This window comes from Empidonax traillii, unplaced genomic scaffold (assembly GCF_003031625.1).
Source record: "Empidonax traillii isolate 1590-97213 ecotype Southwest subspecies unplaced genomic scaffold, ASM303162v1 scaffold749:size472940, whole genome shotgun sequence".
In the NCBI taxonomy this organism is placed as follows: Eukaryota; Metazoa; Chordata; class Aves; order Passeriformes; family Tyrannidae; genus Empidonax; species Empidonax traillii.
This window is the reverse complement of record NW_020955942.1, coordinates 28,047-89,316: the sequence shown is the minus strand read 5'-3', so window position 1 is coordinate 89,316 and position 61,270 is coordinate 28,047. Positions and strand designations below refer to the sequence as shown.

General features: G+C 43.7%; 2 protein-coding genes across 3 annotated transcripts; one reads left to right on the top strand and one right to left on the bottom strand.

Annotated features, from left to right (window-relative positions):
- Positions 1 to 2,620: 2,620 nt before the first annotated feature.
- On the bottom strand, positions 2,621 to 29,406 carry EXOC5 (exocyst complex component 5). Of its 2 annotated transcripts, XM_027900790.1 has the most exons (19): positions 29,302 to 29,406; positions 24,945 to 25,036; positions 22,193 to 22,340; positions 21,606 to 21,800; positions 16,803 to 16,867; positions 16,328 to 16,356; positions 16,080 to 16,189; positions 15,586 to 15,630; positions 15,345 to 15,485; positions 14,172 to 14,254; positions 13,499 to 13,708; positions 13,225 to 13,260; positions 12,171 to 12,318; positions 9,999 to 10,107; positions 9,155 to 9,275; positions 8,644 to 8,730; positions 6,230 to 6,338; positions 5,055 to 5,270; positions 2,621 to 4,912 (listed from the first exon to the last, which is right to left on the bottom strand). In XM_027900790.1, the coding sequence occupies exons 1-19, from the start codon at positions 29,326 to 29,328 to the stop codon at positions 4,724 to 4,726; spliced, it is 2,160 nt and encodes a 719-aa protein (XP_027756591.1). In that variant the 5' UTR covers positions 29,329 to 29,406; the 3' UTR covers positions 2,621 to 4,723. The 2 variants fall into 2 exon arrangements, with proteins under 2 accessions (XP_027756591.1, XP_027756592.1); XM_027900791.1 differs by lacking the exon at positions 13,225 to 13,260.
- Positions 29,407 to 29,570: 164 nt separating this feature from the next.
- Positions 29,571 to 38,054, top strand: AP5M1 (adaptor related protein complex 5 subunit mu 1). The gene is made up of 8 exons (XM_027900797.1): positions 29,571 to 29,690; positions 33,260 to 33,905; positions 35,084 to 35,311; positions 35,752 to 35,891; positions 36,613 to 36,698; positions 36,800 to 36,915; positions 37,167 to 37,261; positions 37,915 to 38,054. The coding sequence occupies exons 1-8, from the start codon at positions 29,623 to 29,625 to the stop codon at positions 38,012 to 38,014; spliced, it is 1,479 nt and encodes a 492-aa protein (XP_027756598.1). The 5' UTR covers positions 29,571 to 29,622; the 3' UTR covers positions 38,015 to 38,054.
- Positions 38,055 to 61,270: the final 23,216 nt, after the last annotated feature.

The window sequence follows — 61,270 nt, the reverse complement described above, 5'->3', positions numbered from 1 at the left end:
CAAGCATCGAAACAATTCATTTTGGTTCACTCTCTCAAAGATACTACTCAGAGATGGCTCAACTTTGCATTTCATGTTGCTCTCCTGGCTCATTAAATAAAGGACATAAACTGAGATATCTGACACCTTTTGCCCCACGGTTGGCCCCTCACATGAAGTTTCAATATAATGCACAGCCAGGTCAGGAGACAGAATATGGAAACAGAGCCCTGCAGAGATGAGAAAATATAGGGAAGGCAGAGGAATACAGAGGAATGAAGCCAAACTCCTCCTACTGGGCTCCATGTGGATGAAGAACCACTACATAACACGTAAAGGTCTCCCAGAAGCCACACACTGCAAAGTCAAAGATTTTTTTTTCTCTCTGGCAGTGTGGTAACAGAGGGGAAGGGACAGTGCAATCCTGAGATCTGAAAGGAAAACAGGGCACAGGGACATAAAGCTAATAGAATAAAAGTAGAAACCAAGGTTTCCACACACACCGAGGGCTGTATTGACACAGAGTAAGCAGTGCCCCACACAAGAGAAAAGAAGACAGGCAAACACAGCTGCTTCCCCACTCTAAGATAAGCAGAAGAGGTGGTACAGAAATCTACCACCACCAAAAGAAATGAGAATGGAGGGGAAAAAACACAGTGAACATAATAGGCAGGAGGTCTGGCTCCCTCCCCTCCCTGAAACAGGTGTAGAAACACCAGGGAAAAAAAAAAATCAACAATATGTCAGCTTTGATGTCCAGAGAGAAAACACTCCGATGCAGACGGCAAAACAGAAATCTGTCTCAATTTACAGCTACCACAGAGGAGGTGGTGGTAGAAGTAATGCCTAGAAGCCAATTTCCACCAGAACATCAGGACAGGAAAGGTGCTCCTACCTTTCTGTTGTCCTCTGGAAAAGTGTTGATGGCTGCTTTATCCTCCTTGCTGCTCCTGGGACAAGAAGGGCAAAGAAAAAGAGCTGCTACCTGCATTTAAAATTAGATAAGCAATTATTTAGGTAATGTCTTCCTTTGAATAGAAAAAAAAATATCATCACCACAGACTTGTTTCCACGAGTGGTTCAACTCAAGTGCTAGTGTGAATTAAGACAGTTATTGCCATGAGAACTTAATCCAAAGAGCACTCCTGTGTTTTGGAATTTCTCATGGCACCTAAAACTGAGTGCATCAGGTTTAGTGCCACGCACACAGCAGACTGAGAAACCTGGAACTGTGGGTTTCTGAAGGGCAGGCCAAGGTGTCCCCAAGCCATGAAGGGACCCAGTGGGCCTCACACTCTTCAGCTCCCTTTGTAACACAGAATTTCCTACAGAAATGGAGCAACCCCTTGAGAGAACACTCAATTTAAAATGACGATTTAAAATGACACTGTGGTGAGGAAAACAAAACCAAACCCAAAGTTTTCTCACTGATTACGAGTTAACCCCATCCTCAAATCCAGCAGTCACTTACCATCCTCCAGATCACTGTAGTCTTCAAATTAACAAAATAAGCCCAGCTCTGGCAAGTTCTCCTTCCCTCCCACCAGGCTGCCCAGTGCTGAGGCATTTCTGCTCCTCACAGAGCTCGGGTTCAGCACCACCACCCGTCCTGCAGAGCAGACCCACACCCAGGCTGGAGCCTCTTCCTGGTGAATCCACGTCTCCAGATGGATGAAAAGCTCCACAGCAAAGTATCTGAGCCAGTCCCCTTCCTCTAGAGGCTCTCTTCATTTCAGGGTGGGAGATTTAATGCCAGCCCTGCTTACTCCCCCAGGTTGATGCGTGTGTCAGGTTTCCATTAATCCTATTTTAACCTCCTCCTTCACGTCCTTCATTTCAAACTACTCCTTCTCCACACCCTTTTAGTTCATGTTTTCTTCACTCCTTACCCTCTATTTCCGTATTTCCAAGCACTTCCATTTCTCAATTTTTATTTTTTTTTTTGCATTATCTGTGAAGTATTCTTAGGGAACGCCAACTCCTCCCTGCCCTCTGCACACACACAAACAGAACACAAAACCCAACGATCTTAATAAATTATAGGACTTGTAAAAAAAAAAAAAAAAACCCACAGCTTATTTTCCAGCCTACAACAGTTTACTGCAAAGCCATTTTCCCCAATTGTAGACAACATAATTACACACACACACACACACACTCCCCCCCTCTCAGGCAGCTGTTTGGCTGCCAGCTTGATAAATAAATGCCCACATTGCAGGAGGGAACATTAGACAGGCAGCACTTTAACTCATTATATGAACATTAAAAGGCATATTTGTATTTTAAGATACTATTTTATTGCATTCAGAAGCCACTGGAAATATTTTTCTAAATTGCCTGCTATAGGAGCTCTAAACTTAAAATTATAGTTTCCCACCCCATCCCAATCCAACTTGTATTATAAAATAAACTTACTGACAATGCAACCTTCTCCAGAAATAAAAACTTCCAGTATGTGCTGGGGGAGGTTTTTAAAAGGAAGGGGAAAGCTCACACCAGTGATAAATTTGGTCAGTAAAATTACCTTTATTCTTTTTTTTCTTTTCTTTTTTTTTTTTTTTTTTAAATAGAAGGGCTTATACAATTGAGTATAAATATCTTTGAAGAACATGGAAATGAAATGAAAAAAAGTGTCTAAGTGTCTGGAAGGAATTCTTTTTATTGAGGAAGAGTTTACATATGTAAGTTTAAGTATTCACCTACTTTCTGCTGCCTCCTGTTAACAGGCATAATGGAAATATTGCACTGAGCATATGCATGGAAAACACAGCTAAGGAAGCGAGGAATATGGTAAATACATTTCATACAACCTTAAAAAAAAACCCTCAAACAATCATACAACGAATTCTGAAGCACTTCTGTGATCTGCGATCTTAAGATGATGTTCACTGTTCTGAGGTTTACAAATTGACACTTTTTTTTTTTCTTTTTTGTAGAAAGATTTTGTATTGGTTAATAAAACCCACAGCCTTAAAATTGTTGGCTTTTGGTTACAGAGGTAACAGAGAGGTATCATCTGAACTCACATCAGAGCTTTTGAAAAAACAAATGGCAGCAGTACAAGCATGTGCCTCCTCCAGTGTCCCAAACTCTTTGTGGCTCTGCCATGGCCAAGGAATAGAGCAGTGCAGCTCAGCAAAGCAGCCAGGCCCCTGGAATACCTGCAGACACTCTGGCATCCATCCTCTTGTTTGCTGATACAACGCTCTGCTGAATATAAAATGAAGCAGGAGAACCTCAACTAACCAAGAGACGTCCCACCCAAGTCCTGCCAATGTTGACTACACCTGGGAATTCATTAAGGAAAGAGGAAAACAGAATTATCTGACCAAGCCATAGATAGAAATGCTGCTCTGAAGGTGGGAGAGAAAGAAGTTCCCACAACAGTATAAATAATGTGTCAGAAAGGATTGGCTCAGGGATGGTGTAGGTCAGACTGAAGACACAAACCACTGCACTTCCAACCCGGTTTCCACAAGAGTCTGCTCTGAGAAAAGGTTTATTTACATTAATTTTCAACTGCTTGTGGAAAAGCCACCCCAGAAGTTTCAAACATCACTGTTCCTTCAGTTCACTGTGGGTCCACGTCAGAAACGCCTTGAATAAACACTGGAGCACAAGGGACACAGAGCAGCCTGTGCCCAGTATGAAAGTTATGAGCAGTGGAAGAGCAGCTTTTGCACACTTCAACATTTTATATTGCTCAGGCACTGAGGATCAATTACCTTCAGCACAGGAATTTTCCCACTCGAGGTTTTGGCCAGAGCCACACAGGAGAAACTGGGCTACATTTTATCCTTTCACTTCATTAGAATTTGAATTTATTTACATAGAAAGTAAGACAGGAGGAAGTTCTTGTATATTAACCCAACAGTGGGCACCTTCACCTTGTAATAAGGATGCCTTTGGCAAGGCAGCTGCATTTACTTCAGGAGCATATATAAAATTCAGTGTGCTGGTATCAAACAGAAACAATAATGTTAGATCATACAATGCCAGTACATTCCAGTGGGCCTTTGACTATCTGGTAAACAAAAAAAAAAAAAAAACAAAGCCAAAGAGCTAAAAAAAAAAAAAAAAAAATCCAAAACTTTTCACCACTTCAGTTCTGTTTAGAATGCTACACAATGAATAAATTACATCTTTCTGGGATAGTGTTGCTTTTACTCCTCCATCTCAAAGAAATTCCAAGCTAATTAATTAGAGCAAGAAATTACATTGAGCAGGATAAGGTTTTAAACGAAAGAAATGACTTAGAAACACCAATCAAAGATAATTTGATTATGATTAGCTGTGCTGAAGTCTAAGTCATTAAAACTGATGAAGGATGTTTTTACACTGGTCTAGTCTATGTAATCCATTACCTACGCTATGCTCTGTACTTCAAGTCTAGCAAACGGTATCTCATAATTCAATATTGAAGACTAAAATACTTCCAATGCACCACTTGCTTTTCTACACCACCATGTTTCCAATTAAAAAAACAAAACAAACAAACGAAAAAAAAAGTCAGTAGCAAGTAGATTTGTGAAATTCTTCACTAGGAGAACTTTAGCTCACACGAAACACCACGCCGAGTTTTACCCGCTCACCTCCTTACATTGTCATGTTTAGATATGGCTGCTGCTTTATTCTGAACAGTCACTGTCCCACAAAAGTTACACCCATGGTTGGTAAGGAATCATTCCCTGTGCTTTCTGACAACTGAGGCCTGCCCAAAGGTACAGGTTCTCTTGCTGTGCTCTCAGCTGAAGTGACGGGCGAGACGAGCAGACCTATAATCGACACGCAGCTGAACGAAGGAGTGAAGGATGTTCTTGTCCAGATTAGCAAGTTGTTCTCCTGAGCAAACTTGCTTTAAGTTATCAGGGGCTACAACCAGAAGATTGCAAAGTGCATGCAAGGTATCAAAGAGCTGTAACACCAGAGCAATCTGTGGGCAAGAGAAAAGAAAGGAAAAAACGGATGTAAATAATTGGAGTTGCTGAGGTCTTGTAACAGAACGTCCATCTGGATCTTCAAATACTCCCTCCTGTCAGAGGACTCACATCCATCTTCCTCTCCTCATGTCTTACCTTGAAGTCTTTGGCACACTTCCTGTACTCAGCCACATCACAAATAGCCAACATGCCTCCCATGCAGCTGTAGGAGTATTGCTGGAGGTGTTCGTAGATGAGCCGATGGAAACGAACTCCAAGCTCCATCAAAACTGTGTCCACATTCTTGCCATCCATGGAATTTCTGATCTTTTCCACCTGCTTTCTAACATAGCCACAGACCTTAACACAAGCCTAAATTTAAAAAAAAATAAGAAAGATTAGGTAAGTTACTTTTCAGAAAACTGTTCTTCTCAAAGCGGTTTCCGTATCATAAGCCAAACATCAGTCATTAATCCTTAAACTTTCACAGCACAGCACTGAAATCAGTCATTCTCCAATTAATAATTTTCCAACATTTTTATTTGCCACATAAAGATGTAAAAATGTGAGTAGGAAGATGGATGTAAGACAATAGTCAATTAAGTTCACAGCAGTTCAGGATAGAACAGTTTAATTTTGACTTTGAATTCAAACAATGATCCACCAAGGGGTGGGTGGGGAGGGGGAAGTGATTAAAAACCTTGCCAGCTGTAGTTATAATCCAAATTAACAGCCATACAGGCATCTTCACCATTCCCACATAGTATAAGGCTCTACATCCTGCTGCTCCACTTCTCCCCTTCCCACATGGGAATGCTCTCACTTCTTCCCAGTGAGTTTGTTCTCTGCTTCTCCCTGCACTGTTCCCTAACAAGAGCCTGATGTGAGCCAGCTGGGATTCAGACAGGTTTGGTGGTCCAGACAAGACCGTGCAGCAAAGAATGTTCATGCAGTACCTGTGATGCTTTGTCATGTTCCCGCCACTCTGAGGGGGAAAAACCACCCAGCAACCAGAGAGTACCTGATAACTGATTTTCTGAAACTGATAGCTCAAAGCTAATTATCAGCTAAAAGCCTTGTTCCCAATCTGGGCCACCTGGGAGAGGAAAGAATGTGCCAGTTCCTCCAGCACCTACTGATTTGTGTCTGACAGTGGGTACAAAACTGCTCGCGTTCCTTTTCAGCTTGAGAAAACAGCCCACAGCAGAGTTTGGAGGTGCTTGGTGCAGAATGGAAGGAAATTTAGCACATGCACATGTTGTCTAAAGCATGTTTGGCAGGGAACATCCTGTACCTGATGACACTCCTGAGCTGAGACTTCAGTTACTTACATTAGTATATTGAATCAAAACATTGTTCTCATCTTCTGGTTTAAAATCTGTCTTCTTTTGCTCTGCAGCCAAGATGTGCTTCATCTGTCCAATCATGCAATTCAGTGTCCTTTAAAGTTGCAAACACAAGTTGGGTTTGGAAGGGAACACCTTCATTTCCCTCATTTTTATATTCGCACAAAATAACACAAAAGTGAGCGGCACAAAGCAATGAGGGGAAAAAAAACCAGCATGGGTGATTTACAGAAGATACAATAAATGCTTTTAGTGTGTCAAAGGAAATATGTCATTTAACAAACATGCACAAATACACACGCTTTTCTAGAGTTGCAATGTAATTCTACAGAGAAGATGTGCTTGATTTTTAGTGAGCAGCTGGAAAAAGAAGCATCAGCCCCCAAAAATCCCTAAAAACTCTTCCCTCCAAGTTCAGTGCCTTGGAGCACAGCACACAGCAGGCTGGCCAGCTGCTTTTAAAGGGGACACATTAATTGGAAGGTAATCCATTCAAATCCAGCTCTTCAGAGAAACTGGAGAGGATCCTTCAATGCAGAGGGAATCAGAAAGCTGAAGGAAGCATTCCAAAGAGTTTGGGAGAATTAGATCACATTGCATATTAGTCAGAAGCATCAGAACCCACTTGGGACATGAAAGAGGGGTGAGGGGGAAGGAAAAAACCTCTTCCTTTGCCAGAGCTTGGTATTTCTCTTGTTCTGAGAAATCTAATGGAGTTTTACAGTGTCATTTATTTCTCCCTTATAGGATTTATCTGTTCAGAACATTATCTAAGGTCAAGGCCCTGGTCTCCTTTAAGTCCAAAGCAAAGGTCAAATAGCAAAGCAGTTGAGAGAGGCTGCAAACCTCTCCCAGTGCCCACCTTGGCCAGGAACATCCCTCTGGTTTGTTTTTTTCCCCCTTCCCTTTTCTTCAACTCCCTCACCCTTCCAACATCCCTGAAGAAAACAGTCAAGGCCATTACAGGCCTTGAAGGATTCAAGTTGGAGTGGGGTGGAGGGGAGAGGAATATATCTATCCAAAGAGGGAACAAACTCCTTTTTTCCTACGCTCAGACCTCAGTTTTGCATTGCAGGTGCACTTCATCCAACAACCCACATAGAAATTTAAGGAAATTATATCTTTCATTCTCCTCAATTTCCATTTGCAATAAATACTCCCAGAAGGCTGTTTACACAAAACACATGCTGAAAGAAAACCAGCTGAACTAATTTTGTTTGGCTAATAAATCACTTTTAGAGGTAGATTCAGTTGCTTTGAATGGCACTCAAGAAGCTGCACTTGGACTTTTCCAGATTGGATAATGCTGCAAAAGCACCGACGTTTAGAAAAACTGCTTTGTCTTTTGAACTCAATTCCTTTAAGCAAGACAATCCATTCTCAACAGCACCAGTGGCACTACAAAGCAGCATGAAAGAGGCACACAGGCACATCTCACACGTAATGTTCATCTCAAAATTAATCTCTTTTGTATGGCTGAAACACTTAATTTTTTTCAACTTGTTCTCCCAAGTCTTGCTATTGCTTTTGAAAGATTAATTATTTTATACAGAAACTGTGCTAATGCTGATGACCAACCTGTATCTGTCTAGATCTAAGCTTATGGCCTCAGTGCTTGAAATATTTCAAGCTTTGTGTTTAAATCTCTAAGGTCACTTGCAGCAGGAGCAGCTGAAAATCTCAACTGCCACCGACACACCCCCTATTTCCACCTTTCTTTCTGCACTTGAAGAAAATAATGCACCAAATCAAAAGTAGGGCATCACACAACAGCTCCATTTCCTAATATTAAGCTTGTTAGTTTATTATTTGCCTCTGCTGCAAAACAGCTGTGATTTTAATTTACAATTTTTATAGCTATCCTCTCATTTTTATTCTGAGAAACAGAAAAAAAGATTAAATGAGTCACAACCTCAAAGCAACTCAGTGTCAGAATCAAAATTATTCCAGGTCTACAGACTTCTATGACTGGGTCTAATCCATAGCACTGCACAGATTCCAGCAAATCATCTAACCTATTTTTGTCAAACTTTGCTCCTAATGGAAATCCTGCAAGTGTTTAACCTATTTCAATCATCATTTCTCCCTCTTTTAAAGCGGGGAAAAAAAGTTTGAGACAATAAGGTAAAACTGAATTTACTGCACTCTTTCGACATAACCATCTGCTTAACATCCTTTCAGAAGTATTTACGGGTCAGAAATGTGCCATGGAAAACATGACCCTCTAACCATATAAAAGCTACATTTCCTATGGACTATAACGGATACTTATCAATTTAAAAAAAAAATACTAAAATATCAATTTTGTTTTCAGGAATAATTCATGCTTAAAAGGACAGTTAACAGGCATCACAAAGGAGTTTTATACAAATTAGGAGAAAATTTAAATCTCTACTTGCCTGTCAATGCCCATATCCAGCTTCACTTCCATTTGCTCTATGATTTCCTTTTTCTTCTGAAGGCATTCAGATAACTTAGGAGAGGAACTGCAACAGTGTGGATGGAAGGTTGGATGTGTGACAGTGTTAAAATATCAGGACAAATTTCTCTGCTGGCTTTGCTGCTTACAACAGGATTCAGTGAAGATTTCCCATCCCATCAGAAAGGACCCCAAGGCACAGCCACAAAACCCCTTTAGTCCCATCTGGAATACAGTAGTGATGTCTCCAAGGAAAAACTGCCTCTCCTACCCATCAGTACTCTTGGAGCTTACTCTCTTCCACTGGTTTTCAAAGGAACCAATTTAATTTCCCTTCTTCCCCCTCCCACGATGGCATTTTATCTTCCACAATATCAAGTTGACCTACTCTGAGCATAAACTCCTCTTAACAGAGATGAGGGATGAAAAGAACTGCTTTCTTTACCAAACAAGACCACTCACATTGGAAATACTAATCAAAATAAAGGTACCTGATCAATGGCATCAGATGGTCATTGAACTGCTTGTCAAATAAATGGAAAATAGTATTGGCCTGGTGGACAACATCCAAGAAATACAGATTTGCATTCTTTGAATCAGAAGAGGGAATGCCTAAAGCAAAGGAGGTTTCATTAGGAATGCAGTTCTTATAATTAGAACGATGACTTTTTAAATATGCAGAATTCTTCCATGAATGCTTAAATCACAGGCTTTAGGAGTTTCAAAAATTTACAGTGGTGCCATTTATAGGGTACTTCTCCCAGCTATATTGGGTAACAGGCACAAGCAGAGAAATGTCTTACTGTCAGAATTTCTAAAAGCACAACAGGACAGTCAATTTAAAACCTCCTTGAAGGTTTAATGCTGTCATTTAAATGGGAGTTTAATGCTGTCATTTAAAAATGACAGGTTCTCACTGTCAAGATTTTAACTTCTTCAAGTAAGCAGTTTTCTTATTTACTGCCACTCTAAAAAGCACAAACATACAAACAAGCACAGAATTCTTATAAAAATTAAGACACTAAGCCTTAATATAAAAATATTCTCTTGCTGTGGCACAGAGAACAATTAAAAGAGGCAGGGAGTGCTGATGTCCCAATTTCTGTGACAAAAATGTTTTTGAAGACAGAAGCCTGTTCCCATCTGAGCCTCAATTCCCCACATGAAAGTCACACTTTAGAAGACATTAAATGTTGATTCCAAAAACACACAAAAACTTCATTTAACCAACACACTGTGAACAAGGCCAATCAATAAGGCACGGCAAGGACCTGCAAAAGATCCTCTGCACGGAAAGGCCAAGGAGATGAAATGCTCAGAGAATTCTGTACTCACCGGCAAGGCCTGTTTCTAATGCATAATCGATGTGTTCAGTGCATAAGAACTCTACAAGCATAGAAAAAATTCTGAAAGCATTCTTGGGTAAGTCAGAGGGATCGGAGAGCTTCAAAGAAAAAAGGAAAAAAAAAAATTATCCTAAAGGTCAGTTCTACATAGATTTGAAAGTTTATTTGATATGGCGTAGGGGATAAGCTTAAAGTGTAACAAGCACTGCAGAATAATTGGAATTTTATTCTAAGTGAAAAGTAGCCACATAGAGAATTATAGGAACAGCCTTTAGTATCAGTAAACCCTTCAGCATTTACAAGTTAACTAGAGCTGCCACATGTGACAGCAAATGTATAAACGTTTGCTGTTATTTGTTGTATAAACAACACACATGAAGCAAATGCATAAACAGTTTCTAATAATAATAATAATAATAATACAGGCAGATATTAAATAATAGTCCTTAAAACACATTTTTTTTCAGATGTAATCTTAGGAATTACCCAAACAACAAGCTACTGTATGCTGGGAATATGCATACAGAAGAAACTACTTTATCCATACCCTATATTTTTACTCTTTTAATAAAGAATAAAGGCCACAATGAGAGCCAGGGCAGTGGGTTAAGCTGGACCTCCAGTTTCTGTCCTTTTATCACTGCAGCAAAACCAATGCAGCTTAAGCTCAGCCACGTTTAGCCCAGTTCAGCTGGAGCCAATGGAGCATGAACACTTTTATGAGGTGAAGCAATGCCCAGGTTTCCACACAGCACCTGGACTTTGATGAGCTGGGAGCCACGTGGGATTTGGGACAGCAACCTGTCAGTAAATCCCCTTCCTAAAGGACAACGTGGCAGGGCTTTTGTACATAAGAGATACAGCTTTGGTTTTTAAGGAATTAGGTGAAGGCTTTTATGAGTAAGAAAGATTACTATCGCAATTCAAGTTAATTTACGCAACAACACTCATATATATTTCTGCTGTTTTTCCCAAAAAAACCCCACAAATCCTCCAACAACAGAGTTTTACAAACACTGAAATGTTTCAAAATAAGGTTACATTCAGAATTATCAACTTCTTTTTCCTGAAGCAGCCACAGTAGACACAGCATATCTGCACACATTTGTTAGGTGACAAATATTATAATTAAATAGCCAGGGACGCGTATCTTCTTTTTTGCAAAGTGAGTTGCCTTGTCCACAAAACCCTCAATTCTTAAACCCTATTTCTAAAAATCTCCTTACATGCCAAGATCCATCGGGGTTTCCACCCCAATACAATTATTTTTAAACCAAATACGAATAAATCTGATCCAAAGGCTGTGCACATGTGGAAAAAATTAGTTTATATCATGAATTCAACAACTGTTTCTAGCAACCGTGATACGGAGAAAATTAATGATCTACCTGTTTGTCTTACAGTCAATGGTTTCACCGGCAGGAAGGAGGTGATCCTAGGGTGTGCAGGTAGCACTGCTGTGTCTGTATTCTGTTCTATCTTTGGCCCTGCTAGGTTTATAAAATATTGAAACTTCTAAATGTCTTGAATGTTAAGTTTTTCTGCCCTCAGCTCATTTGGAATGTTGGAGGAATTAAAATTTGTTAGAAATCAATGTGTTCAGCTAATTGAAAAAAATCACTAGCATTTAAGATTGCAATTGAATTTCAAGGGCTTTCATTTAACCCAAGTACCAGACAAATGTGACTGACAGGCAGTAAAAGCAGCAATTTAATCAGAAGTAAAATACTTCTTTTTGTTGTTAGACTGAAGCATTTAAAAGAACAGTGGAGGGTAAACAATGTTAAAGACTACTCCTCTCATTAGTGATCATTCACCAACACACAGGAAAACAAGTGTTGAACAGTGTATTTTTAAAGCAGGAGAAGAAAATCACATTAAAGGCCGCTCAGGTCTTGGGTGTAATTCAGTAAGAAGAGCAATGCAGGCAGTAGGTTGAACCATCCTCACTTCTTCCAAAAACAGACAGCATTAAAACACACAAAAACCAACTACATCCACATGTAAGAGCAAACCCTCAAGCCTTCACTATGACCCTGTTCCAGTGAAAAAGACAAAAGATAATTTATTTAACAATGTCCTTCCTTATTCCTCAATCAAAAATGCAACCTCAAGTTTTGAATTTCACACACGAAACGAAGATCACAGGAAGCAAACTCACCCTGTGACATCTTTCAAAAGCTTGTTTGGTTTCTTGCAAAAGGTTCACCACCACTTCTTGTGACAGGAAAGTTTCCCCGTGTGTGTCAATGCTTGGCCCCAAGGGTAGGTTTGTACGTTGCCTCAATCTCTCTTTGAGGTCCTGAATACTGAAACAGAAACATTCCCAAAGAAGAATTCATTGGATGGAAATTTTGCTACTGGAATTCCTCAGCAATTTAGGATATTTTAGTTGTTAACTTAAAAAAACACCAAAAAACCAAAAAAAAAACAGGACCCAAGACACAGTTTAGGATATGCAAGCATTAAGACAAGTCTTGCAAGCTTTAAAAAAACATTGCCAGTAAATGCCAAACTACCACCTCTGATTCCATCATCAACTGTGTTCACAGTTCACACATGGGACCAGCTACTCCCCTTTTTGGGATAAGAGGAATTTCAATGGAATCCTATGGCACTTATGGTCCATGGACAAAGTTTAGCCTCCACACACTGTCGCACTGCACTTTCAAAGCACTAATGAGAGCTTTCCATCTCATCCACACCCACAAATCCTCTCATCCTCATCCACTATCTCAGCAGTCCTTTATTTAGCCAAGCATGCTCCGACACATTTCCATGCATAAAACAACCCAGAAAGTTACTCACTACGGTAAATTTAATTTTCCCCAAGAAAATTAAATTTTCATCTTTGCTTTTTTTTTTTTTTTTTTTAATTACTCTGCTGCTGCTTTTTTCCACATCACTTCTCACTCCTGCCACGCTGAGCTCTTTGAAAGGTGCAGTAGCCTCAGCACCTTCTGCTTCACACACGTTTAAATCCTTCCTATCCCACTTCTCACTACTCCTCTCTTAGTTTCTCTACCCTGAGGATAATGAAGTCTTGTTTTACCTTTCTCTAAGTCCATTGCATCTTCTGGGCTCACTAAGAGCTTTCTCACTGACATTGCTATGGTCTTTTCCCCTTCCTAGGTCTTGGGAGGGGAACCACAAGACCTGGGCAGGTGAAAAAAAATGTATGCTTTTAGATACACACATATACATGCTTTAGGTACCTTAGTTTTGCTTCAGTCCTTTTGTGGATCTGGATCCTAAGTTGAAACATAGGTTGAACTGGTATTTTTCACTTCCCACATGTATAAATACCATGCATCACCTTTTTCACATGTAACACACTTTTTAGCAGAACACAAAGTGAAAGCAAATTATAAAAAGTTGCAGGTCTTTTGCAGTTCATTCACTGCACATCTGACAGGGTAAATAGGACATTTCTCCCCTCACCACCTCCCTTCCATCTTAAGAACAGGAAACTTCCCAGAAGGAACTTACCCTCCAGTGCCAATGGACCTCTTCTGGTGGTTTTTGGAATCATAGTAGCGCTGCAGAATCATTGCACTCCTGCTTTTCAAATAACCAATTTCCACCTCGATGTAATTCTCCAAGTAGGAAATGAAAATGGATTTGATAAGCTTAGACAAGAAAGTCTGCTTATCAGTACCCAGGTTAAATTCCATCAGTTTGCTTGACAGATTAGTGGTTCTTTATGCAGAGGAAACAAAAGAAGGGGAGAGGAGGAGAAAGGTTGAGTTTGGGTGAATTACAGCACCGCATGTTTGTAAAGCACAACAGCACAACAGAACCCTGCAAGGCTTGGAGCAGTTCTGCATTTTTAAGGGAAGGATTTCCCATAATTCAGGTTTAATTACACACAGCACAACAGCAGCCAAGTTGCCAGTGAGATGGGGAGGACTGGCTTTTGCAGAGTTATTTTAAAATGACTCTCAAAGATCACTACACTCAATACTTCCCATTACAAAAATAATGGTACTTTTAAATTTTCTTCAGGAAAGCCACTGTTGCAAAAGTTAATGGCCATATAATTTTTTTTTCAGTTTTTATGAGAAGATTCCACTTCTGGCTTCTCTTTCAACATCTTGAGAATCAACCCATTTATTACAAGAGAATATCTACTACAACAATTTCATCACTGATGTATAAATACCTTGTATATAGATCATAGAGATTCTTAAGATACTGTTCTGCATCTGATTTCCTGTGTTCTTCTAGCTGGTCCTTTACATAACCCTGCGAAATTTGGTACATCTGTTAGAAGGTCAACTGAAAAACCACAGGTTCTTAGCTTATTAACCACTACTTCCCAGATTATATATAATTTCCTGCAAAGTGTATGTCTTACTTTAGGTAATTCATCTATCCTTTGTTTTTAAATCTCTAATTTACACATCCAGCATCATCTGCAGAGAAAGCTGAATGCATCTTTTAGAAGAAAAGCATTTAATAATAAAGGCAGTAATGTGTGAAGCAAAGACAAAAGGCAGATGGCTTTGAAAATATGCTTGACCAACTAACACAAAATCCCCTCGTTTTAGGAATCAAAAGCACCAGAGGCCTCAGGGCATTTCTGCAGTTGACAGTAAGCAAAGGAGATGGTTCCATATTTGCTTATCATAATACAGACACAAAGCAGATACAAGCTTAGAGTCTTCTTGTCACTGAATATTGGGACAAAAGTATTATTTACCATAACACACTAAGTCAAAACTGACACAGAAAATTGGGGTTGAAACACAAGCTCAATCTCTGCACTGTAAAAAAAGACATCTACAGGGAAACTGCTTTTTGCAAGGGATGTCATGTTGTTGACTTTAAGCACTTAAGTGAGTGTGTATTTGCAGGATGGAAAACTTAACATTTTCAATTATTCTAGATCTTCATATAAATATTGCATTAGCTGCAAGACAGTATTCACAACATGAGTTATTTTCACTTATTCAGTGCCAACCTCACGCATGACACCCAATCCCAAGAATGAACAAATTAAAGATGCTTAATAAACTCCTTTTCCTGACATATTCTTGGTAGGGGGCAGAGAGAAGAAGTCAAATGCACATATGACATCTCATGAATTACCCAATAATGTTCCCTAATAATTTTACATATTGAATTCAAGTATTTTCAGTCACCCTGTATCCAGAGCACAAGCAGCTTTATTTAATACAGGCTTGATTATCTGTCTGAGTTGTTACAGAGCAATGAATATGATTCTACAAGATTACAAATACTGTAAATTCTCATTAATTGCTGTTACTAGATAAAATATTTTTTTATTAAAAGTTCCCTCCATGAACTTCCAACATGTTAGAATGTGAAATACCTGAAGTTTAACTTCAAAGATATTTTGGATGAGTTTGGCTAGCACAGTCTCTGGATTGCTAAAGATTTCTCCAACTTGCTTATTCACTCTCTGGCAGAGAATGGCTGCATCTTCAAAGACATCATTCCTCAGGAATGCTCCCTAGGGATTTAAAAGCACATTTCACAATAGATTTACAACCACCTGTAGGACTAAATAAATCAAACACATAAAGGGATACATGTAAAACAAACTGCATTACCTCTTGACACTGTTTTATGTACACATCAACACAGTGGGAATAGCCCTGTGGAAGGAGCAAAACAACTCAGTGTTAAAGCAGTGTAGAATGAAATCAAGGAAATAAAACACCTGTGAAAGTTATTGCAAAAAAATCAAGATTCATTCAGAGTGCAGACTTTTCCAAACTCATTTTTGTTGCAGATCTAACACAACTTCACTGGTCACCACTCTACAGGAATATACACAAGTTTCACAACGTTCTTTCTCGAACATAAAAGTTCACAAACGTGCAAGAAAAGATTATCTGAGAATGTTCTCCACTGATGTTGCCTCCAATCCCCCATCAGCTGCCCCCTTCATTCCCCTTCATCTGATTTCAGATGGAACATCTGGGTACATTTATGCCATCTGACACGGTGGCTGTTCCCATGCAAGATGTTCACTTAAAACAGGCACTTGTTGTGCCGTGGGTTGTTTTATTCATGTATTTAAATCAAACCCCTCAGTTTTTACCTTAAAATGAAGCAAAACTGCTGCTACTTCTCTCATCCTGGAGATTTCTCCTCTCCGCTGTGCACTGGTAAACTCCTGAATTAACTGGCACTCTAAATCGTGGTACTTACCTGGAGAGGAAAGGGGATAACAACAAAAATCCATCAGGCACTGACAAAACCTGTAATACTGACAGTATTGCTTGCTTCTCTAATCATCTTTAACAATTCAAATACAGGAATATGGATTGAACTGCATAGATAACTTACTTGCTATCTTTGATTTTACTTCAGAAAACCTGTTAACAACAACAAGAAAAAGAAACAGCATGATTAAATTCAAATCCACATCACAAGAGGAATCACAGGCATCCCAGAACATGAATACGAGGCACTCTACTTAAAAATGAAAACATGTAACACAAAGACGACAGAAAAGTTCCCCGCTTTATACCCCTAAAAACCTACAAGCATCTAATTCAAATCTAGCATTAAGTCGGCAAAGCAAAATTATCCCATTAAAAGTCTGTTAAGCAGTTTAGGATGTGTATGTGAAGATGATCCTACAACATGAGCATGTGAACACAAATTTGAGAATAGAGGAGTGGGAAATAAGCACACAATCCAGCTCAGCAGCTGCATGAATCACTAAGCGCAGCACCAAAGGGGAGACAAGGGAAGCATCAGGAAATTATAGCTATGTGAAGGTTTATTTTCTTAAAAAGATGTGCAGATAGATTTTCACCTGTCAAAAGGCAGTTCCTGTGCAATCAAATGCAGTTTCTGAATAATGTCAGCTGCCTCTTTAATCTGTTGAGAGGAAAACATGGCAGAATTATTGAAGAAGGTCTGACGTGGGCTATTCCTTTCCTCCCCCCTCCCCCCCCCACTGTCCAATTTTCATACCCATAGTTCCTATTTCTAAAGCTGCTTGAGTTGACATGCACGTGGAAGAGATCAACCCCTTCAAGCTCCTGTATGTACTTTTAAGATGCTTAAGGTATTTTTCTTTAACATAAAGTTATATAGGTCAAAACACGGTGAAAAGTCTTGCTGCATGTTCCCACTGGGCAGGTCTGGGGGGGTGTTGGAGCTACTTGGACAAACATTTCTTCACTGCACTAGACCAACAGAGCTTGAAGACCAAAGACTCCTCAGGGCTGATTAGATCACACCTGGATAGAGCAGTCCCATGGAAATCTGTATCTTTCCATTTGGGGAATAAAATATGTAACTGTAATACAGAGCTGTGACATTGAACTTCAACAGTGATTGGGATGAAACTCTCACTGACTCACACCCAACCACAAGAGACCTCTGCTGAATTCAGAAGGGAAATGGCTTGTCAACCCTGTCAGGGAAAGCACTGGGAAACGCTTCACAGCTGATGAAATTGGCTGTATCCAAAAAAGCCATGACCTTGCTTGACATAGAGAGGGGAGGAAGGGGAAAAAGGGGATCAAAGCAGAGCATTCTCCCAAGGAAGGAGAAATGGAAGCTGCATTAGGAATTATAAACTCTGAAGCCCAAAGCAAAAACCAAGATGAAAGTCAGTTAATTACACAGCCACAAACTAAGAATAGCTGTATAAATACAAAGGTTAACAAATAAAGATAACACAGCATGCAAATTTGTGCACTGTCCTGGGTAGCAAAACCTTTTATCATTTATTCTTCCACCATGGATCAGTACGGGAAGTGCAGCTAAGTACTGCTTAGTGACTCCAGCTCCACTGGCCGAATAAAGTGATAGAAAACACCAATCTCAAAATGTGGGGAACACAGCTGGCTGCAGCTGAACTTCAGCGGATTTAAGCACAGTGTTGGCTGGGCCAAACCGGACACAGCTCTGGGATGGTTTTTACAGGCTTTACTGAGCTGTCTTTGGGATTAGAAGGCACCTCAAAGGGGGTGGTGAATAAAGGTCTGCCTAATGGTGGTACTGACTGACAGTGGCTGAACATGAGCCAGGGTGTGCCCAGGGGGGCAGAAGGACAATGGCATCTGGCCTGGATCAGCAATAGTTGGCAACAGGACCAGGGCAGTGACTGTCCCCCTGTGCCGGGCACTGATGAGGCCTCACCTCAAATCCTGGGGTCAGTTTTGGGTCCCTCACAACGTATTGTGGGGCTGGAGTGAGTGCAGAGAAGGGAACGGAGCTGGGGAAGGGTCTGGAGCACAAATCCCACGAGGAGCAGCTGAGGGAGCTGGGGGGGCTCATCCTGGAGAAAAGGAGGCTCAGGGGGACCTTCTCGCTCTCTCCAACTCCCTGACAGGAGTGGGGTAGAGTCAGGTGGGGGTCAGGCTTTGCTCCCAGGGACCAAGGGACAGGATGAGAGGAAATGGCCTCAAGCTGTGCCAGAGGAGGTTTAGTTTGGATATCAGGAAACATTTCTTCACAGAAAGGGTTGTCAACCACTGGCACAACTCTCCAGGGAAGTGGTGGAGTCCCCATCCCTGGAGGGATTTAAAGGCCATGTGGAGGTGGCACTTGGGGACATGGGTTAGTGGTGGGCTTGGCAGCGCTGGGGGAACGGCTGGACTTGAGGATCTCAGAGGGCTTTTGCAGCCTGAATTATTCTATGATTAAAACCTTTATAAGCTGCCACAATGGAGAACACGGAGAATATGCAGTTTATCTTGTTCTTCCTGTTAGTGATGATCCCGGGAGCTGAAGTGAGAGGAAAGGAAGCGACGAAATCCTATTCTCCCAGCACTCAGAGCGGGCTGGATTAAAACTTTGCAAGAATAGAACCAGACACACAGGTAAGAATGGAGAGCACAGGCATCACACGAGGCTGGTTGTTCAGCAAAAATAGGGGCACTCAAAGTATATCCACTCTGATTATTAAGAGCAGCTTATGTTTTGAACTGTCAGCTCACAATAGCCTCTTAAGTCAAAAGCAGCCACGCTCCTCAAATAAATCCAATGAAAGAGCAGTTATTTCTGTTGGCTTACAGCAATCCTAATACCCAACAGTTGTGATCAATACTGATGCCAGTAAACAGTCTATATATCAGCACTTATTCACCAATGCTATAAAATCAAACAAAAAAAAAAATCCAAACCTACCCAAAAAAAAAAACCAAAAAAACCCCACCAAAACCAAAAACACACAGACACAACATTTTCTTTGTCTCCTCCACAACAGCTGTTAACAAACTTAGATTTTACTGAACTCAGGGCCTCTTCTTATGCACAACAGAAGCCATGACAAATCAATCCTCTGTGGTTTCTGCTTAAACCCGGACATATTTCATTTTTAATTGAATTAGGCTTCTGTAAACTATTAAAAAACAAAATAAATATGGGTTCTATAAAATAACACTAGAATATATCTGGGAAAAAAAAAAACCCACCCTGAAAATCACAGAGAAATAAGAGAACTTTAACATGGCACATTTTTTTATGCACAACTTAAAAGGCATAATGGAATAATGTTGAGCACAGAACATAAAGGGAGAAAATAACAAGAATAATAAAAATAAAATAAGAATAATAGTAAACATATTAAGCAGGAATGTTACTGCATGATAAACAAAATACATAGGATGGGACAATACAGGAGGGAAAACCTTCACAGAGGTGACCAGGTAGAAATTAGACCAGGAGAAAGCAATGTGGGAAGAAACAAACTGAGTGTAGGGGGGGAAAAGGAATCCAGTGGACTTTAAGAACTGACACTGGTGAGAAAAATATCAGTTAGGAAATAACTGCACTATAATTAATTTTGTGCATCTCCCTTCAAAGTATCTCTTGCCCTCAATGTCTCAAAGAAAAACCCACACTTGTGAGGGCTGGTACAGCACAAAAAAAAAAAAACCTTAACATCCTCCCAAACACCACCTACAAGCCATATCAGTTCAAAGATCAGAAGACAGTGACAATGCTCTAAGGTTTTACATTTAAGAATATTTGTTACTATCTCACACTTCAGAGCTGTTTTTAGTTCAGAGGTGCATTAAGGTGTAACAGCACATGTCTAGGCAGGTTCTTTATTATAAACACTACTTTATTATTAAATTAGGAGGCAAAAAGTTACAGAACCCACTTGACTGAAATTACCTCAGTAAAATAACTTGTATCCAGAATTTCTTGTTTGCGTTCCCACACACTTCCCCTATGGACTGGCACAAGACTTACAGCCTTTACTGTATTTGTCTTCCTGCAGATTTGCTGAATATCTTGTTAATCTTCATGGATGTATAAAGATTCATTTGTTTACAAATTTCCAGCTTTACCCTATTTATCTACCTGATTGTTCTGATCCTCCAACAGAGTGGATTATGAAACTTTAATTTGCAAATAAAATTAAAGCTGAATTCTACGAGACTCTTGAGCAGACAACACGTAATTCTCAAACTTATGCTTTGTTATTTACCATGCTGTCATTAAATCTCTTTAAAATGCATGTTTTATTACTACATAGAGAAAAAAAAGAAAGAAAACTTTAGCTAGATCTGGAAAAGGTTGGTTAGAGAAGAACTTTCATTATGTTGAAACCTTTCTGTTTCCCTTGGAAGTCAAGGAAGTTTTTCCTGTGCTCCCTCTTGAATTAGGGCAAACTATCTGCTGATAATTACCGCATATCCACAGCCCATGAACTGAAAGCCACTATGCAACTGGGAATACAACTGTATGAAATGATGAGTTTTACATTTCCCTGAGATACCTCCAGCTCAGTAGAGAGGGGGTGACTATTAACCTGTTCTCAGGTCTTCTATGAGCTGCATTTCGAGCACGTATTTTTTTGCTGAATGTGCAAACCAAGTTCTTGCTGTTCCCACATTATTGTATTTTTTTCCTGACTACAGTCCTACTCCTGCACAGAATTTAAACAGAGAGGGAAGATTCCTCAGGACACACCTAAAAAAAAAACCTCAAAAAACACCAAACCAACTCTACTTAATCTGCATAGGGAAACGTAGTGCTCTTTTGTTTACAGCTGGATTCTTCCCCTTCAGTTTATTTCTATTTGCCACACCATTCAGCTTGTATTTGCTTCATGAACACACTCTTGAAGCGTAAGAAAAACAAAATGCTTTAACAGTTCTTTGAAGTTTTCCTGCCTGGTTCCTCTAAATTCCAAGGGTGGAGACATAACCACAGGACTATACAAAGCCCCAAGGCATGCTGTGACAAAAAGGTATCCAAGGCCAGGGGACTGACCCAACAGAGCAAAGTTTCACAAAGAAGTTGCATTCAGAACTGTTCTGCATTACAGGATGGATCTGAGGCAAGGGGTTCAAAGGGAAAAGGCAGATATTGCGTGCACTCCAAAGTTGCCCTCCCAGCGTTCCTCAAATCTCCGATAATTTCATAAAGTGAGAAATGCCAACATTGCCACATTAAGCATCGCTGAATACAAATGCTTTATCAGCAATCTGCAGCCCAGTGTTGTTCATTTACATTTCAGAACAATGCCACTTTAACGAGTCAGTCACCCAGTGGTTTGAAGTCTGACCATGGTAAGTCATGGTAGCAGCTTGTAATTAGGGCAGCACCGCTCGTTGCTTTGAACTGCTTTCATCCCGCTGACAGCTCTTACCTTTTCAGAGTTTGTAAAAACATCAGACTTCAGCTCTCCATCCAGAAACTCATTAAAGTATTTCATCAGCTTCTGAGCCTCCACAGCCCGTTGCCGTGGCGTGTTTACCCCCTCCAGCTGGTCGCCAAGGTGACAGACCTTGGTTGCTACATAGCTGATGTGCTCATCCAGCTCTTGGAAATGTTGGAAGGCAACCTGGGAGAACAGAGACATGGACACTAAACCCATGGTTTCCATTTAATGGACTTCAGGAAACATTAGATTTACTCCAGTAATAGGCACAGTGAAAGCAGGTGCTGTGCCTCAGAACCACAGGCCTACCCAGAACCGCTAATTAATTACACACATCCCATTAAAGTTCAGGGTCTTCCTTTAAACTCTTGTGAAGACTCACTACTTTCACCATCACTAACACTCATTAATGGAACATGCAGATAAACCTCCTCGGACAGGAGAAATTGTTTTCAATCAAACCCTCTTTATTCTTACCTCAAAGAGTAGCACAATGCACCAAGAAATGTTAAAGGAGCACACGATGCTTTTGAAACTTGCACAGCTTTGCACTGACTCTACTCCTCAGACTTTACCTGGTTGCTTTTCTGCAGCTCTTGCACTTTCTTGGCAAATTCCTTTGCTTCCTTCTGGCATTGCTGTTCTAGTTTCTCCACCTTTCTCTGAATTCTTTCATCCATTACCTGTAATTCTTGGATATGATTTACAAATTCTTCCAACAATCTGATTTAGAATAAAATACAGGAAAACACACTTTAGTTTGAAACGCACTGTCTTCAGCAGAGAGTTTAAAACACCCTGAAGAAAACAACTTGCCAACAAGGCTGATACAATCACAACTTTAAAAGGCTATTTTGTTTTTAAACTCTATCCCCCTGGCTGTGCAGCACTCAGGGCCTACATAAAAACCATGTGTATGGTAGGCTAAGGGAACGCAGGGGAATAACTAAATACAAGTCACTCAAGAACGTGGCTCAAAATCCCTCTATCCCCATCTTCCCTTAATAATTCTCATAAGGACAAAAAGAGCTTAGGCCACCAAATCCCTTCAGTGGAAGGGCTACAACAGGAAAATATTTTCTACTGTACGTGTTACTGTAAAGTTGTAAATCAGCGTCCTATTAATAGGTAATTAATACATAGTTTAAAAATGTTGTTTTGATTGATTTCACTTCTTCCTATACCCATTTTAAGGCTTTTTCTGTCCTTTCCCATCACTTTGATTTTTCTTTCAGACTCACATTTTACTCTCCCCAATCACAGTACACCTCAATGCATTCTTAAATTTCCACTATTATTTTCATTCCACTTTTAATGTCTCTCTCTTTCTCACTCCTGTTCTTGCCCATTCTTTCTTATTCCTGTCACCTTTTCACTTCTACTTTTCCAAACATCCCAGTCACTGATGCTCAGGGAATGATTACTCCCAGATCCTCCAGAGCCATAAAACTCACGACAATCACTGAAAACATCTGAACCATTAGAGAACTCTGCTGTCCAGGTTTAATGTCCAAGCAGAAGTGGAGAGGAAATGGGAAGTCCTTCCAGGGAGCTATTTCTGGACTACTCAGGAATCTGCATTTCCACAAACACTCTGTTCAGGAGGTGGACGCGAAGTCCTCCAACCTGAGGTGCTGCTGCAAGGCAGAATGAGCCCGCTGCTCCTCTCCTGGCTTGCCAAGTACAGGCTACAGACTCCCAGCAACCAGAAGGAAAAACTAAAATGCATTATTCCACCTTCACAGACTCCTTCCCTGCTTGCCAAAAGCCCAGGAGGGAGCACATTGCCTTAGATTCCACAGAAAACCACAAGGAGCTGGTCTAACTTTACAGGAATATATTTAAAATAAAATTTAAGCGACAGTGACACACAGTACACCTTCAAAAAAAAAGCCTGGAGAAGTGCAGAGAGTTTCTGCTCATTTTAACAAACTGATTCAATCTGGGGTTTGCTTTTTAAACAGATATTGTACCAACTCAGCACTTATTCAGCCACAGTACTCAATATATTGCTCAAGCAAAAAAGGCAGCTTCTGGTCAGGTTTCTCAAAATATAAATAGAGACTACAACGCTCTTACAACCAAACAAAAGCAGCCTCTTCTAAAAACAGAACAAAAAACACCAAAAGGTCTGGGGTTTTTTGATATAAATTTGGGCTCCCTTCCCAACACTAGAACACGCCACAAGAAAAATATTCACTGTTGCAGGATTCTCCTACTTGTCCTGAAAAATATGGAAGTGTGTCACAGAAGTTAACACAGGCAAACCAGCAGAAATATAGAAGATCTGTTAAAATGAATTGGTACTGCTACAAGTCATTATAACTGTCCTAAAGAAGATCCTAGGAAAAAGTGTGGAGAAAAAGCTCCAGGAAGCAATGTTGTGTATTTCCAGGCTTTTTCCTGCTTAAATCACATTTAAAGCTCTGCATAGGATACAGTCCCCGGACTGGATGTCAAGGGTTCAGCACCTTGCTAGAAATCCAACAATATCCTTCCTCTCTTGTGTGCCTCCAGAGAGCCAGACTGCTCCAGAAGGAATGTCTTCGGCCGTGCTAATAAACTGTTTTCTATTTGCTTTTGAACAGCAACAGCTTGTCTATGAAGTCAGTTATTCCCAAATTTCTGTAGCTCAGGTTACTGCAAACCACCTCAGTCTGAAACAGGATCATGTGGATGAGAAGTCCCCAAGGCACAGCTACTGCACCTGCTCATCTACCAAATTATAATCATGTGGAAAATGAGAACACTTAGGTTAGTTGTGTCTCTAAAAAGATCACCAATAATGGTACAAAAGCTAAAAAGCAGCAATGTTTGAAAGGTACTCTTTTAAGCAAAAGAAGATGCAGGTAGATCCAGAAGTTAGATTAGCTTATCATGGGATCACATCCCTAGAGCTGCCTTTCTTCCCATCCTACCTGTTTGTGCTGTTCATTTGCACCAGGACTGCAAACTACAGGGTCTTAAGGCAGCTCAGGGAGCTGAAGTAAAAAACTCATTAATTTAACTATCATACAAGTGAAGCTTCATGTTATGCTTTAATCCAGCAACTCCAGTGCTTTGGAACATTTGTGTCCGACAAGAACAAACAACATCAAATTTCCTTCGTTTTAAAGGTCTAAATCGGAAAGTGACTTTCCCCGTTCTTGTCACTGAGTAATTAGTTCTGAATAATTAGCTCACGGTCACAAATTTTAGCAATTCTCCCAAACGAAAATCTCCTTGGACACACAGCAACACCACACACAGGCTTTTTGATACATGTGGAGTAAAACAGTACAATTAGAGACACATTCACTTTGACCATTATGCAATTTGGGTTTTTACCTTTTCGGATCAAAAGCTTCTCCACCTCTGGAACCTCCTCCAGGTGTTCTCCATGCCAGGCGTTCAATGTATTCATCTGCCACAAAAGGCTCCTGGCCACAGAATAAAAACCTCTTTACGATGTGCCACAGCAGGTTCTTCCTTAAGCAGCTGCTCACACATCATTTTGAAAGTGTTTAAAAGCTTTTTTACAACCAAGAGCAAGCCCGGTGCTGACAGCTACCCCATCACCTCTTAGGTTTACATGTTAAATTTAAAGAACACTGCTCTTAATACAGTGAGTTTGAACACCTAGTCTAGATTTCAGAATTTGTTCCAGGTCTGTGAGTTGGCTCTAGTCGACCTTATTTTCCAGCTGAGCCTGTGCCTTGTCCTGACAGAGCGTTCACCCCGCTGGTTTGAGATCTTACATCACCAGCCATCAGCTGCACAGCACAACAGACAGGAGAATTCATCTGTCTGAAGAAATTATGTGGAAAAATAAGTTGGTTTTTGTTTTTGTTTTTTCTACAGTGGTTCAACCCTCTGATACAGGTCACAACATGGCATCACACCCAGAGCTGGCCAAGGCACTGCCCCCTGGCAGGAACAGCGCGAGATGCCACCGGACATTGTGCAACATCAAACTGCAGCTGCAGGAACAAAGCAGATAAAAAAGGAAAAACAAATCATGATGGACTTGACCTTCCCGAGAAGGAAAAACAGGGTATGAGTGATGCTAAAAGCTCGAGGTTATGCGAGTTTCTTCCGTATTTGCCAGTTCTTCCCTAAAAATACCACTCAAGGCTGAAGAGTTAAGATTATTTCTCCACTCAATGATGTTTCCTGAAGGCACAGACCTCATTTATAAAACCAATACCTCCTATTTTAGCTGGCATAATAATTACATCAGCTCAAACATTTCATCACATGGTTAATACTAAATTACTCTAAACACAGTCCAACATTTATCCTCTAAAAAACCCAGTATTTATCACTTCAGCTTCACTGGTAATTTAGCAGCACCGAGTAGGTGCTAAGCTCAGCACATCTAAAAAATCAACAAGCAAAGTATTCCCACAACCATAAGGATTTCACAGAAACCTTTTAACCTTTTAATTTACACACAGCAACAGTTTTAAAAGTGTGAAAAAAAAACAAAACAGAGCTGGGAGTGGCTCTGGTTAATAGATATTTGCCACAACTGATGGTATTTGCCATTTCTGATGGCGACACGTGTGACCACGCTTTTGATGAAACCTGGTTTTAAAAAATTAAAATAATAAAAAATAAACAGGTGTAAAACTGGTTACGGTATCAGTACGTCTGAAACTTTGTCACAAGTAATAGGGAGGGCAAAAAGGAGCATTATAGAGTTAGTGTTTTCTCAGGAACAAGTTATGCCCCATCCAGGCAGGCCCAGCCATTAAAGGGAAAGATTAAAGATTTTAAAATTTACTCTGTAACATACTGAATCCTGCTGGATAGGGAAGAGATTTCACCCTTTCAACAGATCACCCAGTAACTCCTCATTCACAGACTGGCATGAGTCACTGTGTTTTACTGGTTAAACTGCCACGTAAAAACAACTTCCCTACAAGTCTCTCATCTCTTTCACCGAGTTCCTCCTGATACAAAACATGAAGCTTCCTTTACCTGAATCCTCTTCACCAAAAATAATAATGCCTTGTTTTCATATGACTATTAATTGTCTCCTTTACATCTGAAAGTTTGGGATCATTTTTGCAAGTTTAATTACAGGTGAAATGAGCCACTTGATACAGTAACATTCCCTTCAGGGGAGTCCTCCAGCTTCCCCATTACTTTGGGGCTCTTTGTAGCACTTCTCCTTTCTATGAAAATCACCATCTTTCTTGCAGCTCCCTCCCTTGCATCCCTAAAAACGAGCCAGGCCCATGGCACGGAATGCTGTGGCTGACCCCATATGCAGGTGTAATATTTCAATGGGGCATAACCTGGAAAATACCTGTTTTTCAAGAACACCTTGCCCAGGACAGCTGTCCTTCAGTTCTTTACTCATACAAATATACCACATTTATATTTATATCATATAAATCCTGTTCTGTATTATTTAAGAAGCATTAATTGCAGTGGATATTATATGGAGAATATTGATCAACAGAGTTTAAAAAAAAAAAAAAAAAAAAGAGCTTTTTCTTCCAAATTTCCACAAAGGCCGCGCTAAAAATAATCTGCTTGATTTATAAGGAATAAATGAAGTTCAACAGTGTCTTTCTAAGACATGATTTCCCAGCTTCCACTGCAGATCCAAAACTTTTTAGTTTAGTTTGTATATCGCATCTTCCACATACATTTGCTTTTTTAAAATGTTATCTTGATAACAGGGTTACCCAGAGCTGACAGCCTAATTCCTATTTTAAGTCTCCTATCCTGTTCTGCAGAAATTGCTGAAAATCAGCTATTACAAATGTCATTTGCAAGTCCTTTGCCTGTTATCAGATGAGCCCCAACAGTCAATTTCTTCCCAGCTTTGAACTTCCCTCTGGCTCCAGATGAATTAACGTGATCCCCCTCCATTCAGCCAATACTCCTGATTTAATAAGAGATAGGCCTCAAGTGGATGATAACCTGGTTTGATCTGGTCTTTATAAATGAAACTATACTGGACCCAGCCAAACTCAAAACCAGTTCAGAGGTAATAATTGCTAACTTATGCTTTAAGTGATGTGAGGGAGAACTGAGTCCACGTTGTGTCCATTTTCAGCACAGATCCTGCTACACAGTGTCACATATCTAGACTGAAAATTACTTTAGAACACAGAGTCATGAAAATGTGATAACCAAATTCCACCCTCAGCACACAGATAAGGTCACTCCCATAACAAGCACATTTTCATGTTCTGACCTATAAGGCAGCAACTTCAAACTGACTTAGTAGGCAACATTAAATTAGTGAATGCCAACAAAAAGCTCTCCTGCTTTCGGAGTGAAAGAGAAGTGAAAGCAGGAGAGACAGAAATACTGGATTTCATGTTGGAAAATATAATTTCAAGCCCAGTCTCTAGGCAAAATTCTCGCCTAATTTGAAATGGGGCAAGCTGTTGCACAACCCAAAGCAGCCAAAACATAAGAGTTTGCCTTCTGTATCCAAGTTACCCCACATCCAACACCCCACAAAGAGCAGAACTGCACTGTCATTGTGTTGAGAAATCAACGGGCTCCTAGAGAGGTACAGAGAGGGCACAAAACCTGGCATCCAGCTGCTTGGAACACAGCACGTCAGCCCTGCTATTCTTTTAAAACCATGCAAGCCAAATGACATGAGTCATAACACAACCCTGTGTCATAACTGTGATTCATAAATTCGAGTGCACACAATGCATTTATATAAACCACAGGTATAGGCTGGGCAAAGCGTGTCCCAGTGACAGCCCATCAAATGATCAACTGGCTCAGGAGAGACCTGGAGAGCAAATACAGGACAGCTGGTGATGACACCACATCCCTGTGCAAGAAGGGGAGGACACACTCGGTGTTTGCCACAGGTCACATCATGAGAGCTCATGGTCCAGGCCAGGAGTTGGAGTCGCAGCAACCCAGAATGGTTTGGGGTGGAAGGGACCTTAAAGACCATCCCGTTCCACCCTCTGCCACAGGCAAGGACACCTTCCAGGAGACCAGGTTGCCCTAAGCCCCATCCAGTCTGGCTTGAAACACTTCCAGGGATCCAGGGCCAGCCATAGCCTCTCTGGGAAGCCTGTGCCAGGGCCTCATCATCCCCACAGATAAGAATTCCTTCCCAATATCCCATCTAATTCCTGCTGTCAGTCTGGATCCATTCCCCCTTGTCCGGCCACTTCACACTCCTGCCAAAATTCCCTTTCCACCCTTCTCGCGGGCTCCCTTCAGGAGGCAGATGATCCCTGTAGTTCCATTCCAACTCAGGACATTCCGTGGTTCCACGAGAAGGATCAGACAGACTCCTGCCGTTCCCGCTCCTGCGTGGCCTTGGCCGAGCAACTCCCTTTCCCGTTCCTCGGTTCCACAGCAAAGGGAGGGCAAAGTCATTTCCTTATTTCCCCGCAGCGGGAGCCGCACTGAGACACCCCGGAGCCGGGGTCAGAGAGGAGCGTGTTCCTCTGGCAGAGGGAGGCAGAGGGAGCGCGGGGCCGGGCCTGGCGTGGCCTGTCACCCCGGGGAGCCCGGGCAGGGAACGGGGGAGCGAAGGAGGGAACCGCAGCCCCCCCGGCACGGCCCGGGCCCCCCGCGCTCCCTCAGCCCCACACACCCACCCTCCGCACACCCCGCGGAGAGAGGCCGCCGCATCCCCTCACAGCCAGCCGGCCGGCCCAGCCCCGGCCGCCGCCTGCCCAGCCCCGGAGCCGCCCGCACCCACCTCGAAGAGCTCGGCCGTGGTGGCCATGGCCGCAGGGGAGGGAGGGAGGGCAGCAGGGAGGGCGGCGGCCCCTCAGCGCCCCTCGGCCGCCGCCGCCGCCCCGCCGCGGCCGCCCATTGTGTCCCCCGCCCCGGCAGCAGCAGCGGCGGCCGCGGCGCCGCCTCCGCCCGCCGGAAATGGGGCTGCGCCGGGCGGGCACGGCCCGGCCGCGGCTCCTCCCCGGCCGCCATCGGCGCCGCGGGCTTCGGCACCGCCGGGAGCGGCGGCGGCACCGGCATCGCCGGCATCACCGGCGTCATCGGCATCATCAGCATCACCGCCATGGCCCTGCGGGCGCTGTGGCTCCTCAGGCACGACCCCGCGGCTGGCGGAGCCGTGCTCTTCTCCAGGTAGCAGCGGCGGGGATGGGAGGGGAGGAGATGCGGGCACGGCGGGCTGGGCAGGTCTGCGGGTCGGGCTGGGCGCCCTGATGGGGGGTTCGGGTGTTCTTGGGGGGCAGAGGGTTCTCTGGGGTGAACGGGTGCCCTCAGGGAGTCCGGGTGGGTGTTCTTGGCGGGGTCTGGGTGCCCTGGGGGACCCGATGCTCTGGGGAAGCTCTGGGAGGTCTGGATGCTCTGGGAATCAGAATCTTCTTGGCGGGTCCCGGTACCCTCAGGGCGTGCGGGTGTTCTGGGGTCTGGGTGCTCTGGGGGGAGTGGGTGCCTTGGAGGGTCCGGGTGTTTTTGGGTGAGCGGGTGCTCGAGGGGTCCAGGTGCCGTGGGAATCAGAATCTTCTCGGGGGTCCGAGTGTTCTTTGGGGGGGTCTGGGTACCCTGGGGTGTCCCGGTGCTTTGGGGAATCTGCGTTTCGGCCGCTCCTCCCCTCGGGACCGGGGGAAGCCCAGAGGAAACCCCCTCCGGGTTCACCTCGGAGGCTCCGGGGTGTTCGGAGCATCCTCGGGCCCACGAAACGGGTGCAGAAATACCAAAACATTACGGTGCTTAATAAACAAATCCCTTGGCTCATCCCAGCGCCGCTGGATGCTGTTCACTTCTCATCCCGATTCCGAAAGTTTCTGCCTTCAGATCATGTGCTTTTAGCTATATCTGGGTTCGGTTTTTTTTAGCCACTTCTGCATTTTGCACCTGAGTTTGGTTGGTCTGTTCCTCTTTCTGTTCGTCTCTGTAAAGATTTTAACCAGCTCTTCTCCGTCCTAACGTGGAAAAGGACGAGGCAGCGATTATGGAATACTATCAAATCAACAAAATTGACAAACAAGAAAACATTTTCTTTTCTTATATTTTACTTACATTATCTTCATATTGTTGTGTAGCTGTACAAAAAGTAAACTTTTTTCAGTCAAAAATTTAACTTTTCATTTGATGTTGGGTTTTGCATACAAATACAGGGGGTTTTTAAGTTATTGGAGGAGCCCTCCAAAGGAGGAGTTTTCATTCAGAACTCTTGCAGAGCTTTAAGTAAGACTTTGTAAGACTTTGGGCTAGACAGGCTGCTTCTGTTGGGCTGGCAAAATCTGTTGCCCTTTTTACCTCTGTGACTTCAGGGAAATCGGGTCCAAACAATCAGAGGAAAAATAACTGAGGCTAGGGAAAGTTTAAAAAAAAAAAAGATCTAGATAAAGAGAGCTGCAGTCCTACTCTGAATTCAGTAAAACCAGAGAGAGAACTCAGGTATAAAGAAAAAAAAAACAACAAAAAAAGGAGCAAGTAGACTATCTTCCATCTTCAGGTGCAGACAGATCTCTACACTGGGCATTCCTCTGATTGTTTTAGGATTAGTATTATGGTCCTTGTATTACCTACAGGACTAGAGATGAGGCCTCCCCTCTACAAACACAGATAAAGAGAAAGCCTTGTCCCAAAAAAGCAGGGAGTGTAATCACTGGGGAGGGAGGGGGGGCTGGTGACAGGGATATGTGAAGTAACTTGTCACACAGTGAGCGGCAGAGACAAGGAGTCCTTGCCCTTTGAAAGGGCAAACTATACTCGATGCTTCAAGTGATTTCCAGACTTAGATCTTTCAAGTTCCCAGAGGCAATAATAGGGCTGTGGAAGCCCCAAGTTTATCCTCCTAACTGACCTTAAATTCAACAAAGCGCACAGACAATATAAAGAATGCGGGATCACATGGAAGCTGCTGGTTTCGGGACTTACGCACTCAGCTGGAGATACGGGAGCCCTGATCTTTAACCTCGGGGAAGACATCGGGGACATCAAAGCATTCCCTGTGGTTTTTTGGTTGGTTTGTTTTTTTTTTTTTCCCTGAGCTGATCATAACTTAATTCAGGCGACAAGTATGGTCTCTCTCTTGAACCGCCAGCTCCCTGGAAACTTTCATCTTTTTAAGTTTGCCTCGCTTTCTGGAAGGGAATACTGAGAAAGGGAGATCTGAAGGGCTAATTAGTCCTCTATTGGCTCAGCTACAGCCGGGAAAATTCAGTGGGAGGAGGAGGAGGAGAAGGTTGCTGTGGTGTGGGGACAACTTCAGCATACAGAGCAGAGACACTGGGGCTTGAGCAAGACAAAACCAGACTGAAATATCTCCTCTTCCCTTGTTTCGGAAACATCCACCAAAAATAAGAGCTGCTCACGAAGGTTACACACAGCCTCTTATCAGCAACCTCGCTGTGGGATTCCTCATAAATTTTGGAGCTGCAAAGCCACTTTGCTCTCCAGGATAGATGTGAGAATGCAGGGAGGTGTTTTACTGTCATCTGTATCCTGTTTACGGATTTCATAGCTCTGGCTTCGCCCTGCCTGTGTTTGCTTTTTCCTTATTAAAAAAACGAAACAAAACAAAACACCAAAAAACAAACCCAAAAGCCCCAAATACCTGATTAGGAATCAAAGTAAAAAAAGCGCAGTCACTGAAAATAAGCCCTGAGGAAGTATAGCTGCCTCCAGCCAGAGACTCTGCTACTCAGTTAAGAAAAGAGGGTGTAGGTGGGACTTGGAGGCAACAGGATAAGATCCATGGAAGTGTTCAGGAGCAGGAGGGAAGTGCTACAGATGGAGGTCATAGATATAACAAAGTACCACATTGCTGGGGTTGCAAGTTCAGTGGCAATTTAACAAGCAGACTGTCAGTGGGACCTTAAAAAGATGGTATAAAAAGCAGAATAAATGAAAGCAACATGGTGCAACATAGCAGTTTTAAAATATGCTGTACCTTCTGTCTGTGACATGATTACATCTTAAAGACTTGAAAAAAAAAATGGAATAGTCATAAAAGCTCCAAGTCACATATATTTCATGTGCAGTGTGAAATCAGTTTTGTGCCCTGTCCACCCAAATTTGTACAGCCCTTGCTGGAAAAATTGGACATGTGTACAGTGAAATATTTAAAGATTTTTTGTTGATCCTGTTGATCAGTTCAAGAAACTGCTGTAGGTCAGTTGTGTAAGTTCAGAACAGCAACGAGAAACCTGTATATAAGTAACTTTCATTTTCTTAAATATCTGAGAACTCCTTTTCAGTGTGATCTCACCTCTTAGAAATATTTGGGTGCTGAAGTTTTGCTGCACTGGTGAGAGTCATTCATTAGTGTTTATTAATCATCCCATGCCTTTGTGCAACAGGCAGGGGCAGATTCACATTTTGTTTTGAAAAATGAGTGAATGTAGCTGCTCAAAGTTTCCAGTGAAAGTCCACCTACTAGAATGAATCCTAATTACTCGTTAAATAGTTTTATTGATTTAGATTCCGATCCCATCAGTGTTTCTACCAAGTTGCTTCTGGCTTCCATGGTTATTTTTAGGACCAGTGGGTTTTGGGGAAGAGAAGAGAAACCCATCCTTGAGTTTACCAGTAACCCGAAGATTTTGATAACGTTTTTTGCTTTCTCTGACAGCCAGAAAAGGGAGTGGGTGGCTCTGCTCTTGGGAACTCTGTCGGTATGATATTTTGGGTGAATAAATAAATAAATAGATAAATCAGAGGCTCCTCTTTCCTCGTCCCAGGCGTTTCCCCACCGTCGAGCTGCGCGCCGAGACCTTCAACGGGCCCACGCACGTGCCGGTGCCCTCGGACAGCGCTTTCCTGAAGGCCCTGCTGTTTGAGCTGAGGCTCGTGGATGACCACATTTTTGTGGAGCATCGAGACACCTGCACCCGGATCAACCACTCCTGCGTGTATCCGGTGTCCACTGGCTCAGGGCATCTCTGGCCTGTCCTTGCTTTCCAGAAGAGCGGGCTGATCTACGCTTGTCTTCCACTGGTTGAGGGGCCCTTGGAGCCGCGGCCTCCCCTCCTCACCGTCAGCGGGCTCTCCCAGGGGCTGGCTCTTCTGCTGGGAATCATGGACTACATCTCTCCCAGCCAGAAGAACGAAGCTGAGATGACCGCAAAGATCGGCCAGCTCCGAAATCTGCTCGTCCAGGCCTGTCCCCTGGGCACCCCCTTGAACACAAACATCCGCAGCCTGAGCAGCTCCTTCGAGGACATCCAGGAGGTGCCTGCGGATAAGGATCAGCCAGCCTGGAGATCCAGCAGCTACAAAGGCAAACCTCAGGTCAATGTCTGCGTCACTGAGAAGGTCAAGTGCATGCAGTATGACCAGAGGGATGTGGTGGACACGTGGCAGGTTTATGGAGCTGTAAACTGCAAGGTGAGAGTGTTTGATGGGCAAGACCCGAAGTAGTTTTTGTGGGACACGGGGAAAGTAAATGCTCTTTGTCATTCTGTGTGTGAAAGTAAAATGAAATGGTTATTTCCTCATCAGTAAAGTTGAGAAACTCACCAGCAAGTTTCTAATACTGTAGTATTTCAAAGTGTGACCAATATTACTTATTAGTTTGGTGCATTAGTGTTTATTTTGATTTTTACTGTTTTTTTTTTTCACCATAGCAGTAGGAGTTGGACTAGATGGCCTTTAAGGTCCCTCCCAGCCCAAACCACTCTATGGTTCTATAATTCATGCATTTTTTTTCATTAACTACTTATGGGACTTAAATGCCCAGCAGTAGCTACATCGCATGTATTTCCCAAATTTTTCTTATTTTAAAGGAAACAGAGAGAAATAATTTAGTAGAGTATTGACATATAAAGACTACAAAGTTGTGGTGCTAACACCGAGTTTATTTCCAGCTATCTGATGAGCAATGTGTTAAATAATGATTAGAAACAGCATTTTTAAATGTCTTCCACAAGTGTCTTGACGTGAGCATTTTTAATTAATTTTCCTACCAGACAAAAGTTTAATCTTCTGTCCTACTTTATTCTATTACAACACCATTCTGAATGCACAAACGTTGGTTGTTTGGCTGACATAAAAACAGTTGATAAAGAACCTGGTGAAAGAAACGGGTTGTGTAATTATTTTGAGTGGGTTTTTTTATGTGACAGTTGTTTTCAGTGTAGAATCACAAAATGGTTTGGGTTGGAAAGGACCTTAAAGCTCATCCAATTCCAAACTCCTGCCCTGGGCAGGGACACCTTCCACTATCCCACGCTGCTCCGAGCCCCATCCAGCCTGGCCTTGAACACTTCCAGGCATGGGGCAGCCACAGCTTCTCTGGGCATTGCTTAATATTAATATATCTCACAGTGGCCATTAATAGCAGGCTGGAATCAATTAAGTGGATGTTGTAAAAGTGACTGAATTAATTAGACTGTCACCAAGTGTGTGATATTAACGTCTCAGTACTGATTGTCAGCACTAAGGTGAAAATTTTGAGTGTGTGTGGTTTTTTTCTTGAAAGCTAGAAATGTATTATATCTTTGGACATCTAATTATGACTTTGATGGAGGTATTTTAGAATAACTTCTTGACTTTGCTTTTTCAAGTGTGACATAGAGGGATCTGCACCAAAGGTAACCCTCACCCTGAATCTCCCAACCAATGCTCCTCCGCTCCAGGATATCGTGATCCATCACTGTGTGACCTCCATTGACCCTGCCATGCTGATGTCCTTCAGTGCTGAGCCACTGGATGATTCTGTGTACAATGGACCTTACAAATTTCCCTTCATTCCTCCTTCAGATTCCTTCAACTTGTGTTACTACACTTCCCAGGTAAGGACATCCCCGACCATCGTTCTTTCCGAGTCTTCAAATGGGAATAAAAACCTCCGTGTTGTTGAAGGTGTGGGGATGAGTAATAAAATGTTTTTTATATAATTAAATGGGTTTTTTTATATAACTAGCTGCTTGGAAGGCACTTCAGGACTTGAGTTGCCTGAGTTCAGGAGTTGCTGATACTTTTGATTTCTTGACAACTCTGCTCTAACTGTAAATGAACCATTTAAATGCCTGAATTAGACAAAATACATCCAGGCTGAGATGTCAAGTGCTTGTACCACAAATCTGTGCCTTGCAAGCAGCACTGAAGAGTTTGGCACAGTCAGCAATTAATATGTTTGGTTTTTAAAGTACTTCAGCAATGTAAACAGGATATGACTGATCTTGTGGTGATGGTGTTAATATATCTTGAGAATGAATACAGTTTTCTCCAGGTTCCTGTCCCACCGATTTTGGGATGTTATCAGCTCGTTGAAGAGGGATCACAGATAAAAATAACAGTTAATTTAAAGCTCCATGAAAGCATAAAGAATTCTTTTGAGTACTGTGAAGCTCGGATACCTTTCTTCAACAGGTAAGAATAAAGAAATCCTAAATAAATTCCTTCCGTTTCTCTGTGACCTCCCTGAAATGATCTTGTGGGGAGTCACTGTAACAGGTTGTGCTGTATCACCAGTGGTGACCTTGCAAATGTTGGGAAACCCCCCTTGGATTTCCTGTCGTTTCCAGAATACGGAGTTGTACCAGGATATTTGGTAACATTCCAAGTGCTTCTGTTGCTCATCCTGTTTCCCTGGGGGATTTTTTTTCACGTGCCACAAGCCTCCAGGTGGATTAAGCCTCGAGATCACTTCCAACCCGGGGTTACCTGTTCCTTAAGACTGCTAATCCCAGCTACAGATCAGCTTATCAAAAATATAGTTATTTCAAATTAAAACGATAGTTTTCACTTAAGCCTCTCTGGCAGCTGCTGGGGCTGCACCGGGCACGTAATTATCACAAAAAATTAAAAGGTGAAATGATACAAAGTTGCTGATGCTGATCATGGTGTCAGTAAAACAGTATCAGTGAACTGAAAGATCATAAACAGCTTCTTTGGGATTCCTGGGTTGAGACCACGGTGATCCCCTCCAGCTCTGTAGCTTCTCCTCCTAAATTAGCAGAGTGCTCACATAGGGGTGATTTGTCTGTGTGCACATAAATAATGTCTTTCAGCATTTGCTTGCTTTCTTTAACAAAGCAGGCATCAATTTGTGGTGATTCCAGTGGTTTTCTTTCTCCTCTGTCCCACGTAGGGGCCCAATAGCTCAGCTGGAGTACAAAGTTACTCACGGCCAGCTGGATTTGTCCCGGGAGAAGAGCCTCCTGGTTTGGGTCATCGGTAAGAAACACACCCTGTGCACTCTCCTTTCCCCCCACCTCAGTTCCCCAGAGCGTGGGCACAGCTGGAGCATTTCTAACACATCCTGTTTCTGGCTTCAGGGCAGAAGTTCCCCAAATCTTTGGAAGTTTCTCTGACTGGAACCGTGTCCTTCGGCACTGCAGGCAAAGAGCACCCCACTGATTACGTGTGCACTGGGAACACTGCTTATGTCAAAGTAAGTCACAGGCTCTGGGAAAAGGGGCCTTAGTAGGCACTTTTTTAACAGCCTTGAGCTGGCTATGTAGACACATCAGTTTAAAATCTTTATTCTCAGCATGGAGTTTTTGTTTTCCCGCTTGGAGGATTTGACAACCCATCCCTCTGGAGTTCGTTCCCCACCAAGAGCTTGTAACACAGATTGCCAGTATTTTGCACAGCAAGGGTGTGCAACGTGCACCTGATCACGTTTTCCCTCTCTTTCTGTAGCTGTATTTTAGGATCCCAGACTTCACACTTACTGGATGTTACGTAGACCAGCATTCTGTTCAGATCTCTGTACCAGGGAAACCCAAAATCACTGCGAGTGAGTTGCTGCAAATGTCATTTATTTAACTGCAACTGCCTATTGAAGTTATGAACTGGCTGACAGTGACTAAAAATGTGGAGCTGATGTTGAACTTCTGTTCTCCAAAATTCCACTAATTGGGACACAGAAGGCCCTCATTAAACCTGAGCAGCTCTGCCTAATGGAAGCATTTTTATTTGTAGCTGCCTGTCTGTTGCAACTTCTGCCTGTCATGTCAGCAGAAGTCTCTGTAAGTGCCTCATGGAAAATTGTGGTCTGCACTGTTAATTTTGTGACAGGGCACATTCAGCCCTAAATTGTAACACAGAAAAAGCAGCGTTTTCTTCCTGTATGTCTTAGATTGAGTGTGCAATTTATATTCATTGAACAAAATCCAAGCCATCCACCTGCTTTTGACTTAACCTCTGTTTGAATTTTAAGCTCATGACTGATACATTAGTAAAGGTAATTGAAGCTGAGACTTTAAATGTCTCATTATCAGAAACGATTTTCAAATAATAATAAGAGCCTTACAGTTTAAAGAGGCCATTATACCTTTTCTGTAAACTAGTAAGGATGGATTAGTAGTCACTTAAGTTGGATGAAGGAATGTCTGATTGTAAGGCATCCTCTAATGCTTATTTTTCCTGCCTTTTTTTTTTCCCCTTTAGCCCGGGAACTGATTTCTTCCAATTACTACCTCTGGAATTCCAAAGCACCAGCACCCATGGTGTACAAAACCTCACTTGACCAATTTGCTTGTGAATAATTTTTGTATTTAATCAAAGCCTATAGTTATTGAGATCGTGATACAGTGAAAATAAATGTTTTCCAGCACCTGCGCTTTTGTGTGAGTCCTTAAAATTTTCTGTTGAGGAAAAACAAAAGAGGGTTTTTTTAAAAAACATAAGTGTTTTTTTTTTATAATGTTTAGTTGTGGATGACAGCCTAGAGAAGACAGTTTGAAAGGTACTTGCTGTGGCTGTTTTTCCTTTCTCTTATAACACTAATTGGTACAAAATATAAGCACCTGGTGACACGGACAAAGGACTCCCACTTAGTTCACTGGTTTTATAAACCTAAGAGCTCTCAGGTTTGGAAAGGTTTCAGTATCCTATTCCTGTCCTGAAATCACAAGAATCTGATCAGACCCCAGACTAAGAGCACAGTTAAAAGCAAGAGCTCTGTTATTTTCACAAGAGATGCCTACAGAATACATAGATAATTTATACGTCCATATAAATTGTCAATAAATTATCAATAATTTGCCAGGATTTTAAGAAAGGGAGAATGGCATGAGCAGCACCTCTGAAAGTGGAGATGATACAAGAGTCTTCATTGCCTCTGTCAGCAGCAGCGGTGACTCCCTTTCCCACATGCCTGTGGGCTGCCTGCTCTTGAAAGCAGAGGTGTGAACCTGGTTTTTCACATCACAAGACTAGCTCTGAGCAGGCAAGGTCAGCCAGGTTTGCTGGAGGTCCCAAAAAACATCACTGAGCTGTTTTCCCTGGGAAAAAAAATAGGTGGAAAAGGACTCAGTTTACAGAGACAGACCTCTGGTTTTGATAATAATATCTGCAGGAACACAGGAAATGGACTTTAGGAGAGTTATCAGGAAATGTGCAGATTCTGAAAGGCTGGTGAAGAGCTTGACAGAGCCTGGAGAGCAGCACAAAAGCAGAGAATGCTGAGTAATAACCAGCTGCTCCTGCCCTGCCTCCTGCTTCACTGTACACCATGTGATGAATCAGATCAGTGATTATGTAAGGAGAAAAGTTTCAAGCTGTCGTTTAAAAAATACTTAGACCGAGAGGGTGATCTGATTGCTCGGTTGAATGTTCCAAAGGGTGGATTAATTCACGCCATCCAGCTTTGAAACCGCTGTGCACACTGAGGAAACAGAACTGGAGAAGCAGAGCTGTGCTGCCACCTGTTCCACACAGGTGAGGGTCTGCTTTGCTCAGCAGGTGACAGATGAGTTAGTGATTTTGCCCAGGATCCAACCCCTGCCTGTTGCAGTTGTCCATGTGTTTGAGCACCAGGGTGTGAGCAGGGAGAGGTGGTCTCTGCTGGAAGGGTTCAGATCGTGTTCTGTCCACCAGGCCACTCATGTTTGGTTTCCACCCACCCGTGAGAGAGGTGGGAGCTCTGCACAGCAGCACTGGGAAGGAACTGCTCTTCTTACTCAAAAAGCGCTGCCCCAAAAACACGCTGGGAAGAAATGGGATTGCCAAAACTCATAGTATGTTAGAAAAAAATGACCCTTTTCACTTAACAGCAAGGGGCTATTCCAAATCCTGTTCCTTTTTGTTTCCCTCTAACTCATGGCTGGGGGAGTTGCAGTGCTCAGGAAGGGAGGGCCGTGGCTTTGGGTCACTTTGCACACACCCATCAGTGCAGGTTTGGAGGGAGGGAGGGGCTGGGTGATGTTTCTCTTCTAGCCCTGAGCAGTTTTTTACAACTTCATGCAAGCCAGCACCTGTTTTGGTTTGTTAGCAGGGTTTGCTCCATAAAGCCCTGGGTTAGAACTCCTGCACACCCTTCCTGCAGCACTCTGGGACAGCTCTGAGGTAAAAGAAGAGGGGAAAGCAGCTCTGTCTTGTCTGTTTTAAGAGAGTGGCTGAGGCGTCGCTGGCAGATGTGAGTTCTCCAGGATTCATGTTGCATTTCAGAGGGCCAGAAGAAAACTAAGATGGAAATAATTGAAAACAAGAAGTGTTTCTTGTTGGGTTGCTGACCTGACATTTTGCCAAATAAAATAATGTGTATAAATATTAAGTTATTATGTAACTCACTTCATTAGTTTAATTAATTTGTTTCATTAAAATTTGGGAGTAATGTAAGAAATGGCAATTAAAATTAATTTAAAGCAAATTGTCAAGCTTTTTACATTGAACATTCAGTTGGCAATGAGAATTGATGTAACAGACCTCTAAGAAATTAAAATAATGCAAAATTCATGTATAACCCACGATACACAGTAAAAAAGGCTGAGATTTCCAAATCCAGTGGCAAGGGGGATCAAACATGTTTTGGAGCCCCCAAGTTTTACTTAAAACTTCGTGGAAGTAAATGGGGAAAGTGGACTGAAGGCCCCAGAGGGTGCAGTGGCTGAGAAGCTGCAACTGCTGCCAGTGCTGAAGCCCTTGTTCAAACCATCAGGGTTTAAATGAGGGGTTTTTTTGGGGGGGAATAGATGTTTCAGCTCAAGCAGGTGCCAGGGTGTGGATCTGAGAAGACATATGATACATGATGAAAGGAGAAGGGGACCAAGGAGTGTCAAAAATTAGTAATATGGGGCTTAGGTGGGCACTGCTGTGGCCAGAGGGACCAGTGCAATCACTCCTGGAGTGCCTGGCACTGACATGATCCTCACCAACCCAAATAGCCCTTATTTCTAGGAAAATATCTACACCCTGAAGCTCCTGAGAAATCCTGAGCTCACCAAAATCTCCGAGTCTCCCTTGTCCTTCACCCCTACCCCCTCTCTACCCTGGTGTGACCCTGGTGTAACCTGCCTCCTCCCTCAAAGTGTGGAGCCCAAAGGGTTGCACCACGGTGCCACAGTGAGGAGAAGAACCTCTTCAGGTGTCTCATGTGCGTTCTTCCCGCTCCAAATCCGGAGTCGCACCAGAAGAAAGACAGCACCAGGGAGCCCACGGTGGAGGAGGGAACACCATCCCTCCACTGCCACCTCAGTTTGTCTCCTGAGTTTGCTTGTCAGGTTGGGAGGCAGAGTCAAACCATCACCGGTGTCCGTGTGTGACACAAATTTCCCCTCCAAATTCCCAGGGCCTGTTCCTCTCACCACGGGAGGGAATTAGTCCACCTAACACAGCTCCACGTGGTCAAATTTGTGCTGGCTGTTAATGATCACTAATCAGCAATTTGGTGCTTTTCAAAGCACTTCCCTCCCCCCAGGATCCCAAGGAACTTGGTGACAGCCCCAAGATGGTAAATCCCAGTTCCTCAGGTATTTGAGGTAACCTCTATTCCTTCATAATAATTTGGAAGCAGCCACTTTTTTTACATAATTCAGCCCTTCCCTCCGCTGCGTTTTTTCTACTGTTTTTTTCCAGCATTAACTGCTTTGGCCACTTGTTAACAGTAAACATTGAAACAACAAGGCACTAAACATTCAACAGCAGTTGTCCTCTGTTTATTCACACTGTCTCAGGAATTTGCCACGCCTCGTCCTATTTGTACAAGCCCTGCTGAGATCTAAGTCATGAGAGTTTGTGAGTAAGCCCATGTTTGTCCCTCACTCCTCCTGCTGACTCCTCCACCACCTCCTCGTTCTCTCATCCCTTAGAGGATGGACAAAATACAAGTATATTTTCCAGCATCTTTTAGAGTGGAGAAAACCAACCCCAGCCAAAGCTGAGTCCATCCTGAGAGCACTAGGACAGGAAATCCCTGCAGCCCTCAGTCCTAAAGAAGACATTAGATGGGAGTGTCGTGGATCCCAATTTGGGAAGTGCAAGCTTCCTTGGAAGAGCTGCCATAGGCCTATATGACTGTCAGTGGTAATCCTACAGGAGCACCTTGGAGTTGTTCCTAAACTCCATTCCCATTCAATTCACCTGTGCTGAGTTTACTTTGGATGGACACCAAGTGCCCACCAAAGCCACTCTGTCATTGCTCTCCTCAGCAGGACAGGGAGAGAGAATTAGGACAAGAGACGTAAGGACAGGGAGATCACTCAGGTTCGACTTGGGGAAATGAATTTCATTGACTACCAATCAAATCAGAGTAGGATGTGAGAAATAAAGCCAAATCTTAAAAGATCTTTGCCTCACCCTTCCTTCATTCCCGTTTTCTCTGCATCTCCCCCCTCCCCGTGGCACAGGGGGATGAGAAATGGGGAATTTATGTGGTCAATTTATCACAAGGTCATCTCTTCTGCTCCTTTCTCCTCACTTTCCTCCCCTGTTCCAGCAGGAGATACCTCCCACAGGAGGAGGAGAGGGGCTTCTCCCACATGGGTCCTTCCCACGGCCTGTGGTTCACAATGATCTTCTCCAGTGTGAGTCCCTCCCACAGGGTTGGTCCTTCAGGAACAGACTGCTCCAGGGTGGGTTCCCCATGGAGTCATGAGTCCTGCCAGAAAACCTGCTCCAGCCTGGGCTCCTCTGCGTGGGACCACAGGTCCTGCCAGAGTCACAATCTCTGCTGGGTGCATCCACCCACTCCAGCGTGGGCTCCTTCAGGAGCTGCAGGTGGATCTCTGCTGCTCCGTGGACCTCCATGGGCTGCAGGGGCACAGCTGCCTCTCCATGGGCTGCACCGCAGGCTGTGGAACAATTTCTGCTCCAACACCTGCAGCAAGTCCTGCCCCTCCTTCTGCTGTGCCCTGGGGATCTGCAGAGCTGTTTCTCTCATGTATTCCCCCTCCTCTCTCCCCCTGAGCTTCCCGTGGTTTTTTCCTCGCCTTCCTAAATAGGTTATTCCAGAGGTGCTGCCGCTGTTGCTGATGGGATCAGCCTTGGCCAGTGGCTTGTCTGTCCTGGAGCTGGCATTGGCTCCATGGGCCACAGGGAAAGCTTCTGGCACCTTCTCACAGAAGCCACCCCTGCTACCAAAGCCTTGCCACACAAACCCTGTGCAACACCCCAAAGTTATTCAGGTGCAGGAAACAGAGAATAGAGTTTTAACTCTCGATGAGTCTCATGGATATCAGTGCTAAAAATTCCAGGGGCACAAGCAGGATCCTGTATGGGCCCAGCACAGGCCACTTGGAGAGTGCATCTCCTTGATTTTCCTGAATTTTTCTTTCTTATTTCCACAAATCCCATGTTACCTTAAGATGCACTAATTTGCTGACAGGAATAAGATGGTAATTCATGCAGGGGAGCAGGATCTGAGAGAAAAAAAGGCTCTATACCCCTACAAAAATGGGAATTCTCCCTCTTGTGAGCAGGCTGGCAATAAACCACTGCCTCTCTCCACCCACAACCAGATCCAAAGGACCAGGGGTTCACAGCTTACATCAGTCCTCCAGAAGACAGGACAACCAGCTGCACATTCCCCAGAGGAATTCAGAGGAAATCAGCATCCTGGGAACCTGAGTGCTTGTCTACAAGGAGCTGCTGCATGTGTGAGATGTCTGGAAGGACAGCAGCCTCACCAGTCTGTCCCAAGTCAATGGGGTCAGGGAGGAGCTGGAAAACAGAGGAGCTGTGCTTCTCCCAGAGGGGTGGGATGTGCCACTGCACCCCAACCCTCACCTCATTGCCCACAAAGGGGCCGTAGGACTCTCCTAGGAGGCTTCCCATTAAAGATGCACCTGTTCACCAAGATGCCAGTTCCTCAACAAACCAAGTCAAATACCACAGGGAGGTCTCAACACTCATGGATGCTTTTTTCCAAGGACTCCCCACCCACAATTCAACTGAAATTCAGGTATTTTAAGGCACAGGCCTGCCCCCTTTCCCCCCTTGCTTTTCCTCCTTGAAACCTGGATGAGCTCTAGATGAACTTTTGAAAGCCTGATGCCATCTGTAATAACAAGCAAAGAACTAAACCCAACCCATTTTCTTCCCAATGAGATCAGCTGGTCGCTTTTGATTTTCTCTAGAAACCTATCTTTTCGAGATCTTTTTTTTTACCCCCCTTTTCTCTTTTTTTTTTTTTTTTTTTTTTTTTTTTTTTTTTTTTTTTTTTTTTTTTTTTTTTTTGAAGTCAAAGTCTGTTTCCCGTTTGGTAGGTGACCTGTTTAATGTTTTCCCTGTGTCTGGGAACTCCTTAGTGTAATTAGCGACCTTTGAACTCCACAACTAATCCTGAGCTATTTTGTATTCCTTACTCATCTTTAAGGCTGGACCTTTCTTTTCTTTTGAGTCCGCTGCCACAATTAAAGAAGAAACAGCTGCATTTCAAAGGGATTCCAATTCCAGAAGCTTAATCGTGATTGACACGTTCTTATTCTAAGCTATAAGAAACTCTAAGAGTCCTTTCTTGGGTTAAAACTTCAATCATTTTCTAAAAAATTATCTCAATATGGATTTTATTCATTTTCTTTGATAACCATTCTTTGCGATTTTTTTTTTTTTTTTTTTTGACTTGAAAGATGCTTTGAGTTTGCGATGAATATGAGCTGCACCCACCCAAGGAATGAATGGTGTCGGGCTCGGGCTGGATGCAGAAGTGCATAAATTCCATTTATTGTCAAAATCTGATTATGAAACCTGACGTCCTCCATGTAGCCTGACATCACTCCACGTGCCTGAAAGGTAGGAGAGGTGGGAGCGCTCGCAAATGAACCCCGGGAAGGCTGGGGAGGGAGGTGGCTTAAAGCATCCTCCAGAAATGTGTGTATTTTTAGCTGTTCTTCCCATTTTTTTAATAGCTCAGATTAAAAAGTCGTTGTCTGGAAGAGCCCCTCTTCCCTCTTGGAGAAAAGAATTCCCTGTTAGAACTCACAGCCATAAAACAGGGATAATTCATGTGGCTTAAAATCATCGCCACAACCCCAAAAACAAGCCCTGAGCGAGGCTGCGGCGCTTCAGTCTCTTCCGAGGCTGATCCTGGAAAGTGATGGGAGCCTGTTGGGTCCCGTTGTTTAATTATCTCCCTCTCACTTACATTCAAATTCAGAGTGACCTCTGAAAGATGGGCTTAAAAAGGGGGAAAAAAGAAAACCTGGAAACCTGCGTGTGTGTGTTTACCCAGATATGTGGGCACACGAATCCACGGGCACCACTGGTGGACGCTGGTATAAACCTATCCAAAATGATCCCAAAAAACCCTGGGTGTGGCAGCAGGCAAGACCTGCTTTTCCTAAGGCAAAGGTCAAATTAAAAAAAAGGGATGTTAATAAACAGCCCAGTTTAAAGAGACTTTTTTTTCCTTTTTTTTCTCTTTTTTTTTTCCTTTTCTTTTTTTTTTTTTTTTTTAAGGTTTACATCTTAAATTCCAACAAATCAGATTTGGGAGTTACTGAAAGTGAAATTGATCCATCCCTCAGCCAAACTTTGCAATACTTTCCTGTTCTGACATCATTTAGATAGTTAGCTGTATTATCAGATTAAAAACCATTGTACAGGGCCGCTGAAAGGAAAAGGAGCCAAAAAGCTAAACACTGCCTGAATTCGGAACCTTTTAACCTGGCTGAAGTACGTTGGGTCCCTGTTATGCAAATACCTTCAATCCTCTGCTAAGTTCAGTGGAAATAATTTTCTTGAATGACAGGTTTATTCAGCAAGGATTCAGTTGGCGATTAATCCCCCTTTGATCTAAGGTATTTCACTTAACTACCAGTTACCTCGTCCTGACAAAGTGCAACCGAGATTAGGGAGATCACTAGAACACGACCAGGGTGTGCGTTTATTCCCCCCGAACCGTTCAAAGGGAAAGGGCCAAGAATGCAATCTATTTGCAGCATTTGAAGATGGAAAGTCCCGTCTCCCGAGTTAGAAAGTCAATTGAATTCCAGACGCTGCTTGGTCCCGACGGAACGGGACGCGCCGCTCAGACGTCGTCCCCAAAACCGGGATATTCCCACTGCCTGGGGTTTTTGCTTGGACCCGCTTTCAGCCAGGTTTTTCCCTCACCCCTTCCAAAGCTGCCTCTTTATTTCAGATTAGCACGTGGCGTGTGTGAAAGGTCCTTGCTCTTGGAAAAGCAGATGATGTTTTCCATTTTTTTTGAAGATATTTTCCAATTTGAAGTTTTGATGTTCGGGGTTATTCCTTGAGATTCACCTTGCTTTTTTGTTAAAAAAAAACACAAACCCTTTCTCTACTTCCCCATTGACTACAAATATAGATATATTTTATATATATACACTTTTATACATACATTTATATATTATATATATATTTTATATATATTTACTATTCTTTAAATATGTTTATAAATAGAGAAAATGTAGAATATATATTCTATAAACACATATAATATTGTACATATTATAAAATTACATCTTTTTCATCTGATAACGCAGCTATTTAAATTAATTCAGAAGAGGGTTGGATCCATTTAACTTTCAGTAACTCCTAAAGCTGATTTATCAGAATTTAAGATGTAATCCTTCAAAAAAAAAAAAAAAACCACACAACAAAACAAACAAAAAACCCAAAACACTTTAAAACTGGAGGGCTGTTTATTAACATCCTTTTTTTTATTTGTCCTTTTACTTAGGAACACCAGGTCTCACCTGCTGCTGCACTTGGGGCTCTTTGGGATCATTTTGGGCAGGTCTATACCATTGGATGTATATTTATACCCTCAGCAGACACAGTACAACATTTTTGTACCTATTCATGAAGGGAAACACATCACTAGAGACGACAGAAGTCATACCCTAAAATAAAAAAAAATTCAGGCTGCTGCTCCGGGGCTGCCTGACATCTGAAATAATACTTTTTTTTTTTTTTTTTTGCTTTGCTTGTGTTTTGTTTTTGCTGAATTATGACATCATTTCGTGGAAGCCTAAACTGCAAAAACGCTGCAGAGACCCAGACAGCACCACGGGAGCACGGTCCTGATCCAGGGCTTAGCTGGGTCAGCCCGTGAGAAGCTGATTACGGGATTGGGCATAAAGCTGTATTTTCTTATAGCAAAGGGAGAGGCGGAACAATATCATTTGTGGGATCCTTTTCCCACTTAAAGTGGCTGCCAGGATTTTCACTCCAAGGCCAGTGATTTTTAGGGGTGTTGTTTATATGTAAATATGGCTGAAGGAGGGGAGGAAAATTATTTTATTCCACTTTTAGGACTTTGCCTGTCCTGAGACATCCTTGAACAAATTCCTTGTGTGTAGGATCTGTTCAAATCAACCTGCCAAAGCATAACAGTGCATGGAGGTCCTTGCAGAACTGGGGCTGTATTTGGATTTTTCTACATTCCACGGGCAAACTGTAAACCATCCAGATGTGTTGTTATTGTTTTTCTTATTCCCTCATATTAAATGATCTAGATTTTTAGGAAGATCCACGTGATGGGGCTGGAGCCTGCGCTGTGGAGCCCCTCACTCCAATTGCATCCCCTCACTGTTTACTCCCACTTTATAGAATCACAGGATAGTTTGGGTTGGAAGGGACCTACCTTAAATTTCATCCGGTTCCAACCCCCCCCTGCCACAGGCAGGGAAATTTTAATTTCCGATGAATATTTCCTCGCGGGATTCCTCGCCCGCAACAGCCGCAAAATCCCCCCCGGAAGGCTCGTCGAAGGCCCCCATCACACTTGATCAGGTCAATAATACACAAACTAAGAAGGATTTGCACTCGAGACAGTAACAGCTTCTCAAGAGCCATTACAGTGTAGTGGCTTTCAGAGAGAAATCCCTTCTAAGAAATGCCAAAATCTGGAGTAACGTGATAGTCTGGTGAGGCTTTAGGGTCTTTCTGGTAAACATAACGTTACACGTTCTTATGAGTTGGTAAAATAAAAAGGGAGGGGTTTAAAGTGTTTTTTTTTTTTTTTTGTATTTGCTATATAAACTATATTTGCTGCGTGAACTCCATGACAAGCCAGTGAGGGAGAGAAATCTATATTTGAAAATAAGCCCAAATTGCTGTCTGCCTAATCTTGCAGCATAATAAGTGCAACACAGGGACTGCAGGCAGTCAAAGCAAAGACCCATAAAGCCCATGTTGGTCTCTGTACCGCCTCATCAGTGATAACTGATGACTAGATTTAGCTAATGACTACATTAAATTATTTAGAAGGATTGGGTTGTTTTTATAAGAGACATGAAAAATGCCTTGTGTTTCTAGCAAAATTAAAAATGTGGAGGGGCTGCTCCTGCTTTGCAGTGGTTGTGTGAGTCTGTGTTCCTGTACATACAATATATAAGGATATAAATAAAATGGGAAATATCTTGAGGCATAATATCTGTATGATATTTATCAGTTTTAAGGGCTGTTTTTCCCAAAGTGAGCAATAACATATTTTCATCAAATACATAACATAGGATGATAGTCTATTCCGATGACATTAAAAACTATTCACTGGTTAATCATAGTAAGTTGGTGCTGAATTGAATAATTTCTTAATAAATAGGGGTTTGTTCAAAACCAGAAGGCGCCTCCAACATCCTTGAAGTGCAAATAATTTCTGGTTTTTGACCCTCAGCAGTATTTCTAGAGGAGAAATACCTCAAACCACCGTACAGAGCTCTGTTTTCAATGCAGTGGACAGTAGGTCAACCTCCAAGTTTCAGTAAAGGGCAGGGATACATTAATAAAAGAAGAACTTTCCTTACTTCAGACCGCTGCAGTTTTCCTGGGAAAGGCTGATGTTCTCCAAAGGCCGTTTCTGCCCCCCGGTGGTGGCACCGAACCAGCGCTGCAGCTCCAAAACCAGCCCGGCAGGAAGGGATGGCTTCGATGTGTCATTTATTTATGTCGTATCTGGGCTCTCTGCAGGTCACTGGTTCATAGGTTTTTTGGGGGGGAGAGGGATTTTGCACAAAGGGCCTGGAGTGACAGGACAAGAGGGGACGGCTTCAGATTGTCAGAGGGCAGGGTTAGATTGGATATAAGGAAGAACTTCCCTGTGAGGGTGGTTTGGCCCTGGCACAGGTTGCCCAGAGAAGCTGTGGCTGCCCCATCCCTGGGAGTGTTCCAGGCCAGGTTGGACGGGGCTTGGAGCAACCTGGGATAGTGGAAAGTGTCCCTGCCCGTGAAAGGGGTTTGGAATGAGATGATCTTTAAGGTCCCTCCCAACCCAAACCATTCTATGATTCTGTGATTCACTGGTGTGACTGGTTTGCTGCACCCATCTATGGTACGAGCACTGCAACCACCTTTGCTCTGCTGCCTTGGATCCTACAACGTGTAGGATAAAATGACTCACCCTTCTTCTTTTATTCTGTCATTTGTTGCTCATCCAGGTACACATTTCCTGAGTCTGGCTGGGGGTAGCTTAATTTTGGGGATGGAAGAGGGTTGGGAATAATTTTGTTATGGCCTTTGCAAATATTTAGGCTCATTCTCAGCTTAATGCCACAGCAGCTCCCCTCCCCTCCGAGCCTGGAGCTGACCTGCCCTCATCCCGGGCCACAGCAGCTCCCTGGGATGTTCCAGGTGAGCAGAGGTACATCATGCTGGGAAAACCTCTGATGACTACAACAAGTGGTGGCAAAGCTTTGAAATAGACTCAGGATTATTTTCACAAATTGCTATGGGATCGCTTTGGCACTGGCAGGACTTCTCCAAGGTCTCTTCCCGTTTTCAGAAGAATTTTCAAGACTCAGGAGTGCAATATTATGCACCTTTCACCCCTAAACCTCACTAGAAGTGCAATAGCAAGCATGAACTGCAATTTTTGTCTCCATTTTTCTACTGGTTGGCAGAAAAAGTGTGTCCATACTTAACCCTGGGCTTAACTGAAAGCCACTAGAATCCAGCTCAGGCATCATCGCATTTATTGACACCAGAGGGTGAGCTGAGATTGCAGGCTAAGCAATTAGAAAAATAACACTTCACATGGCTAATACAGACACAGGGAGAACAAGCAGCATGAAATAACATCGACCCATTCCTGCAAAATCACTTTTCCAATCACCGCGCTCCTGGTCCCTGCCCCGATGCATCCATTATGCTCCTCGGTCTCGTTTGTCCAAGGAATTGGCCGGCGAAAAACCGGTGCCAGACGAAGGGACCATTATTATCTGACCCATTTGAGAGGAGGATCAGGGGAATAAGTCATCTCCAGACATTTCTTCACCTTCTCAACAGGTGCACGGATCCGTTTCTGCGGCCGAAGGGAGCCCGCTTTCCCGCATGAAACCGTAGATCCGCAGGCGGGCTCCCGGTGGCACTTCCAATTCAATTAACTTACCCACTGGAACTCCCGGAGAAACTGAATATGACGGGAACAAGAGGGGGAAGCTGGGCCAAATTAATAGGACGAGATCCTTTTACAGCCTGGCCAGCAATCCTGAGCAGCGGCCCTGAAAAGCAAATTGGAACAAGCAAATTGCTGTTGAAAAATTCTTTCAGCACTCGGCTGTTGCTACTCAGCCGGGGAGTCAGAGGTTGAAAAATCCCGGGATGGAGCTGACAATGGGGGCATTATTATGGCAAACATTTACATTTTATTTATTGGAGTGCTGGAGGTAGATTAGTCTCATCTCCAGCCTCTCAGGATGGGCTGCACTGTTTGGAGGGAAGAGTAGTGGAAACAAGTGTTTTATTGTGGGAGGAAAAAAAACATAATAAAATCATATTTCCCGCTCCCAGGCTGATGAAAAGGAAACTCAGATTTTGGAGATTGCCCTCAGGAGAAAGCTTTTGTCCCCCAGAACCCCTTTTAAGGAAAAAGCACATTATGGGGGTATTTTTCATGATTCCAGATCAAGTTTTCTTGAAAATTAGTGTCATTTTATGCATAATGATCACGTGGTATGTGCTTCATGCAAAAGTCCTACTGTTTTCCTTCATGGAGACCAGGACACAATCCAAAGGTTGATACTGATGTAAACTTGTGTATGGGTATTTTTTAATTGTGTGTTGCTGCATAATTGAATATATGTGATCATATATGTGCTCGTTAGCTCGTAAAAAGAATAACTGCATGTTCATTGCTGCAATTTCCACTGAATCTTTTGACTTTCAATAAGCAGTGGAGAAGGAGAGGGAGGGGAAACTGTGCTGGGGCAGTGGAGACGAGCAAGGAAATAATGTGCATGTCATGAGACTTCCCTCTTCCAACCTATGTCACAGCTTTCATTTAAATAAAGAACTGATACACCTGTAGGATAAAATGTTTGGGGAAAAGGAAAGGGGAGCGTGCTCAGTTGGGAGCCAAGTGAATGGTTTCAGCTGGAGGAATAATCAGAGTGATTAAGCTGCAAGTGCCTCTCTGGTGGCAGTGCTGGCTCTGATGCAGCAGGTGCCAAACCTGCACTTGTGTTTCTGAGGAGAACTCAGATGTCCAAGCAGGTTGTGCCATCTCCAGGACTCTGCCCTAGAAATCTTGGGATAGCTGCTGTGGAGGGACAATTCCCACTGCCACCCTCCTCCTGGGCTCTTGTGTGACAGGCACAAGGCAGAGATCAGGTCCGGTGTTGATGTTTTACACAGTTAATGACCTCCAATCCAGCTCTGTCCTTGTCAATTATTTGGGAAAGCTAAGCCCCAAATCCCTTTGCTCTCTCCTGCCGCTCGTGCCTGCTGGCCCATGGACAAGAGCTGAGGGAGTGCTTGTTCACAGAGAGAATTTTCCAGGTTTTTTTTTTTTTGTTTCCTTCTCTTCTCCTTGTCATCTGGGAGCAGAGTGACAGGAAAAGGGCATCAGCCAGTCCTTAATCCTTGGGTCAGGAAAGTGCTGGTCTCAGTCCCAGGCTCAGCCCAGACCCCAGGGGCAGGATTTCTGTGCTGGGTGCTCTTGGCACCTCTTTCTCTAGAAGGGACAAGAGCACTTAGTGGGTCATCTTTTGCCTGTAGATCCCAAACAGGAGCGTTCCACAACACCTCTCCTGCCCCACATCCCAGAAGCAGCAGGAAAGTCCCAAAGCAACCCAGCAAGGTGCATCCTGCAGCAAACACGTGCGTGTTCCCTCTGGCTCTTCCCAGAAAGCAAGCACTAAGAATGAGCCATGTCAACTCCAACTCATGCTGAGAGGTTGATACCACACTCAGCCAGCCTTTGGGTGATGGCCAAGGTCCATCTTGATCTCCAAAGCTGCACCAGACTGAGCTGCAAGGAGATCCCTTCAGCCAGTGAAGCCGCTGCTGCAAGACTCATGTGCCTACAAGGAGGTGTTGCTTTGTTTTCCTTCTGGTGATTCAAAACTGGCATGAAACATCCTCTCTGTCACTCCCCTTCCATGTTCCCTCTTCCCCTCCTGTGTCTGGGAGGTGATGCAGCCCCAAAGCCAGGACCAGCTTTGCTTCATGCCTGGCACAACCCTACCATCAAATTTCACAAAACTCCGACTGAACAACTCGCTCACTGAACAACTTGCTCAAGCAAAAATCTACAGATGCTCCTGTCAGTGCCTGGATAAATTGGATTCTGCAGGAAAACTTGGAGCGTCCCCATGCACTAAGGAAGGATGGGTGGAGAGGAAATGTGTCCTCTGGTTTTCTTTTGCAAAAGCACAGCCATGTATGGAACAACGTGATCTCGCTGGAGACAGACTCTCCATCAGGAACTGTAGTGATAGGCCAAGGGGTAATGGGTTCCAACTGAAAGAGGGGAAATTTAGGTGGATATACAGAAGAAATTCTTCCCTGTGAGGGTGATACGACCTTGGCACAGGCTGCCCAGAGAAGCTGTGGCTGCCCCATCCCTGGAAGTGCCCCAGGACAGGTTGGGCTTGGAGTGATGTGATCTAGTGGAAGGTGTCCCTGCCCATGGCAGGGTGTGGAACTGGATGATCTTGAAGGTCCCCCCCAACCCAAACCATTCTGTGATTCTGTGATTCTAGAACTGAGATGGAATTAGCAATAAATCTCTCTTTATCCCCAGAGAAGGGCTGTAAGATCCCTTTACACACCCCTGTAAACCTAAAACAACCCAGCAGTCTGAATAGTTGGACTCCTGACACCCGGTCCAAAGAGTAAGCCCAGTGTATTAAATACTTTTGCACCTTTTTAATTCCAGTAGCTTTATTTCAAGCATTCAATATTTTCTATAATTTTATGTTTCAACTTATTTTTAGCCTCTTTTTTTTTTTCACTATCAAACGTACTGAAGCTGACATAATTATCGCTCTGACTTCCCCAAAGGCATGTATTTACCTACTTGTTAAAAGGCTTTTGCCATGCTGCCATGCTGTTGCTGTGACAAGATGACTTTAAAGGCACAGTAGGTAAAATAATATTGTATATTGCACAGCAACCCCAACAACGGAATGTTAATTTAACCAATAAAGTAACCACGTCGTAATTATAATAATCACTATTCCTTATCTCTTAACAGGGCTGAAAGTGGAATTCAGATTTGCCATGTAGTGCCTGTCAGCTCTGAAATTACTACACAAATCACTCAGAGCAGTGAAGTTTTTAGCCCCACTGCCTCTAACTCGTGGAAAGTGGGGAAAGGATTCACAGGGGGAGTCCAACATGGTCTCATCTTCCTCCTCCAGCTCTCTCCTGCTCCTGCTTCACATCCTCCTATGATTTTCCCTGTCAGTGAGTGGAATATTTGGGTGGGTCTTTGAGATTTTTCCACCTTAGTGCTTTTCCAGCTGCTGACAGTGAACCCCTCTTGCTCCATGGTACTGGGAGTTGAGCAACAGAGCTTTCTCTAATGCCCCCAAATTCAAGGTGTTAACCCCGAGGAGCAGGTGAAGGGCAGCACCATCCCCCAAAGAGCAAGAGGAGCTCTTAGTTTGGCCAAAACCAGCTGATTCCGCAGGTGGGACCCCCACACTTCCCCACGTTCTGTGCTGTGCCGTGGTCAACCTCACCATCCAGACCGAGCCAAATCTAAGGAACACCTGGCTCTGACATCTTTTAAAGGTTTTCATTTTCCTTCCATCAGAAATGAGGTTTAAGAGCAGCTGAGCTTGGGCAGGTCTCATCCTGGTGGCAAGTCATCCAGGGGCTGTGCTGGGACATCCTCTCTGAGCAGGTAATTAGGATTTAGCTGTCATTCTTTTGTGCTCCTAAACCTCTCTGCTGGCTTTGAAGCTCCCATCCTGCTTCTCATTCCCAATGTCACATAAATAAGTGGATGCCAAGTTCTCTTTTACACTCAGAAATGAGTTACCAAAAATATCGTAAATCTGTAGCAGTGATGGACATCTTGGAAAGCGCAGAACTTAGAGTGGGAAAGAAAGGGAAGGAGAGGCATGGAGAGTCTTTTTGTGTTTGTAGGCACGGCAGAAACTTATGACAATTCTGCAAAAACTGCTTTTGCCCTTCTGCTGAGCAGCGAGTTACAAAAACTGTGGTTCAGTGTAGCTTAGGGGAGGATGATCTAAAGCTGTACAAGGGAATTAGCATGGCTTAATCCATGGCTACTCCCCAAAATGGCAAGGCAGCAGCCATCTCAGGGTGGCCCCAGTGAGGAAGGGGTTGGCACAGCAGATCCCACTGCTTGGACTGGCAGGGAAAGAGGAATTGGCCCCAGCCTGTGCCCAGGGTCCAAAACAGGGTATGGGAGACGCACAGGCAGATTCCAGGGGTCCAGGTACTGGGCTGTGCTTTGGAATCACGTCCAGGTCAAGCACAAGGGGCTGATTTCCCTGCCTTTACAGCTCCTTCCATGGCAGGCACAGGATGGTTCAGCTGACTCTCCCAGCAGGGGCCAGCTCAAAAACCCTGTGCTGGGAAAGTGCCATAAACCTTCTTGGGATGTGGGGCAAGACCTTTAAGGCACATAGTCCCGAACAGGAGGCAGCCACAAGACCCCACAGATCTGACAACACAGGGGACCAATTCCCGCTCCTGCTCCAGGAAGTGGCTTCCAGACCAAAGATGCCCAGAGTCATGCCAGCCAGGAACCCCTGTGGTAAAGGGGTGGTTGTTCTTCCCCTGAGGGGAAGGATCTGTAAGTGATCCCAAGGAGGTCTTGACATCCTCCTCAGAGGGGCTTTTTGAAGATAATCTTTACAGCCTGAGTGGTGTCGAGATACTCGAACACCATGAGTCTGTGTGAGGTCCGAAAACAGGTTTTTCCCTTCTCACATTTTATGGGGTGTGGAAATAAAGCCAATCCCCACCCCAGGCCAAATCCCCCAGCCAGATGCCAATCTGGCTGCTGACTGTGATCCCCAAGCTAATATCAACTTGTCACAGAGGCAACAGCAGAAATGAAAAACGTGAAGAGCAGGCCTGGGTCCACACTAGGGAAGGGTTTGAATTCTATCCCAGGATTTTTGGTGTGAAAATTGATCTATGGCTTTGCAACACACCATTAAACAACAGAATACCTAGTGGGCAGGTTTTCAGGATACCATAGTTCTTCTCTCTTGCCTTAAAAAGTCTTGGAAACAGCAACATATGGGGAAAAATTGGAAAATACTGAGCTGCACTGACCAAATCACCCTATGAGAAATGAAGCAGCTCTTGGTGCAGCCTGTGGGTGCTTGCTGCCTGTCAGGGTTCCAGTTGTGCTTTTGCCAATGTTAATCCAGCAAGATATTTCCTGTATTTCCCCACTGCTGCTCCCAGAGTTGATCTTTCTCCTCCTCTGGGGATATCACAGGGGGCTGGACAACACCAGAGAATTCCCAGCAGCGAACCCATCCTTTCCTCCAGCTAATGAGCAGATGTACCAGTAACTCTTTCCTCTGTGTTAAATAGGGGGGGGCTTAACCCATCTCCACGTGGCTTTTTGTCACCCCAGCGCTCCCACGAGCAAATCTAACACCCTTGCTATCCCAAGGGCAATTTAACACCAAATCTGCAACACACGGGGCATTTCCCGGGTCTCAGTGGTGAGAAACCTTCATTGTCACCTGCAAATGCCACATTGTGCATTCCAGGGACTAATGGTGAGAAAATGCGACCGTGCCTCTTTTTAATTTCCTCATCAGATTAGAGGCATGCACCTTGTGGGGGTTAATTGTCAGAAAGTTTAATTGTTACCCTATGACTCCTGCTTCCCTCGTGTGTTAGTGGCACACAGGCAGGGCTAATAGTGAGAAAATTTGACTGCAGCTCCACCACACTCTCTTCATTAGGCTAATGGAACATTTTCCTCTCATTTTCTCCCCAGGGTAGCTGTAGGAGTGCTACCTTATAATTGTTGCTCTTACTGTAATTGGCAGTAGTAGGAGGATGTATAATCTCATTGTCTTTCCCGTGCAGTGGTAGGTTTATTTATGACCTATTGACAATTCCCAGCCAGCAGCTGGAGCACAGTGAGTGTTGCATTAGCCTTTCCCCCCCCAGCAAAGGGGAGACAACACAAAGGCTGTGATTAACTAGAAAGAACATGAGCCCAAGATGTCCCACAGGACCAAACATTAACATCAGCAGCGGCAAACAAAGGCGCCGCTGACCCTGAAGGCACGTTGGGGTCTCGTTCCCAGGAGCCAGAACCAACCTTTGTGGATTCTCGTGGTTTCTGGAATGCCTCATCTCACCACAAAAAAGTTTAAATTCATCTTCAGAGCTGCTTCAGCACATTAGCACCAAAAATGGACCAGGCTGTCTTCGTGCAGACGTCACATTACCTTCCACCATAGCTGGGTGAGGAAATGGGGTCTTCCTTCATCAAAGCCTGTAAGTGAGGTGGGATATTCCAGCCCCACTCAGCAAAGCACTTCAAGTTGTGCCTAATTTTCAGTTCTCATTTTGGGGTTTTCTTGAAGCACTAAACCGGTTCCTTAGATCTCACTGGTCCTTCCTCCCAAACTGGACTGTTGGGACCCAGAAGCAGCTTTGGGGTCACAGCTGCTGTTGCCAGGTGGCTCAGAGAAGCAGCTTTCCCGTGGATGACACCCTGCAAGCAGCTATTTCCACCAGAGGCTGTCAGAGACCTTGTTTATGTCTCCGTGTCCTTCCTACCCAGAAGTTGCTGCTCCTCTTGTCCCCTGCTCCAGGGGGAAGCTCTTTGCATTTACTCACAGACCAGCAGCAGCTTCAGACCTGTGAAAAGGCTGTGGCCAGTGCAAACTCTCCAGGCTGGAGTAGCATCCTCCTACAACAGCCTGTGGACAGGAACTTGTCCAGTGATCCCAAGAGAGCCAGGATCAGGCCCTGAGTCAGTGTTACAGGAGCACTGGGTTATCCTGCTGCTCCAAGGCCACCTCGGGTGAAGAAAATAAGTGAGGGTAAGTCAGGGTGTAAGTCAGGCAGGATCAGAGCTGGAACAAACCTCATGCAGACCCAGATCATCACGATTTCTCAGTGGAGAAATGATGCTCTTTTTTCCACTTCTCATCCTCAAGGCTGAGGCAATCAAAGCAACATCTGAAAAATTCCCGTGTCTCCAAAATAGGGAGCACGTGAAAAGCAAATCCCTCTCCTCCACACTGTTACCTTTAATTATTTATTTTCCCATCTTCTTTAAAAAAAAAAAAAAAAAAGTAAAGAAGAAAATACATAAATAAATGGGGGAGGGGAAGGGGGAAATAATAAAGAAAAAAATACTGATTTGGATTCACTGGCAAAGCTAAAACAAAAGGAAGAGGTAGGGAACCACAAAAAGTTTGCATCCTGATTTTGCAGTCTTGCTCATGCCAAAAGTCCTGCTCACCTCCACACTGCTCAGCGAGGTCTGACTGTGCTCCCATCTCTTTCCAGCCCAGGAAAAACAGGTTTAGAGCTGGTCAAGGGCATTTCATAGCAGGCAGGATTTTGTCTCACAAAGGAATTTGCCAGCTATGCCCCAGAACGTGACCCAGGTAATGAGCTTTGTCATTCCCCACGTCGCGTCGCGTGCGGGAGCTATTTCGGGAGCCAAACCAGCTTTTCTCCACAGCTGAAATGCTTTGAACTCGGAGGGGTTGTCTCAGGGATGCCTCTGACGACGAGAGGCGTAACACCCACCCTGACATATCTAGCACAGTTCGTGCAGGAGGCTTTCCCAAGAGAGGCTGGGATTTTCAGGGGGAACACAGTATGTTTGGGTGGGATAGGACATCCAGGCTCCCCAGGGAAGGGGTCGTGGCCCCAAGCCTGACAGGGTGCAAGAAGTGTTTGATCATGGCATGTGGTTGGGATTCTTGGGATTGTCCTGTGCAGGGTCAGGAGTTGGACTTGATGATCTTTGTGCGTCCCTTCCCACTCAGGATATTTGGTGATTCTGGGATGCTGCCCATCGAAAGGCAGAGATTCCCTGGTGGGAAACCCAAGCATGTAGATGCTCTGCAGGAGCAAGAGTCTGGAATCATTCTGATCCCAAGGGATCAGAAACCCTGGAAGGCCCCATGGTGGCTCTAGGGAGTTGTATCCTGAAAATAAAGTTTTCAAAGAGCAACAGCCCGTGGCCCATACAGGAGGAGGTGGAAACAGAGCATGGGGTCTTTCCAAATTTCCTCTTGAGCCCTGTGTACCTCAACACTGGGAACACCCTGCCATATTTCTTAAATACCACCATGAATCCCACTCTTTGATCCTAGTCCATGCCCAGGCCCCAAAGCTGACTGCTTGTCCTTCCCACCACTGTCCAGGGGTCCAGTCATAGAATCACAGGATGTTTTGGGTTGGGAGGGACCTTAAAGACCATCTCATTCCATCCCCTGCCACGGGCAGGGACACCTTCCACTATCCCAGGTTGCTCCAAGCCCCATCCAACCTGGCCTTGGACACTTCCAGGGATGGGGCAGCCACAGCTTCTCTGGGCAACTTGTGCCAGTCCTCCCAGTCTGACTCTAACTGGATGCCTGTGGAAGTTTTGCTTGCTCAAGAGGGAAAATCAGCCTTATCAGCCCAGGATCAGCCCCCACCCATGGCAGCTCTCAGGTATTGATGGACAGGATGGATTTTTGGTGTTGGAAGAGTGGTTTTGCTTATCTTTCACTGCACACAGAGGAGCTTAATAATGCAAAGTAGGTCAGGCACATGATATAACAGTATGATCTGTGTAAAAGGCTCTGGGAGGTGTTCATTGTGCTGAGACACTCTACTCCTGACAGATTTATTCCTCCTCATACAAAAAGACTCGACCAGAGCCAAATCTCCCCAATAAAGACAGGAGCAAGCTCCCCACTAACTTGAGTGAGACCAAAATCCCAGTCTCATTCACTGGGTTCTGCAGAGAATATTTAAAGGAGTCCACAAAAACATTTGCTGTCCCTGGAAAGTATGGAAAAAACAAGACTAGCAAAATAAAGAGAATATGAAAACTAGAGTGTGGTGCTGACTCGAAAAGGAGGATGAGTTTACTTCTCCAGGTTATAACAGTTCATGTCATCACTGAACACAGTCACAAAATCCTGGAGTGGTTTGGGTTGGAAGGGACCTTAAAGACCATCTGATTCCAACCCCCTGTCATGGGCAGGGACACCTTCTACTATCCCAGATTTCTCCAAGCCCTGTCCAACCTGGCCTGGAACACTTCCACAACACTTGTTGCTCTGCCAGGCCCAGCCCAGCAAACCTGAGATGAGCCAGATGATCATGTGTTTGAGACTCACAAGAGTTTAAAAAAAAAAAAAAATCCCAACACTTTTACAGACTCCTGAATCCAGGAAAAAAATTATTTTGCAGTACATGTGACTTGCCTGAAGTGCAGCTGGGCCTCATTCTTCCTGGCACAGCCATAGGGATGTGAGCAGCCACATCTGTGCCTTCAACCAGCTGAAAACTAACCAGGTTTTCTCCTCCTTCATTCCCATCTTCATCATCTCCCAGACCTGGCTAGCCACAGCATGGATGCTGATACAAGCCTGCAGGCTGGATATGGCTCAGGACTTCACTTCACCTCCTAGACAGAAGATTATTGTCGTTTAGGTATTAGAGAACTCTGCCTTCTCACTGGTGGGCAGCTTGAAGTGGTACCCCCTTCAACCTGTGTCAGATCCAGCAGAAGATTCCTGCCTTGAGCTGGTGGAGATAATCTCCCTCTCCCCAGTTGACACACACCATCCAACGTTATCAAATCCAGCTGGTCTGCGTGACTGGCTCGTGCTCAATCAGCGGCTTATTTAGAAAAGTCAGTTTGCTAATTGAGAAAAAGTTTAATGAATTTTTGGTGTCTGGAAAAAAAAAAAAAAGGAATGATTACTTTATATTACCAATGTGTTCATTTGAAAAATTCATTACATTTATGTATTGTGTTTTCGTGTAAATACCTCAGCCAAAATGTATTAGCAAAGAATACAATATTATGGTTCATGGTTCATGTGGTATCTGAAAGGAATAATTGTATAACTAATCAGTGAAAACAAAGTAAATGTTCCTCTTGAGCTTGTACAATAAAAAACTGAATTAAAACTATTCAGGCTCAAAAATGCAAATATGCCATGTTTCCCATCAGCAAGAAAATAAAAAAATTAATATTTATAAACCACCTTCAGTACTGGGGTTCAGCCCAACTTAAGAAGGATGTGGATCTGCTGGATTGAGTCCAGAGGAGGCCACAACGATGCTCTGAGGGCTGGAGCACCTCTACCATGGAGACAGGCTAGAAGAGCTGGGAATGTTCAGCCTGGAGAACAGAAGGCTCCAGGGGAAACCTTAGAGCTCTTCCAGTGCCTAAAGAGGCTCCAAGAGAGCTGGAGAGGGACTGGAGTGACAGGACAAGGGGGAATGGCTTCACAGTGACAGAAGGCAGGGTTAGGTGGGATACTGGGGAGAAATTCTTGGCTGGGAGGGTGATGAGACCCTGGCACAGGTTGCCCAGAGAAGCTGTGGCTGCCCCATCCCTGGAAGTGTCAAGGCCAGGTTGGATGGGTTTGGAGCAACCTGATCTAGTGGAAGGTGTCCCTGCCCATGGCAGGGGATGGAACTAAATTGTCTTTAAGATCCCTTCAAACCCAAACCATTCCAAGGATTCTGATGATCTAGAGTCTCTGGGATTTTCTGACAGGATTGCGACAAAGCAGTATTTGTTCAAACCACTTCCCTGTAACACCATCCCACATCCTCACAAAACAGGCTCATTTGGATTTGGGTAGTTTATTTCTTGGGGGGTGATTTTGAAATGAGATTTTCTCTAATGATCTCTCCAGTGTCAGGGCAGAACAGGAACAAGGTGATCCGGGGAAACAACTCCAGGATTTCTCAGAGAACAACGTGCTGCCGAAGCACACATCTTAATATATCCAAAGCAGACAACTGATGCTGGTATTTGTAATTCAGCAACAATCCTAAGGGGGAAGAGCTGGGGAGGTGACTCCAGCCAGAGCTGCAATCACAATGCTCAGGTCTGAAATGGAGCAGAGTTAAGGGGAAAACAAATTTTTCCTCTGATCAGGGTGCAACTCTGACAGCATCTCCCATGAGCAGTGGGACTTGGGACTTCCCATGTGATGATCACCTCAGAAATGCCAATGGCACCAGAGCAGGACAATCTGTCCTGTTACCTGCACAGGTCCAGACCTAGGAAGGAGAGGGGAAGCAAGGAAAAGGTTTGGGAAGGATGTGAACTCCCTGGTAAGAGCACAGCAGAGCCATGCCCAGCACTCAGCAGCTGGTGGCAATGGCCATTCCCTGGGGAAGAGTCACTGCAG

Excerpts from the sequence above, each read along its gene's own strand:
- AP5M1 (XM_027900797.1), top strand. The coding sequence starts at position 29,623 with ATGGCCCTGCGGGCGCTGTGGCTCCTCAGGCACGACCCCGCGGCTGGC. Across the intron at positions 36,699-36,799 it reads CCTCCTGGTTTGGGTCATCG|GGCAGAAGTTCCCCAAATCT; the intron begins GTAAGAAACACA and ends TTCTGGCTTCAG. Across the intron at positions 36,916-37,166 it reads GGAACACTGCTTATGTCAAA|CTGTATTTTAGGATCCCAGA; the intron begins GTAAGTCACAGG and ends CTCTTTCTGTAG.
- EXOC5 (XM_027900790.1), bottom strand. The coding sequence starts at position 29,328 with ATGGCCACCACGGCCGAGCTCTTCGAG. Across the intron at positions 14,255-15,344 it reads TCTTTGAAGTTAAACTTCAG|GGTTATGTAAAGGACCAGCT; the intron begins GTATTTCACATT and ends CAAATTTCGCAG. Across the intron at positions 4,913-5,054 it reads AGTGTGCCAAAGACTTCAAG|ATTGCTCTGGTGTTACAGCT; the intron begins GTAAGACATGAG and ends TCTTGCCCACAG.